Below are 55981 nucleotides of genomic sequence, written 5' to 3' on the forward strand. Positions count from 1 at the left end.
GGTTCAATTCCAGTCTGTGTGGAGTCTGCATGTTCTCCCCGTGTGGGTTTCTTCCGGGTGCTTCAGTTTCTTCCCACAGTCCAAAGATGTGCGGGTTAGGTCGATTGGCCATGGTAAATGTGTGGGGTTGCAGGGATAGGGTGGAGTGGAGGGCCTGGGTAGGATGCTCTCTGTGAGTTGGTGTAGACTCTATGGACCGAATGGCCTCCTCTGCACTGTAGGGATTCTATGATTCCATGAAATGTATGGATGTATTTAGAATTCATGGACTGAGTCTCAGACTTCTTGATAAAACAGGACTGAGGGGGGTGTCCTAAAGATCCAGGAGATCTTTAAAATGATGAAAGGTTTAGCTAGAATAGACACAGAGAACAATATCCCTTGTGGGGGAAAGGCCATCAATACAAGAAAATCACCAAGAAAATCCCGTGTGGAATTCAGAGGAAGCCGCTTTTACCTCGAATGATGAGAATGTCAAACTCGCGACCTCAGGGAGTGATTACAGTGAATATATAGATACATCAGGCAGGTGTAGAAGAAAGAAAGAGGGCTATATTGATAGATTTAGCTGAGGAATGATGAGAAGAGGCTTGAGAGGAGCATAAACACAGGTACGGAGTGCTTCTTTGCCGAATATCCTATACAATCCCACACAAAGCAGACAAATGCAAAGTTAAGAACATTTATAAAACACGGAATATTGCATCTAATAATCCAGGGAACTGCTCTTCAGGAAGGATGTGAGGCTTCAGAGGTGATGCAGAGAAGACTCACAAGAATGGTGCCAGGGACGAGGGACTTCAGACAATCTGGAGGGGTCTAGACAGAAGAGAAATTTGTCTCCATGGTTGGCAAAAGAACAGAAAAATTTAGAAATACTTTTATTTTATACAGCACACGGTTAGGATCAGTGTGCGTGCCTGGGTGGTGAGGTAATCTTGGCATTCAAAAGGGAGTTATTGACTTGCATTGGCTCCCAGATTAGCAAAACATTTTTAAAATCTTCATATTTACCATATTTATCCAGGTCCTTGTGTCCCGTTTGCCCTGATAACCCATATATTCCTCCAATTGCAGGCAGCACAGTGGTTAGCACTGCTGCCTCACAGCACCAGGGGCCTGGGTTCAATTCCCGGCTTGGATCACTGTCTGTGTGGAATTTGCACATTCTCCCCGTGTCAGCGTGGGTTTCCTCTGGGTGCTCCGGTTTCCTCCCACAGTCCAAAGATGTTCAGGTTAGGGTGCATTGGCTATGTTAAATTCTCCCTCAGTGTACCCGAACAGGTGCCAGAGCGTGGCGACTAGGGGATTTTCATAGTAACCTTATTGCAGTATTAATGCAAGCCTACTTGTGACACTAATAAACAAACTTTTCTGGATTCTTACAAATCCCCAGTTGCTCCCCAATGGAGACTGTACCTTTACCTGTCTCAGCCCTAAGCTCTGGCATTCTCACTCATTGGGTTCTATCTTTAAGACCTGCCTCATTGTCTATTAAACATTTTGGAAAGTCCTGGGATTGCAAAAGGAACTTAAGACTTGCATTGAACATCCGTGGGAAGGAAATTTATGCTGATGCTAGGGCTTGCTTTTATTTCCAATCTTCAGAAGGTGACGTATAAATGCAAACTTGCTTTTTCAAGTCAAGACATCTTGCAAAGGGAATACGCATAAATTGAGTGTTTTTCTTTTTGTCAAGATGCAACAAAGTGTGCCGCAGGGATCAGCGCTGGGACATCATTTTATGTCGATAAAGGGACCATAGGCATGATTGCTAAATTTGATGATTATACCAATAGGTAGGAAAGTAAATTGGGAAGACGACACAAGTGGTTGCAAAGGGATATGGATAAAATGAATGTACAAAGACCAGGCAAATATGGAATTTTAAAAAAATATCTAAATGATGAGATTGTAGAGCTCTGAGATATAGAGGATCTAGTGTGCTAGTATGAAGAAAAGCTAATGGTTTATCATTTATTGAGGGGAAATGAAGACTTAAGAAGTTTGTTATACTCCAGTTATACAGGGCATTGGTGAGACCACATCTGTGTACAGTATTGGTTTCCTTATTTAAGAGGTGATGCAGAGGAGATTCATCAGGATGCTGCCTGGGATGGAGAATTTAAGTTAAGAGGTTGGATAGACTTGGGTTGCTTTCATTGGAGCAGAGAAGACCGAGGGGCAACGTGATCGAGCTGTTCAAGATTATGAGGGGCAGAGTGGCTAGGAAGCAGCTGTTTCCTTTAGTTGAAGGGTCAGTCACGAGGGTTCACAAGTTCAAGGCAAGCAGCAGGTGGTTTAGGGGGATGCGAGGAAAAACTTTACCTAGAGGGTGGTAACAGTCTGGAATGCACTGGCTGGGAGGGTGGTGGAGGTAGAATGCCTCACACCCTTTAAAAAGTATCTGGATGAGCACTTGGCATGCCATAATATTCAAGGCTATGGGACGAGTATTGGTAGATGGGATTAGGCAGGTAGGTCAAGTGTTTCAGATTAGTGCAGACTTGATGGGCTGAAGGGCCTCTTCTGCACAGAGATTGTGATACTGTAAATACACTGGAAGTTCAGGAAAGGTATATTCGACTAATACACAGATTGGGCAGGTGTCTAAGGTTGTACAGGCTAGACTTCTATCCACTGGGGGAAATGATGGATGCCTTGTTTGAAACAAGATCCTGACAGAGTGGAGGTTTTATTTTGTGGAACAATCTAAAACTAAATAAGTGATAAAAATAAGGTGCGATCCATTTTGGACAGAAATTAGAAGAACTTTTTCGGAGGGTCTGTCTTTGGAACTCTCATCCTCAAAAAGCAGCAGAAGCAGAGTGAATCTTTGAATATTTTTAAGACAGAGGTAGGTAGATTCTTGATAAGCAAATGAAAGATCAGGGCAGACAGGAATGTGAAGTTGAGATCTGGCATGATCATGTCTGATAAGTGTGGGCTCAAAGGACCAAGTGGTCTACTAATGCTCCAAATTCATGTTTGTATCTTGCATCAGGATCTCTGCCCACTTACAATCTCACCCCCTTCCCCAATTTATTATCCCACCCACTTCCCATGACTTGATCCCCATAACTTCAGAGAAGGGCCTGAGGTTAACCATCCTTTTTTCATTCAAAAGTACATGTACTCCCCCTTTACCAATTCCCCCCCTTTCCCCTCCCTGGGTGTAAGGTTTTAACACAAATAGCTGCTCCAAAACATTGAGTGCCTGGACATATTTAACAAGAGCAAAGGAGATATCACCAAAACTGGCCAATAGGTAGGAGAAGGTAGAGGTAGCAATGTTTAGGGAGAGAATTCTATAACTTGGGGCCTGTGGTGGGGTGATGCTAAAAAACAAAATCAGATGTACAAGGGCCAGAGTCAAAAGTAGTAACAGAACTAGAAGAAATGTGGAGGTGGAGGGAATCTCCATGGCAAGCAGCTCATTCTGTGCTCGGAGATCAGGGATGGACTCCCCCCAACATTTAAAAGGCTTCTGTCTCATGCTTAGAACCAATACACACATACCAATGATCAATTGGTACAATTAAGGGAGTCACTAACAAAAACTTCCCCTACCCAAAGTGATATTCCGAGAACATTTGAGAAGCTAAATGCCTATGACAATATTGTACCTTTTAAGTTAAATGTATTTACATCATGGTTCTTGTGACAGGCAAGAGCCTGCTCGGTTTAAACAGTGTCGCTCTCGCTGCTCCTGGCAGCTCACATGCGGAGAATGTGCAGGAATAATTGATCGTAGGGCATTGGTTTTAATCTGAGCTAATGCAGTTGTTTATTTTTTGTGTGCATCGCTTCTCGGCCTTTTGGCCAAGATCAAGTGTCGTATCAACATGCTTGTACTTGGTTGAAGTCATTAGGTTACATTTTAGCTTCATTTGAAGCAATTTTCAAAAGCAGTATCCTCTGGGTTTCAGAGTAGGGTTTAATTAGGCTGATTGCCAGAGGCCGAGTCATGTGCTAATGGGAGGAGCCATGCAGGCATTTCTGTTTGGATTTGCAAGGAGCAGGAGCTCCTTTCTCTCTGGAGACTTCTGTTTGGCACCTGCTAGAAAATAGGTTTCTTTCCAGGGGTGTTCTGGAGGCTGGAAGGCTAACAGCTCACATACCAGCTTGTAAACCGGTTGTTTGCTAACTTTGACTACAGATGCTGGCGTTGGCACAGTAAGAAGTCTCTGAACACCAGGTTAAAGTCCAACAGGTTTATTTGGAATCACGAGATTTCAGAGTGTTGCCCCTTCATCAGGTGTGCCACTCACCTGATAGAGCAACACTCCGAAAGTGCGTGATTCCAAATAAACCTGTTGGACTTTAACCTGGTGTTGAGAGACTTCTTACTGTGCCCACCCCAGTCCAACGCCAGCATCTCCACATCATGGCTACCATCAACACCATAAACCACCAGCTCAACGTGGAGAAGATCACCAAGAAGATCGCCTATATTTGAATTTATCTGAATTTTTTCAGATAAAGCTCGGCACAACATCGTGGGCCGAAGGGCCTGTTCTGTGCTGTACTGTTCTATGTTCTATGTATATTGACCCACTCACCTGATGAAGGAGCAGCGCTCCAAAAGAGTGAGATTCCAAATAAACCTGTTGGACTTTAACTTGATGAGAGACTTCTTACTGTTTGCTAACTTTGGAAGGAGTAGTTTACTTCTGAGATATCTCACCTAAATTTGAACTAAGATAGGCTAGTCATGTTCAAGTATTTCAATTGTAAAAGTTAACAGCGTTGTTAAATAAAGTTTGTTTTAATAAAAGTTTCCTTGTGGTCAATAGAATCACACATTATCCTCAGTAATTATACCGATTCTGCTTGTATCCAAGGCTGTTATAATAAAGATTGAGCCTTAAGCATCAGTAGCAAACATTTATTTTCTTTTTAGTCCAGAATTCAACATTGGTGCAACAGAAACTACATAACAAATAACAGGGCTTCTTACAAATTCCTCTCCTTGAATCATCAAGTGAACTGTATAAAACAACATAGGGTTTCAAACACTCGATATACTCGAACAATAATTTACCAATATAAACTAGTGTTAACATTTATACAACAGTCAAGGTTGTAAACATTTGGCACATTAGTAACCAAAATAGGACTTTAAATTGATCAAAAGTGCTCCACTAGACGCCAATAAATAAGAAAATGAGGGATTGGGGAAAAGTTCCTCATCTGCAACACTCTTCAAAAGTGGATTGAAATGCAGTAGATGGATCCACTTTGCATTCATCTTCCAACCTGAATATTCAACAAAAATCAATAGCTGATTGAAGGGAAGTCAAGCATGGCCAATGGGGAGTTGTGTCATTGCATGAGGTGGAAGAGGCCGAAGTCCCAGTGATGTTGGTGAATGAGCTGTTAACAGGATCGAGAGATTAGGTTTTGACAAGAAGAAAAATATTTAAAGCTTTCAACAAAAATTAGAACACAAGAAATAGGAAGATGGGTAATTTCAGGAAGTGCCAATACTGCCCAGATCTGCTCAATGTTTTACTTTCAATCATGGGATGTGGTGTCATTGGTTGTGGACCAACTTTCTGGAACAGTAGCAGTCTATGCAGTGAAGGTACTCCCAAAGCATCATTCAGGAGGCAGTTCCAGGATCTGGACCAAATGATGAAGGCAGGTCCTTGGTCATTGCTTTGGTTGGTGCTCTCCAAGAAGCCTTGGGAGTTGCTGCTAATTTCAACCAATTGCATGAACTGTGGTTTGATGGGCAGAACTCCTCAGGGTCAGAAGGTTAAGTTCAAATCCCACTCCAGAAACTGGTGCACAAATCCAGGGCCAACTACAATGGACCAAGCTCCATGTTTTTTATTTTACATCACTGACAGAGGTGCTGCTTTTGGCCAACTTGTACCCCCTTGTGGTGGTTGTGGGGGGGGGGGGGGGGGGGGGGAGAAGAATGTTAAAAGGTCCCAGAAAACTACTTCAGAGAGCAGGGAAGTTTTCTCCCATTGGCACACATTCATCCCTCAAAACCAACTTGGCTGAAAACACAGATGGTTACAACATGGTGTTGTGGGAGCTCATTGTGCATAAATTGATTGATATTCCCGACACAAGTGACTACATCTGAAAAACACATCAGGCTTAAACAAGCCAATATAATCTCAAACCTTTTTAAAACAGGTCATGTCATGGACATGTCACTGGCTGGGCCCATCTCTACTTGCCCTTGAACTGAGTGTATCACTCCGACATTTCAGAGGGCATTTAAGAGTCAACCACATTGCTGAAAGTCTGGAATCACATGTAGGCTAGATCTTAGAAACAAACTAGAAGCAGGAGTAGGCCATTCGGTCCTTCAAGCCTGCTCCACCATACATGATTAGGGAATTCAATGTCCTGACCCCACACCTTCCTCCCATATCCCTTGATCCCCAGAGCTCCAGAGCTCCTTCTAATTTTTTTCCCCTCGAAGTCAGACAACATTTTGACCTCAACTACTTTGTGGTAGCGAATTCCACACATTCACCCTCTGGGTGAAGAAATTTCCCCTAGTTCTGGACTCCCCCTCCATCGGGTAACATTCTTTCTGAATCTACCCTGTCTAACCCTGTTAGAATTTTATGTTTCTATGAGATCCCTTCTCTCTTCTAAACTCCAGTGAATATAAGCATAACCAACTTAGTCTCTCATATGACAGACCTGCCATCCCAGGAATCAGTCTGATAAGCCTTCGCTCTACTCCCTCTATCGCAAGGGCATCCTTCCTCAGATAAGGACACTAAAACTGCACACAATACTCCAGGTGTGGCCTCACCAACACCCTATACAATTGCAGTAAAACATCCCTATCCCTATACTCAAATCCTCTCACGGTGAAGGCCAACATGCCATTTGCCTTCTTTACTGCCTGCTGTACCTGCGTGCTTACTTTCCGCGACTGATACACGGGGACTCAAGGTCTCGCTGAATATCCACCTCTCTCAATTTACACCCATTCAAATAATAATCTGTCAGAGGTTTACAGCATGGAAACAGGCCCTTCAGCCAAACTTGTCCATGCTGCCCTTTTTTTTAAACCCCCAAGCTAATCCCAATTGCCCACATTTGGCCCATATCCCTCTATACCCATCATACCCATGTAACTATCTAAATGCTTTTTAAAAGATAAAATTGTACCCGCCTCTAATACTACCTCTGGCAGCTTGTTCCAGACACTCACCACCCTCTGAAAAAGTTGCCCCTCTGGACACTTTTGTACCTCTCCCCTTAAACCTATGCCCTCTAGTTTTAGACTCCCCTACCTTTGGGAAAAGATATTGACTGTCTACCTTGTCTACACCCCTCATTTTATAGACCTCTATAAGGTCACCCCTCAGCCTCCTATGTTCCAGAGAGAAAAGTCCCAGTCTATTCAGTCTCTCCTTATAACTCAATCCATCAAGTCCTGGTAGCATCCTAGTAAATCTTTTCTGCACTCTTTCTAGTTTAATAATATCCTTTCTATAATAGGGTGACCAGAATTGCACACAATATTCCAAGTGTGGCCTTACCAATGTCTTGTACAACTTCAACAAGACATCCCAACTTCTGTCTTCAATGAAACAAAGCATGCCAAATGCCTTCTTCACCACTCTGTCCACCTGTGACTCCACTTTCAAAGGAGCTATGAACATGTACCCCTCCAATCTCTTTGTTCTATAACTCTCCCCAACGCCCTACCATAAACTGAGTAAGTCCTGCCCTGGTTCAATCTACCAAAATGCATCACCTCGCATTTGTCTAAATTAAACTCCATTTGCCATTCGTCAGCCCACTGGCCCAATTGATCAAGATTGTCTTCCTATTATTGCTACCAAAGTGGATAACCTCACATTTATAACCAGGTAGGGATGGCAGATTTCCTTCCCTAAAGGGACAATTGGTGAACAAGATGGGCTTTTTAAATCACAACCTACAACAGTTTCATGGTTACTATTACTGAAACTAGCTTTATATTCCAGGTTATTTATTACTAGTTGCTGTGGTGGGAATTCATGTCTCCAAAACACAAACCTCAGTCTCTGGATTACCAGTCCAATTTACCCCCTTTAATAAAAATCAGAGCAAACCATTTTCTCTCAAGAAAGCTTGCCAAGTTCCTCAAACCTAAGATGACCAAGGCCGAGTGCAAAATACTTGCATCACATTCTAATTGTGTTACATCTCACATGGTCTCAAAAAGCAGTAGGTACTCAGCACCTCAAGCCTGTCCTAAGGCCATAAGACATAGCAGAGTTAGGCCACTCGGCCCATCAAGTCTGCTCCACCATTCGATCATGGCTGATATTTTTCTCATCCCCATTCTCCTGCCTTTTCCCCATAACCCCGACCCCCTTATCAATCAAGATAAGACTGGCTGTAACAGAGATTCGGATAATGTTCAGCAACAAAGTGAAATCATACAGATTTTCCTCACCCTACATGTGAAAGCCTAATGAATGTTTCTTCCCGGTCCTACCAGTCACCTGAATGGTAGAACAAGCAGAAGGGACCTGCATGGTCTATTCCCCTGGCCCCAAAGGGCAGGAACTCACAAACAGTCTCAAGAGGAAAAAACAAACCACGATTCCAACTCAAGACAAAGTTTAAAACAAAATATTTGATCAAATTCACCATTGTTGGTTTCTCCACCTCTTGATCATTCTTTATCAGAAAAGGAACAAATTGCCTGTCCCATTGGTGATGCTTTGCAAGCAATTAAGTCTTTAAAAAAAAAATACTGCAGATGCTGGAAATCTGAAACAACAAAATGCTGGAAAAACGCAGGGTGGTCTGGCAGCATCGGTTTCCCTCTCTACAGGTGTTGCCAGACCCGGCGTTGTGTTTAAAAAAGTTTATTTATTCGTCACAAGTAAGGCTTACATTAACACCGCAATGAAGTTACTGTGAAATTCCCTAGTCGCCACACTCCGGCACCTGTTTGGGTCGAAGCACCTAACCAACACGTCTTTCAGACTGTGGGAGGAAACCGGAGCACCCGGAGGAAACCCACACAGACACGGGGAGAACGTGCAGACTCCACACAGACAGTGACCCAAGCCAGGAATCAAACCCAGGTCCCTGGCGCTGTGAGGCAGCAGTGTTAACCATAAAAAGATAATAATTTTGTTGTTTAAGAATGTTCAAGTACCCCCATAATGAATCATCTTCATGATACATTTAGAAAATTAATATTGAAGGGAAAGAAATACACCCAAATCTTCCAACGTTACAGATATGCCAAGTTAAATTTGTGGTTGTCAAGTCAAAACCCTGGAATTCCTAACCGAACAATAGCTCCAAATAAATACAGCTACCAGGCCCACATTTATTATCCATCCCTAATTACACGAGAAATTGGAGGTATTCCCTTCTTGAACTGCCAGGAGCAGATATTCAATTTAGTGGGTTCACTGAGCACTTCAGAAGGTGGTCACGTTGGCATGGAATTGGAGTCACACTGAGGCGGAAACCAAGATCCATGAAGGATATTGATGAGCCAGTCCGGGTCTCACTTGTGATCACAAACTTTTTATTTTCAGATTTAATTTAATTAAAATTGATTTAGAAACTGCAGTGACAGAAACACTACCATACCCCTGCAATGTGCAGAACTGAAATAGCTGGGGAACCCAACGTAAAAAAAATTCTAATTTCATGATCAAAGTTTGTTGAGACATTAGAAATAAAAAAAGCTCAAAAGACAAGCCAAAGCAACAAAATATTTAAACATAGTCACTGTAGTATAGGAAACACAACAAACTAATTTGCAGATAGCCAATGTCTGATATATACCAAGTGATAATTGGTCTGGGGGTGTCACAGGGCAAGGAGGAAAGTGTTACAATGTTGCTGGATGCAGAGAGAGGAACCAGTAAACATGTTGCATTTGGACTTCCAGAAGGTGTTAGCCTTTTGTGAGATACCTTGTCTAAGTCATAAGATAAGAACCCATGGTGTAGGAGGGTAATATATTGGCATGGATAGAGAACTGGCGAATGGGCAGGAAACAGCATGTAGAATAAAGGGTTCTTTTCAGGTTGCTGACGTGTAACCAGTTGGGTCCCAAAGGGACTTGGAGGTACTTGTTCATGTAACACAAAGCTAGCACAGGCGCAGGAAGTAATCAGGAAGGCTAACAGAACATTGGCTTTAGGGAAGTCTTGCTGCAAATGCACAAGGGCTGGTGAGACCACAATATTATTTCATTGGAGACAGTTCAGAGAATGTTCACTATGATCCCCAGTATGGAGTGACTGTCTCATGAGGAAAGGTTAAACAGAATAATGGAATTTAGAAGAATGAGAGGTGACCTTATTGAAACATAGGATTCTTAAGGGGCTTGTCAGGATGTTTCACCTGATGGTGATACGAGAACGTGCAGACTCCGCACAGTGACCCAAGCCAGGAATGGAACCCGGGTCCCTGGCACTGAGGCGCTATGGCAACCATCAGATGGATATCTCAAAATTTGCCACCTCTGCCTCATCTACAAGTGACTCTAGATCGTAGTTGATTAGTAAGTGCTCTTTGAAATGTCCTAATAAGCCCCACAGTTGCAGAGGCAAAGGAATAAAACCAGATGGACCAACTAGCATTAATCAAGGCACCATAAACAGCACACTTTGCCCCGAGACCCTGTAAATGCCCCTGACTGATAGCTGGAGTTTGTGCTGAAACTGGCAGAATGACCCCAAAGACTCATCAAGTAACAACTCGAGGAACAGTTTGGTATGATCATACAGCACCACTATCCCAGGCACGACAAAGCTACCAGAGGTGGTGGCACAGTGAGGGGGGAGTCGTCAGTACTGCAGTCACATGACATCAGGCCAAACTTGGGCCAAGGGAACAGGAACATCTTGTTGATTACCACCCTTCCCTCAGATAATGAATTGGTTCTCCATACTGGACACCTTGGAGGAAGTAAAGGATGGCAAGGACATTGTATTCTGGGTGGGGTGATTTAAATTTCCAGAGTGGTTCAATAGCATTATTGCTGACCAAGTTGGCAGAATTCTAAAGGACATTTCACCAGACTGGGCAGCAACAGCCAACAGAAAAACCTTCCTGACCTTCCCCTCAGTCTACCTGCTGCAGGTAGATCTAGCCAGGACAGTATTGGCAGGAGGGTCATCTTCACACAGAAGATGGTGCCACACAACACAATGGACAACCCACCGTGCTAAATGGGATAGATCGGAACAGATCTAGCAGCTCAAAACTTAATGTCCTAATGTTGGGCGGCACGGTAGCACAGTGGTTAGCACTGCTGCTTCACAGCTCCAGGGACCTGGGTTCGATTCTCAGCTTGGGTCACTGTCTGTGTGGAGTTTGCACATTCTCCTCGTGTCTGCGTGGGTTTCCTCCAGGTGCTCCGGTTTCCTCCCACAGTCCAAAGATGTGCGGGTTAGGTTGATTGGCCATGCTAAAAAATGCCCCCAAGTGTCCTGAGATGTGTAGGTTAGAGGGATCAACAGGGAAATATGTAGGGATATAGGGGTAGGGCCTGGGTGGGATTGTGATCGGTGCAGACTCGATGGGCCAAATGGCCTCTTTCTGCACAAGTAGGGTTTCTATGTTAATGTTTATTAGTCACAAGTAGGCTTACATTCACACTGCAATGAAGTTACTGTGAAAATCCTCGAGTCACCACACTCTAGTGCCTGTTCAGGTTCACTGAGGGAGAATTTAGCATGGCCAATGCACCTAGCCAGCACGTCTTTGGACTGTGGGAGGAAACCAAAGCACCCAGAGGAAACCCATGCAGACACGGAGAACATGCAAACTCCACACATTGGCCCAAGCCAGGAATTGAACCCAGGTCCCTGGTGCTGTGAAGCAGCAGTGCTAACCACTGTGCCACCATGCTGCCCCACAGGTCATCCACCAGGTGTGTTGGGCTATGAATAGCAGAAAGAGGTGGTGATAGCGATATCCAGAGGCTCAGGCTAATGCTCTGGGCAGAGGGTACAAATCCAATCAGTTGTAAGACAGTTAAGAGTTAACCATGTTGCTGTGGGATCTGGAGTCATACGTAGGCCAGACCAGGTAAGGACAGAAAATTTCCTTTCCCAAGGTACATTAGAAAACCAGATGGATTTTCACAACAATTGACAATGGCTTCATAGTCATCAGTAGATTCTTATTGAATTCAAATTCCACCATCTACCCTTGCAGGATTTGAATCCAGATGCCCAGAACATTTGCTGAGTTTCTGGATTAATATTCCAGCAATAATAGATTTCAAACAAATTCAGCAACTCAAAACTGGGCATCCATGAGGTGCAGTGGGCCATCAGCAGAATTGTATGCAACCACAATCTGTAACCTCATGGTCTGGCATGTGCCCCACTCTATCATTACCACCAAGTCAGGGAACCAACCCTGGTTGAACAAAGATTATATGGGGGCATGCCGGGGAGCAGCACCAGATATACCCAAAAATGAAGTGACAAACCTGGCGACATTACAACTGGGACAACTAGAATGCCAAACAGCAAAAGCAACTTACAATAGAGACTGATTACAACAAACAGCAGAAGAGATCTTTCACCTGCCTCCAGTTTTCCCCCCTCTACCTGGATCCCCTTCCTGCTTGACCTTTCCATTGGAACTGTCAGCACAACATCAACCACCTCAATTTCTCTGCCACTCTCACCCACTCCAAGCTGTCTCCTTCTGAACTTGCTGCACTCTGTTCACTCAAGTCCAATCCCTAACTTATCAAACCTGCTGACAAGGGTGGTGCTGTTGTCACTTGGCGTGCTAAACTTCACCTCAGAACCTGAGTGCCAACTCCCAGACTCTCCCTCCCACCTCACCCTGGGCCACAACCCCACCAAACATCAAGCCCATTGCTTCCAGTACTGTCAGACATCATTGCCTCTGGGGAGCTTCCCACTCCAGTTCCCCAATCCCTCAGCCCCCTTCTACCCAAAATCCACAAACAGGATTGCCCTGATAGATCCATTGTATCAGCTGCTTCCTGCCCCAGTGCCAACAGTGTACACCATCCACACAAAAGATGCACTGCAGCAACTGAAGCCTCCTTCAACAGCACCTTCCAAACTCAACCTCAAAAGGACAAGGATAACAGATGCTTAGATACACTATCACCTGCAAGCTCCCATCCAAATCACTCTTGGAATTCTATTGCTGTTTCACGGGTGCACCCCCTCCCTTACAGTACCACAGGTGTGCTGCTGCCTTGAACCATGCAGTGCCATCACTTAAGGAAAAATAGGCACAGTAAGTGGTCTCTCAACACCAGGTTAAAGTCCAACAGGTTTATTTGGTAGCACGAGCTTTCGGAGCATTGACCCCGAGGGGCAACACTCTGAAAGCTCGTGCTACCAAATAAACCAGTTGGACTTTAACCTGGTGTTGAGAGACCACTTACTGTGCCCACCCCAGTCCAACGCTGGCAACTCCACATCAAGGGAAATTAGGGATAGGCAACAAAGTCTGGCTTTCCAGTGACACCCTTTATCCTGTGAAAGAATAAATCTGAAACAACACAAAATAGTTTGAGGGATAAATATTGACCAAGACACTGGGAGAATGCCTTGCTCTTCAAGGATGTCATGGAATCCCTGATATCCACCCAACAGCATCTCCCCTCAATCTCATCTTAAAAAATGTCACTTCCCAATAGTGCAACACTCAGTACTGGGAGTTAGCCTGGATTGTTGTACTCAAACGTTTCTACTCAAGAGTGGCTCAAGAAGACACTGCAATCCAATGAGCCAAGGTGCCCACTAGACCATAACCTAGTCACTCTTGTTCCAAGAACTTACATTCCATGTAGGTGTGTAAGGCTGTCAACATCTGTCCATCCGGTGCTACATAGGCAGAATAAGTCATTTCATCCAGCATTGGTGGTGAGACTCTCTCCTGTTGTGCCGCTGTCACTGGGGTAGTGGACAGATGGTTTGGACTCACATGCTTCTTATGACGTGCTCTGCAGTTCTGGAACCAAACCTGCAAACATCATGTTGCCAATTTAAAAAGGTTGCAAAATTACACTCCTGCTGATAGAGTCACATTATGATACCTTCAAAATCTGCCCCACTGTGCCTATGCTGAAGGACTGCTCAATGGTCACTCCCACCAATACGGAGTTAGGTAGATTCAGGTGGATCAATGATAGGTAGATTGGTGAGGGAGAAATTCAAAGCAAGTTTTTCCCCATCTTGTTGGTTCTCTTACCAGCCGTCTTCAGAACTTGATGGGCACTGAAGTCCCCCACCCAGAGTACTGTGCCCATACCACCTTCAGTGCAGAAGTACTATTGAGCATGGAGCAAAGCTAATTCATAAGCTGAGGGAGGAGAGTAGGTGGCGGCTTGACCTGATGCTGAGATTATGCCATGAGCTCTGGAGTCAGATTCCCAGGACCACTCCCCTCCTCCCATTTACCACAGTGTCATTGGGTTAGGATGTACTTGGGGATGCTGATGGGAGTCTGGGACATAGGCATACTTGTACTTCTTGCAGCCAATGTCCTCAACTGTTTTCTCTCGAGACTAGAACTAGGGGACACCATTTTAAAATGAGTCTCAGTTGAGGGGATAATTTTTTGCTAAGTCTGTAGAAGTCTTTTCCACAAGAGGGGGGGTTGCAGATTTGGATCGATTGATTGACAAGGGAGTCAAAGGATTACTGGGGTCAGGAGACTGCAAAGAGTCAGGAAAGTGGAGTCGAGGCCAGTCAGATCAGCCATAATCTCAATGATGGAGCGGGCAAGTGTGATGATCTACCCCCCTTGCAGAAAGTCACAGGAATCTGAAACCCTCCCTCCTGCAACATTTCTGACGTCACACACTGGTATACCTGCTGCAGTTATCTATCCAGTAACTATCAAGAGTTGAGGTTTACATTTACTGTGCATCAACACCACCTTTTGCCTGTGATTGTGTCCATTGTTGCTGCCGCCTGCCATTCAATGCCCATCCCTCTGCTCATTCTGGTGAGGCAGCAAGCAATGTAGTGAGTGACATAGAACAGTACAGCACAGAACAGGCCCTTCGGCCCACCATGTTGTACCAAGCCCCCAAAACCCACAGGCAGCTCTCTGCAGCATCACTAGCAGTGATGACAGAGGCACTGTGACACTGGGAACAATGTGTGCCCCTGTGCAGCGGCAGCAAGCTGCAGCATTGCATTAATAAGTAGCAATATAGCAAAAAGAGAAGATGCACTGTATTGAAATGAGAAATTCTCGAATAGACAAGATTGTATTGTGTAACAATTCTATTTTGCAGTAAATAAATGAGCAGCTGGGTCTGAACAGGGGCAATTATCAAACCACAAGAATGATCCCTGGAATGAATAGTTTGTTGTATGCAGAACGGTTGAGGACTCTGGATCTGTACTCGGAGTTTAGAAGGATGAGGGGGGATCTTATTGAAACTTACAGGATACTGCGAGGCCTGGATAGAGTGGACATGAAGAGGATGTTTCCACCAGTAGGAAATCTAGAACCAGAGGGCACAACCTCAGGCTAAAGGGACGATCCTTTAAAACAGAGACGAGGAGGAATTTCTTCAGCCAAAGAGTGGTGAATCTGTGGAACTCTTTGCCGCAGAAGGCTATGGAGGCCAGGTTATTGAGTGTCTTTAAGACAGAGATAGATAGATTCTTGATTAATAAGGGGATCAGGGGTTATGGGGAAAAGACAGGAGAATGGGGATGAGAAAAATATCAGCCATGATTGAATGGCGGGACAGACTCGATGGGCCGAGTGGCCTAATTCTGCCCCCATGTCATATGGTCACCCAAGGTGCTATTAGGGAAGATGAAAATCTCAGAGCTTGGAGGCCAGCCAGCTGAGCGCACGGTCACCAACTGTGGAACAAAGGAGCTGGATGCAGTTCATATGGTTAAAAAAGGGAAAGAAAGGAATGCTGATCAAATTTCAGAGGGATGACCAAAATATACACACATAGGGAGTTGGCAATTTGACCCCTCAAGCTTGTGCCACCATTCAGTAATATTGTGGCTAGTCGGAATGTGGTTTCTCTTCCAGCTACCCTCAATCTTTCTTGTTGGGTATAGTGAGTGAATTGTCTACAAAATTGATATCAAATCTAGGTGTGATTTTTCTATATATTAAATAAGCAGCAAGTACAAATTTGCATTAGGAGATAAAGAAGGGTTGTTTCCAGTTGTTAAATTTCAAAGCGGAGTATGATTTGGAAGTCATATAGGAAGCAAGTTTATTAAATTTTATTTGCCTCAAAAGTGGGGGCAATCAGGAGAACATGGAAGATTTTTATATTCAAAGGGCCAAGGGCAATGGAATCAAAGATGAAAGAGCAAAAGAGATACTGGGGAGATGTTGAGAGCTTAGGTGGAGTTGCCTCATTCTTCAAAAACATTAATAGATACAAGCTCAACCTCTCCAACCTTGCCTCAGAAGAAATGCCTTCATCCCATTTATCAGTTGAGCGAACCTTCTTTTAGCTGCTAATGTATTTTGTAGTCTTTAAGATAAAAACTGTACACAGCATTCCAATGTGGTCTCACCATGGCCGCACACAACATCCCGATATTTATATTCCATCCGCCTTGCAAAAAAATGACAACATTCATCTCCCCCATCACTTGTATCTGCACACCATCTTTCCCTGATTCATGTACCAGGACACCCAGATCCCTCGGTACCTCAGTTCTGCACTCTATTTGCCAATTTTCTATTCTTGTCACATTCACATTTTCTGCATTATAGATTCCAAGTGTCAAATTTTTGCTCACTCAACCAACATTTGCAGATGCACGTCCTCGACACAGCCTCACTTCTCTACCCATCTGTAAGCCTGGATTATTGTTGAAGTCCTCAGAACGCAACTCAATCCACAGCTTTGACCCAGGCAAGAGTCCAACCAATGCACCAGACAGTAAGACACCAGAATCACAATAAATGATTCACATTTAGGTAACAGGGTATGAGGGATGAGAGAAGCCCATGAACTCAGCTCCAAGTTAAAGACTTTTAACTCAAGATCATTTCAATTGGAAATGCCTCACCTGTATAACACGCCTGCTTAAACCAGTTCTGTCGGCAAGTTTTTGGAGGGTTTGTGCATCTGGATTGTTGTCTTGTGAAAATTGTGCTTGCATGATCTGGAAAACAAAAATGAATATGTTAAAGTATTTTAGTAAATGGCGTAGCATTGCTAAACAAATTTAAAAACTGGGCAGCAAAAATAATGTTGTAAATACTCAAGGGGTCTTGCAACACATGGAGAAATAGTTGATGACCTTTGGAACAAGCTTAAACAGTTTCAACTCTAATAAAATTCTCATTTGATGACAGGTTGTTGACCCAAGACATCAATTCTCTCTCTTCAAGTATTTCCATTTTATTAGAACCATAGAAAATTACAGCTCAGAAACAGGCCTTTTGGCCCTTCTTGTCTGTGCCAAACCATTTTTTGCCTAGTCCCACTGACCTGCACTTGGACCATATCCCTCCACACCCCTCTCATCCATGAACCCGTCCAAGTTTTTCTTAAATGTTAAATGCATTTATCACTTTATCCGGCAGCTCATTCCACTCTCTGCGTGAAGAAGCCCCCCCCTAATATTCCCTTTAAACTTTTCTCCTTTCACCCTTAACCCATGCCCTCTGGTTTTTTTTCCCCTAGCCTCAGTGGAAAAAGCCTGCTTGCATTCACTCTATCTATACCCATCAAAATCTTATACACCTCTATCAAATCTCCCCTCATTCTTCTACGCTCCAGGGAATAAAGTCCCAACCTATTCAATCTCTCTCTGTAACTCAGCTTCTCAACCTCTGCTGTTTGTGATTTATATAAATGATCTGGAAGAAGGAGTAACTGGGGTGATCAGTAAGTTTGCGGACGACACAAAACTGGCAGGACTTGCAGATAGTGAGGAACATTGTCAGAGGCTACAGAAGGACATAGATAGGCTGGAAATTTGGGCAAGGAAATGGCAGATGGAGTTCAATCCTGATAAATGCGAAGTGATGCATTTTGGTGGGAATAATGTAGGGAGGAGCTACACGATAAATGGAAGAACCATAAAGGGTGTAGAGACGCAGAGGGACCTGGGTGTGCAAGTCCACAGATCTTTGAAGGTGACGTCACAGGTGGAGAAGGTGGTGAAGAAGGCATATGGCATGCTTGCCTTTATAGGACGGGGCATAGAGTATAAAAGTTGGGGTCTGATGTTGCAGATGTATAGAACGTTGGTTCGGCCGCATTTGGAATACTGCGTCCAGTTCTGGTCGCCACACTACCAGAAGGACGTGGAGGCTTTGGAGAGAGTACAGAGGAGGTTTACCAGGATGTTGCCTGGTATGGAGGGGCTTAGTTATGAGGAGAGATTGGGGAAACTGGGGTTGTTCTCCTTGGAAAGACGGAGGATGAGGGGAGACTTAATAGAGGTGTATAAAATTATGAAAGGCATAGATAGGGTGAACGGTGGGAAGCTTTTCCCCGGGTCGGTGGTGACATTCACGAGGGGTCATAGGTTCAAGGTGAAGGGGGGGGAGGTTTAACACAGATATCAGAAGGACATATTTCACACAGAGGGTCGTGGGGGCCTGGAATGTGTTGCCGGGCAAGGTGGTGGAGGCGGACACACTGGGAACGTTTAAGACTTATCTAGACAGCTATATGAACGGAGTGGGAATGGAGGGATACAAAAGAGTGGTCTAGTTTGGACCAGGGAGCGGCGCGGGCTAATTGTTCCTGGTTTCTCGTTTCAAGGCTTCATTCTATGATCATCTTGCTGGTGCCAGTACAGAGTGAGACTGCAGATAGTTGGGAACCTGTCTCGGGGGCAGGGAATTCATATGGTGTTCGTGGAAGTGGAAATGACTAGGGTTATAGAACATAGAACATTACAGCGCAGAACAGGCCCTTTGGCCCACGATGTTGCACCGACCAGTTAAAAAAAAAAACTGTGACCCTCCAACCTAAACCAATTTCTTTTCGTCCATGAACCTATCTACGGATCTCTTAAACGCCCCCAAACTAGGCGCATTTACTACTGATGCTGGCAGGGCATTCCAATCCCTCACCACCCTCTGGGTAAAGAACCTACCCCTGACATCGGTTCTATAACTACCCCCCCTCAATTTAAAGCCATGCCCCCTCGTGCTGGATTTCTCCATCAGAGGAAAAAGGCTATCACTATCCACCCTATCTAAACCTCTAATCATCTTATATGTTTCAATAAGATCCCCTCTTAGCCGCCGCCTTTCCAGCGAAAACAATCCCAAATCCCTCAGCCTCTCCTCATAGGATCTCCCCTCCATACCAGGCAACATCCTGGTAAACCTCCTCTGCACCCTCTCCAAAGCCTCCACATCCTTCCTGTAATGTGGGGACCAGAACTGCACACAGTACTGGGAAGCATTTTCCGATCGGGGCCATTGTGATCTCCTGGACTCGTTTCGATCGCCTCAGGGGGTCGGAGAGGAATTTCCCAGATTTTTTTTCCCCATATTGGCCCTGGGGTTTTTCACTCTGGGTTTTCGCCTCTCCCTGGAGATCACATGGTCTGGAATGGGGGGGTGGGGGTGAGTTAATAGGTTGTGATGAACAAAGCATCGTAGCTGTGAGGGACAGCTCGGTGGATAGGATATTGGTATGTAGATAGGCTGGAAAATTGGGCGGGGATCCTGGATTCAGGATTCAATCCTGGACCGGGGAGCGGCGTGGGCTTGGAGGGCCGAAGGGCCTGTTCCTGTGCTGTGTTGTTCTTTGTTCTTTGTTTGTTCAAGTCCCGGCAACATCCTTGTGAACCTTCTCTGCATTCTTTCAATCTTATTTACATCCTTCCTGTAACTAGGTGACCAAAACTGTACACAATACTCCAAATTCGGCCTCACCAATGCTTTATATAACCTTACCATAACACTCCAACTTTTATACTCGATACTCCGATTTATAAAGGCCAATGTACCAAAGGCACTCTTTACAACCTTATCCACCTGTGACGTCACTTTTAGGGAATTCTGGACCTGTATTCCCAGATCCCTCTGTTCAACTGCACAGTTCAGAGTCCGACCATTTACCCTGTATGTTCTACTTTGGTTTGTCTTTCCAAAGTGCAATATCTCACACTTGTCTGTGTTAAATTCCATTTGCCATTTTTCAGCCCATTTTTCTAGTTGGTCCAAATCCTTCTGCAGGCTTTGAAAACCTTCCTCACTGTCCACTACACCTCCAATCTTTGTATCATCAGCAAATTTGCTGATCCAATTTACCACATCATCAATGATCTGGGTGGTATAGATGACAAACAACAATGGACCCAACACCGATCCCTGCGGCACACCACTAGTCACAGGCCTCCACTCAGAGAAGCAATCCTCCACAACCACTCTCTGGCTTCTTCCATTGAGCCAGTGTCTAATCCAATTTACTACCTCCCCATGTATACCTAGCAACTGAACCTTCCTAACGAACCTCCCGTGCGGGATCTTGTCAAAGGCCTTGCTGAAATCCAGGTAGACAACATCCATCGCCTTCCCTTCATCCACTTTCCTGGTAACCTCCTCAAAAAACTCTAATAGATTGGTCAAACATGACCTACCACGCACAAAGCCATGTTGACTCTCCCTAATAAGTCCCTGTCTATCCAAATATTTGTAGATCCTATCCCTTATCACACCTTCCAATTATTACTTCACTAAGCAGCTGGTAGTCCATCGATCTAGGATAACAACGCAAATACTTTTACTTTTCTCTCAGCTTGTAGAGTGCGGCCTGATGTGCAAGAAAAATAATTTAATGTGTGCATTCACAGCCTCAACTCATTCCAAAGCACTTTACAGCCAAGTGTGTCATTGTCACAATGCAGGAAACAAGGTAACCAATTTGCACACCACCAGACAAGGATTTTTGTTAAATTTAGCTCTTCAAAGGATGAACGTTGGCTCCAGACATCAGGGAGAATACTCCTACTCTAAAGGTGCTGTGGGATTTTCGTTTTTTTTAAAAAAAACTCACCTGACATGAAATTAAGTGAAAAAAGTCTGGTCTCAATAATTGTGACCGTAAAGTTATTGATAATCATTAAAATCCATCTGATTCTTTAGGGAAGGATGTCCATAACAAGGAGGAAATAATACGACAGGTGCCCTGAGAGTTAGTCAGTATTTTAAGAGAGATTGTGGAGGTTTAGGGAGGGAGTTCCAAAGCTTAGGATCTAGATAGCTAAAGGATGTGGCGTTTGCACAAGAGTTTAAGAATTCACATTGTGCCTTGTGAATCACATCCTCAACTTGTGCAAGACAATATCTTATTCACTTTTTACTGGCTTAGCTCAAAGCTGCTTCCCATATTCTAGTTTACACCTCACTGTTCAATCCTTTCATCTATGCCTCATGATAAATTTTTAAACTATCCCAACAAAACTCAAACATCTTGAGGGGAGCATGATCATTGTTCTGCTCAAATTGCAAAGCCCCGTGTATATCCTATGCCTGGTGATCAACCATGGATTCAATAAGGATTCAAATGCCTCCTTTACCTGTTAGCATATCTCAAATTGGGCTGCACAAAGTACAAAATCTATCACTTCATGTGTTTACTGCAATAGTCTACAGACATACACAAGGCCATTTGGCCCACACCCTCCACAGGAACCTTTCTCTCCCTCTTCTTCACGCACCAATCCACCTTTCTATATCACCTCATATTTTTCCTGTGGTCACAAGCTCCACATTCACCATAGTTTCACCCAAATTCCTTTTGGATTCCCCTTGTATTTATAGAGCCTAGTTTTAGTCCCTGCTAGAAGTGGAAACATCTTCACTATGCCTACCTCAAACCCAATAATAACAACTGTTGGCCTGCACAGAAACATGCACAACCCAAGTAGAAAAAGCGACCCTTAATTTCCTTGCAGGGCATTTTGCAAGTGCTGTAAGGAGGGCTTGAAACTAACTCGGCAAGGGTGTGGAAACCAAGGGGCAAATTAGAAAAGGAATAACTGAATGCACAAAATACTGGGAGACAGAAAGCAGAAGAATATAGTAAGTTAAAAGCTTATTAGTCACAAGGCAGCTTACATTAACACTGCCACGAAGTTACTGTGAAAATCCTCTAGTTGCCACACTACAACGCCTGTTCGGGTACACAGAGGGAGAATGGAGTTTCGGATTGTGGGAGGAAACCGGAACATCCAAAGGAAACCCACGCAGACACAGGGAGAATGTGCAGACTCCACTCAGACAGCGACCGGAGGCCGGGCATTGAACCTGGGTTCCTGGTGCTGAGAGGCAGCAGTCTTAACTACTGTGGCACAGATTGCATTGAAGAAATGATATTGCGGCAATAACAGAAACCTCAGTCAAGGCAAGGGCAGGACTTGGTGTTAAGTATTCCCAGATACAAGGTGTTTAGAACACGAAAGGAAAGGAGAACTTTGCAATGCTGGAGAAGGAAGATATTTCCAAGGGTTCAAGGACAGAATCAATCTGGCTGGAGTTAAAGGATGCAATTACATGCACAATGTGGTCTATAGACCACCAACAAACGACAAGGATGTAGAAGAACAACCTGCAGGGAAATCCAGAGATGCAAACATAATAAAAGTGGTTATAATGTAGGACTAGGCTGGAACAGTGGTAGCGCAATGGGCAGAGCGGGACAAAGTCCTTAGATTGTGTCCAGAGTTTTCTATAGCAGTATGTGCCGAGTCTAACAGAATATACTGTTGGACATGGTTCTTGGAAAGGAAGTGGAACATTGAGACAGTGATCATTGTATCATAAGGTTTAGGATAACAATAGAAAAAGAAAATAGGCAATCCAGAGTAAATCAACTGAGGGAGAGCTGATTTCAATGGGGCAAGAATGGAGTAGGCCAGTTAGACTGGAAGGAAAGGCTGGCAGAAAAAGTTGAACAATGGGCTACCTTCAAAACAGAAATGGTCTGGATACAAGTCAAGGTACATTCCCTTAAAGGTAGGGCAAACAAATCCAGAGTTCCCCAGATGAGAAAGGAGATAGAAATTAAGTAAAGTTTGTGTATGACCGGTGTCAGGTAGAAAATACAGTTGAGAACCAAGGAATACGGAAGGTTCAGGAGGGGAGGTGAAAAAGCACGAGGTGGGGGGCATGAGGAGAAAAGAGTGGGAGCCCCTTTTATGTTGGCTGCCAAAGTCTTCTGCAGGCATAGAAATGGCAAGAGGAGGATTGACTGATTAGAGACTTTACACATGGAGACATGAGGCATGGCAGAGGTATTAAGTGAACACTTTGCATCCATCTTTACCATGGAAAGTTAATCTTACCCAGGACAGGGTGATAAGGAGAAAATTGTCCCTAGAAATGTTCAAATTGATAAGTGTCAAATAGTCCTTGTACTAAAAGTGTCATAAGGATAGCCCCAGCAATTACAGACCAGTCAGTTTAACAGTGGAAACACGTGGGATCATTAGGAACCAGCATGGATTTCTAAAGGGGAAAGCATGCTCAGCTCCATTTTTTTTTGAGGCGGCAACAGAAAGGGTCGATGAGGGTAATGCTGTTGATGTAGTGTACATGGACTTTCAGAAGGAATATGAAACAGTACTGCACAGTTATAGCTCATGGAATAAAGGGACAGTAGCAATGTGGATACAAAATTATTTGAATGTTAGGAAGCAGAGATTAATGGTCAATGGATATTTTTCAGGCTGGAGAAACATTTGCAAGTGTTCTTTGGAGGTTGGGAGAAGATCATAAGAAATAGGAAGAGTAGATCATTCGGCCCTTCCAGCCTGCTCCACCTTTCAATAGGATCATGGCTGATCCAAAATTCCTCACGCCCACATTCTTGTCCTTTCCCAGTAATCCTCAATTCCCTTACTGTTCAAGGATCTATCTTTCTCAGCCTTATAACACACAAGGACTCTGCCCTGACATGTTCAGTTCCAAAGACTTGCAACCCTTAAGAAATTTTTCCTCATCTCAGTCTTAATTGGTGCCCCTTTATTCTGTGCCTATGCCCTCTGGTCCTAGGCTCTTCCACAAGGAGAAACATCGTCTCAGCATTTACCCTATCAAGCCCCTTGAGAATCCTATATGTTTCAATGAGATCATTCCTCATTAGAATCCGAATATGTTTAACGTTTGCTCTGAAGACATTCTTGCCACACCAGAGATCATCCCAAAGAACCTTCTCTGAACTGCCCCCAACAAAATATTTTTGCTTAAAGAATGGGACCCAAACTGTTCTCAGGATCCAGATGTGATCTCACCAGTTTCTTATACAGTTGCAACAAGACTTCCCCATTCAAAACAAGGGTCAACATTCCATGAGTTTTTCCGATTATCTGCTGCACCTGTGCTAGCTTCATGTTTCATGCACAAATTCCCCCAAATCACTGTTGCAGCTTTCTGCAGTTTTTCTCTTTGTAAATACTGTTCTTTTTGTCTCCTTTCTGAAATGAACAACCTTTCCAACTTTTTACTCACTTACTTATCAATATCTTGGTAAATTGTTTGCATCCCTCTTGCAACTTGCATTTCCACCTATGTGTAGTCTGTTAAATTTGATGATACATTCGCTTCCTCCTGCCAAGTCATTAATATATACTGTAAAAAGCTGTAGTCCCAGCAGAATCCCACTGGTGGCAGGTCACCAACCTTATCCCTACATGCTGTTTCCTTCCCAATATACTATCTCCAACACCCTGGGCTCTTATTACTTAACCTTTTGAGGTACCTTATTGAACATCTTCTGAACCCTTGCTTTTTCTGATACATATTGATCTAGATCTTGGCGAGCAGGGGACAATTTTAAAGTTTGCAAATTACACAAAACTGGAGTTTGTAAACTGAGGACAGTGTAGAAACTAGAAGCAGGTGGTGGTCATTTGGCCCATCAAGCCTGCTCTGCCATTCATTTTGATCATAGCTGATCAAATTCAATATCCTGATCCCTGCTTTCCCCCATATCCCTTGAGCCCTCTATCCCAAGAGTTGAATCCAATTTCTTCTTGAAATCACAACGTTTTGGTCAACTATATTCTGTGGTAGTGAATTGCACACATTCATCACCCTCTGGGTGAAGAAATTTCTCCTCACCCCAGTTGTAAAAGGTTTACCCCCTATCCTCAAACTCTGACCCCGAGTTCTGGATGCCCACACCATTGGGAACACTTTCTGAATCTACCCTTTCTAATCCTAGAAATCTAGAAATGTATAAGATTTTAGGAGATCCCTCTCACTCTAAACTCCAGTGAATATAATCCTAACTGACTTAGTCTCTCCTCATATGACGAACCTGCCATCCCAGGAATCAGCCTGGTAAACCTTCGCTGCAGTCCCTCTATAGCAAGAACATCCTTCCTCAGAACCAAAACTGCACACAATACTCCAGGTGTGGCCTCACCAATGCCCTATACAATTGCAGCAAAACATTTCTATCCCTATACTCAAATCCTCTCGTTAAGGCCAACATACCATTTGCTTTCTTTAAAGCCTGCTGTCCCTGCACACTTCCTTTCAGCGACTGATGCACGGGGACCCCAAGGTCTCATTGAGTATCCACCTCTCAATTTATACCCATTAAAGTTATAATCTGTCTTCCTATTATTGCTACCAAAGTGGATAACCTCATTGATCCACATTATACTGCATCTGCCATCATAGGGCAGCACAGTAGCAGTGATGGATTGGCCATGCTAAATTGCCCCTTAGTGCCCAAAGATGTCTGGGTTAGGGGGATTATTGGGGTTATAGAATCCTAACAATGCAGAAGGATGCCATTCAGTCCATCGAGTCTGCACCGACCACAATCCCACCCAGGCCCTATTCCTGTAATCCCACATATTTACCCTGCTAACCCCCCGACACTAGGGTCAATTTAGCATGGCCAATCAACCTAATCTGCACATCTTTGGACTGTGGGAGGAAACCCATGCAGAAATGGGAAGGTGGTGCAAACTTCACATATAGACAGTGACCCAAAGCTGGAATTGAACCCGGGTCCCTGGTGCTGAGGCAGCAGTGCTAACGCAATGCCACACAAGGGGAAAGAGGTTGGCTAAGAGGCTCTGTTGGAGAGTGGGTGCAGAATTGATAGGCCAAAGGGCCTCCTTCTGCACTGTAGGGATGAGATTCTATTCTAAATTCTAATCATTGAAGGCAAGCCAAGAGGAGATTTGATAGAGGTGTTCAAAATAATGAGGATAGCATATGCAAGGAGAAACTGTTCCCACTTGCAAAAGGATCAAGATGACACAGATAACAAGGACACCTGTCAGACTCCTATTTATTGACTACAGCTCAGCCTTCAACACTACTATTCCCACGAAACCCATCTCCAAACTCCATGGCCTGGGCCTCAGCACCTCCCTCTGCGACTGGATCCTGAACTTCCTAACTCACAGGACTACAATCGGTAAGGATAGGCAACAACACCTCCTCCACGATCATCCTCAACACCGGTGCCCCACGAGACTGTGTTCTCAGCCCCCTTCTATACTCCTTATACACCCAAGACTGTGCAGCCAAATTCCCCTCCAACTTGATGTTCAAGTTTGCTGACGACACCACCGTAGTGGGTCGGATCTCAAACAATGGCGAGACAGAGTCCAGCAATGAAAGAGAATCTGGTGAACTGGTGCGGCAACAATAATCTCTCCCTCAACGTCAACAAAACGAAGGAGATTGTCATCGACTTCAGGAAGCGTAAAAGAGAACATGCCTCTGTCTACATCAATGGGTACAAAGTAGAAAGGGTCGAGAGCTTCAGGTTTTTAGGTGCCCAGATCACCAACAACCTGTCCTGGTCCCCCCATGCCGACACTATAGTTAAGAAAGCTCACCAACACCTCTACTTTCTCAGAAGACTGAGGAAATTTGGCATGTCAGCCATAACTCTCACCAACTTTTACAGATGCACCATAGAAAGCATTCTTCCTGGTTGTATCACAGCTTGGTATGGCTTCTGCTCTGCCCAAGACTGCAAGGAACTACGAAAGGTCGTGAATGTAGCCCAATCCATCATGCAAACCAGCCTCCCATCCATTGACTCTGTCTACACTTCCCATTGCCTCAAAGCAGCCGGCACAATTAAGGACCCCACACACCCCGGACATTCTCTCTTCCACCTTCTTCCGTCGGAAAAAAGATACAGAAGTCCGAGGTCAAGTATCAACTGACCCAAGAACAGCTTCTTCCCTGCTGCTGTCAGAACTTTTGAATGGACCTACCTTGTATTAAGTTCATCTTTCTCTACACCCTAGCTATGACTGTAACATTGCATTCTGCACTCTCCTTTCCTTCTCTATGAACGGTATGCTTTGTCTGTATTGCGCGCAAGAAACAACACTTTTTACTGTATGTTAATACATGTGACAATAATAAATCAAATTTAAAGTGATTTGTAAACAAAGCAACAAGTGGTTTCAGGTCTGGAATGCACTGCCTGGAAGTGTGGTGGGGACAGGTTCAATTGGAGCCATCAAGAGGGCATTAGATGATTAACTGCATAGATTCAACATGCAGAAGTATGCACTTGATTAGTCAGTGTGCTGGGATAAAATGAACTGCATTGCTTCTTGCGTGTTGTACAGAAAGCATACAATTGATAGAGTACATAGGGCAGAAAAGGAGAACGTGCAGACAGCCAATAGGATGAGGATAAAGGTTGCTGAATATTGGGGCACACGGAGTTGGGTGTTAGCGTGGATTGGGGATTGGCTATCCGACAGGAAGCAGAGAGTCGGAATAAATGGGTGCTTTCCTGGTTGGCAGATGGTAACTAGTGGCGTGCCACAGGGATCGGTACTGGGGCCTCAACTATTTACCATTTATATAGACGATCTGGAGGAGGGGACTGAGTGTAGGGTAACAAAGTTTGCAGACGACACAAAGATAAGTGGAAAAGTGAATCATGTGGAGGGCGTAGAAGGTCTGCAGAGAGATTTGGACAGGCTGAGTGAGTGGGCGAGGATCTGGCAGATGGAGTATAACGTTAACAAATGTGAGGTTATTCACTTTGGAAGAAATAATAGCAAATTGGATTATCCAAATGGAAAGAAATTACAACATGCTGCTGTGCAGAGGGACCTGGGGGTCCTTGTGCATGAGACGCAAAAACCCAGTCTGCAGGTGCAACAGGTGATCAAGAAGGCAAATGGGATGTTGGCCTATATCGCAAGGGGGATAGAATATAAAGGCAGAGATGTCTTGCTGCATCTGTACAGGGCATTGGTGAGGCCGCAGCTGGAATACTGTGTGCAGTATTGGTCCTCTTATTTGCGGAAGAATATATTGGCCTTGGAGGGAGTGCAAAGGTGGTTCACCAGGTTGATACCAGAGATATGGGGTGTTGATTATGAGGAGAGACTGAGCAGATTGGGTTTGTATTCGTTGGAATTTAGGAGGCTGAGGGGGGATCTTATAGAGACCTATAAGATAATGAAGGGGCTGGATAGGGTAGAGGTGGAGAGATTCTTTCCACTTAGAAAGGAAGCAAGAACTAGAGGACACAGCCTCAAAATAAAGGGGGGTCAGTTTAGGACAGAGTTGAGGAGGAACTTCTTCTCTCAGAGGGTGGTGAATCTCTGGAATTCTCTGCCCACTGAAGTGGTGGAGGCCACCTCGTTGAATACGTTTAAATCACGGATAGATGGATTCCTGATCGGTAAGGGAATTAGGGGTTATGGGGATCAGGCGGGTAAGTGGAACTGATCCACTTCAGATCAGCCATGATCTTATTGAATGGCGGGGCAGGCTCCAGGGGCCAGATGGCCTACTCCTGCTCCTATTTCTTATGTTCTTATTTATCAGCTGAATGTTATGATTCAAGGTAGACCATTTAGGACAGAGGAGATATTTCTTCACCCAAAGAGTGGTGAGCCTGTGGAGTTCATTACCACAGGAATTAGTTGATGCCAAAACATTGAATATATTCAAGAGGCAGCTGGATAGCACTTGGGGCAAATGGGACCAAAGGTTGCACGGAAAAAGCAGGATTAGGCTATTGAGTTAGATGATCAGACATCATGATGAATGACAGAGCAGGCTTGAAGGGCCAAATGGCCTCCGCCTGCTCCTATCTTATGTTTCTACACATGATAAGACCATTCAAAAGTCTGACAGCAGCAGGGAAGAAGCTGTCCTGGAGTCTGTTGGCACACAGACCTGACTTTTGTAGCTTTTTCCCTGATGGAAGAAGGTGGAAGAGTGTATGTCCGGGGTGTGGGGGGGGGGGGGGGGGGGGGGGTCCTTGATTATGCTGACTGCTTTCCCAAGGTAGTGGAAAGTGTAGACAAAGTCAATGGATGGGAAGCTGGTTTGCGTGATGGACTGGGTTACGTTCCTTGCAGTCTTGGGTAGAGCAAGAGCCATACCAAGCTGTGATACAACCAGAAAGAATGCTTTCTATGGTGCATGTATAAAAGTTGTAGTAGCTGACATGCCAAATTTCCTTAATCTCCTGAGAAAGTAGAGGTGTTAGTGGGTTTTCTTAACTATAGTGTTGGGTGGGGGGAGGCACAGATTGGTGATCTGCACCTCTAGAAACTTGAAGCTCTTGACCATTTCTACTTGATCCCCATTGATGTGGACAGGGGCATGTTATTCACTACATTCCCTAAAGTTGATGACTAGCTCCTTTGTTTTACTGACATTGAGGGAGAGATTATTGTTGTCACACCAGATTCTCTCTTTCCTGTACTCCATCTTGTCATTGCTTGAGATTCGATCCACTACAGTGGTTCCCTCAGCAAACTTGGAAAATTGAGTTGGAGGGGAATTTGGCCACACAGTCATAATAGTAAGGGGCTGAAGGCAGCCTTGCAGGGCACTGGTGTCGAGGATAAGCGTGGAGGTGGTGTCATTACCTATCCTTACTGATTGCGGTCTATGGGTTAGGAAGTAGAGGATCCAGTTGCAGAGGGAGGAGCAGAGCCCCAGGCCATGGAGTTTGGAGATGGGTTTTGTTGGAATTTTGTTGAAGGCTGAGTTGTAATCAATAAATAGGAGTCTGAAAGTGTCCTTGTTATCCATTTGTTCCAAGGTTTGAGTGTAGAGCCAGGGAGGTGCATCTGCTGTGGACCCGTTGCGGTGATGTGAACTGTATTGGGTCCAGGCAATCTGGAGTTGGTGTGTGCCATGACTAACCACAAGAGCCAGTACAGACATGACAGACCAAGTGGCCTCCTTCTGCAGTTACTTAAATCTCATCTCTTTTGTTGCTTTCTGCTATTCTCATTTTTGCCAACATTCCCCCCCACCCTCCCCCTTGTTTAAATGCAGCTGTGGTTTAGTATCCTCCAAATCAGCAGGTTGAGTTCAAACTTCACTCCAGAAACTGGAATGCATAACCCAGTTTGACACTCCAATGCTGCACTGACAGAGATGCCACCTTTCAGATGAATAGCTCCTCCCACATCTGTCACAGGTGTACACAAAATATTCTGTTCCCCCAGTGACATGGTGAATATATACCCCCCTCATTTGGTGTTTGAGAGAGCTTGCAATGCACATTTCCAACATGGAATCAGCAACTATATTTTAAAAGCACTTTCAGGATCGCCAGATATGAAACATGCAATAAATCTACAAATTCTCTTCCTCCCTCACTGGCCCAATTCTCTCAGATTTGCACAAACACACAAGCCACTCAGATCAAAGCAATTAGGAATGTTCCAAAGAAAAACAAGAGTGCCTCGTGATCTCCTGAAACACGATGAGAGTATTCCTCGATGCATTACTAATCTACAAAAGCCATTCACCGAGTTCCAAACAATCTAGTCACCAAAATAGTGGGCAACAGAATCCTATAAAATTATTTAATCTCCAACTGCTGAGCAGGATTTAACTGAGCAGGTCGAAGTTGGGCCGTATTTTTCAAACTGGACAGACAAGAGGTCTCTCAAACATCTTCAACCACAGGTGAAGTTGCAGGGGATCAGAGGTGAGCTGGCAAGGTGGATACAAAACTGGCTTGAAAGGGATCTGGATGTACAGGTATACAGGTCACTGAAAGTGGCAATGTAGGTGGAGAAGGTAGTCAAGAAGGCATACGGCATGCTTGCCTTCATCGGCCGGCGTATTAAGTTTAAAAATTGGCAAGTCATGTTGCAGCTTTATAGAACCTTAGTTAGGCCACACTTGGAATATAGTGTTCAATTCTGGTCGCCACACTACCAGAAGGATGTGGATGCTTTGGAGAGGGTACAGAAAAGATTTACCAGGATGTTGCCTGGTATGGAGGGTATTAGCTATGAGGAGAGGTTGGAGAAACTTGGTTTGTTCTCACTGGAGCGACAGAGGTTGAGGGGAGACCTGATAGAAGTCTACAAGATTATGAGAGGCATGGACAGAGTGGATAGTCAGAAGCTTTTTCCCAGGGTGGAAGAGTCAATTACTAGGGGGCACAGGTTTAAGGTGCAAGGGGCAAGTTTTAAAAGAGATGTATGAGGCAGATTTTTTACACAGAGTGGTGGGTGCCTGGAACTTGTTGCCGGGGGAGGTAGTGGAAGCGGATACGGTAGTGACTTTTAAGGGGCGTCTTGACAAGTACATGAATGAGATGGGAATAGAGGGATATGGTCCCCGGAAGGGTAGGGGGTTTTAGTTAAGTCAGGCAGCATGGTCGGTGCAGGCTTGGAGGGCCGAAGGGCCTGTTCCTGTGCTGTAATTTTCTTTGTTCTTTATAAAAATCTTAGTTACGCCGCATTTGGAATATAGTGTTCAATTCTGGTCGCCACACTACCAGAAGGATGTGGAGGCTGGAGAGGGTACAGAAAAGATTTACCAGGATGTTGCCTGGTATGGAGGACATTAGCTACGAGGAGAGGTTGGAGAAACTTGGTTTGTTCTCATTGGAGCGACGGAGGTTGAGGGGAGACCTGATAGAAGTCTACAAGATGAGAGGCATGGACAAAGTGGATAGTCAGAAGCTTTTTCCCAGGGTGGAAGAGTCAATTACTAGGGGGCACAGGTTTAAGGTGTGAGGGGCAAGGATTTAAAGGAGATATACGAGGCAGATATTTTACAGAGTGGTGGGTGCCTGGAACTCATTGCCGGGGGACGTAGTGGAAGCAGGTACGTTAGTGACTTTTAAGGGGCATCTTGACAAATACATGAATAGGATGGGAATAGAGGGATATGGTCCCCGGAAGGGTAGGGAGTTTTAGTTCAGATGGGCAGCATGGTCGGTGCAGGCTTGGAGGGCCGAAGGGCCTGTTCTTGTGCTGTAATTTTCTTTGTTCACACAACCCCCATTGAGCAACAAATGATCTTGCAAACAAATCATGGTACACCTCATTGGATACCCAAGTTGGATCAATGCAATAGAACCATGTTCTATGCTGGAAAATCTCAGCAGGTCTGGCAGCATCTGTAAGGAGAGAAAAGAGCTGACATTTTGCTTTGACAAAGGGCATCTGGACTCAAAACATCAACTCTTTCTCTCCTTACAGATGCTGCCAGACCTGAGATTTTCCAGCATCCGCAGTAATTTGCTTTTATTGGAACCATATTCTATTCTTTCAAACAAAACACTCAGAAGGTGGTGTGCTATAAGGCTCTAGGATTCAATAAGGAAACTAGTTAGAGAAGCAGGTCACGGAGGGTGGGTGAAGAAATGTTCCATTACCTGGAGCTGATCAGCTGTGAAGCTGGTCCGTGCTCGTTTGGTTGGTTTGGGTTGAACCACATCTTGTTCCGTTGGTAATGCTCCTTCCACAGTCACTCCATTCCCTACAAGAATTCAGTTGCAATCTCAAAATTGTGTAAATCAAAAGAATCTTTCTCTAAAAATAACTTTGCACGTGAGAATGACAATCAGTGTGCAAGACCCACATTCACACCCAAACTTCTCAGTTCAAAAGCCCGATTTACACAAATTCCTCGAGCAAGCATTCACCACACCTATTGCTATGGCAAATCTCTCTTCTCCCTACAACTTCAGCCCCCTACCATCACACCATTCCTGACAGGTTGGCTTTAAAATTTAGCTGCACACAAGTTCATGGCAATGGCCCTTTAAGCATTTGTGCGGTATAGAACAAGTCCAGGCTGTCATATGGCCACGCACCCACACGGCTTAGCATTTCTCCCCTCGACTAAAGTGGCACAGCTGTCTTAAATCACCAACTTAAATGGCAGCTTGTAAAAGGACTCCCATTCTTGACCATGCAATTGTTCAGCTCTCAATTACCTCTACCCCTGCCCAGTCTTTCCTATGCTAAATTCTTTAATGTTGGCACAATATCACATCCAAATTGCTGCAGGAAAGGAAGTCACACTGTAACCTGATCATAAACCAATCACCAAAAAAAAAAATCACTGCTGTAAGAGCTTTCAAATATGCATGTTCTCACATTACAAACTCCATTCTCAACCTTCCTGGGACTGGAAATGAGAACAAAGTTTATTAAAACGTAATAAGATTGCTAAAGGCTTTTATAGTTACTATGAAAAATGCAAGATGCATATCCAGAAAGTTAATTGAATTACAATGTGTTTCATAGATACTCCATGGATTTTTAGTACCCAGGTTTTGGTTAATGAAAACCAACTTCTTCTATTTCACTGTTTAGTCCACAAAACAGTAAAAACCTTTTGCTGGTAGCATTATGTAAAGTCAAACAAAAAAAAAAACAAGTGCTCTTATGATCCAAATAAAGATGTTTGCAGAGGCTATTTTGAAGTGAATCAAGTATTCATCTTAAAAGTTTAATAGAGAAATTAGAGTGAATTTAATGACCCAATTACAGTTTCAGAAATTCAATATTTTTGGCCAAGGATTGCAAAAGATTAAAGCAATTAAGATAAAAACAAAATACAGCACAGAAAGCAATGTCCCATTGTGCCTGTACCTCAAGTTGATCCATCCACCTAAACACCACTTCCTGTATCCTACAAGATTGTTAAAAAACACAGCAAGATGCATTTAATTGGGCTCAAATTATCTAAAAGCAGGATATCAGCAAACAGAAGTGACTAAACTATAGGGCATCAAAATAAATTGGAAATGAATTGCACCAAATTGTTAGTTTGCCTTAAAGAAGTTTAACCAGAAACTTAACTGGACTTGCCACACAAACATTAACAAGAACAAGTCTTCTGCAAAGCCTGTCTACCATTTACAGGAACACCCTTCACTTGTCTGGATGAGTACAGTTCCAGCAGCTAATATTCAGGACAGCCAATTGATTTACACCCATCAAGTACTGGAGCAGTGATTGCAGTGTTCATTATCTATAAAATGCATTGCAATTCTCCAAGGCTTCACCAACATCTCAAAACCATTTGGAATACAAGGTAGCAGGCACACAGGAATACTACCAACTTCAACACACATCGTTCTGACTTGGTGATAATTCTACGCTGTGGGAGAATCTTCACCACACAGATTGCAATAGCTCAAGAGACAGTTCACCAATACCTTCAAGGTCAATAAATGCTAGTCTTGCCAGTGACATCCACATACAAATAAAGGATTATATTTATATAACACATTTAACAACCTACAGTCAATGACTGCAAGGTAGGAAATGCATCAGCCAACATGCACACAGCAACGTTCCACAGCCAGAAATATGCAATAATCCCACACATTGACTGAGGGATAAGTGTGTCAGGACACGATATAACTGAACTGTTTTTCTTTAAAATAGTGCCATGGGATTTCTATTACATCCAACAAGGGTAGATGAAGCCTTAGTTCAACACCTGGCCCAAAACACAGCACTGTTAATAGTGTAGCATTCCTTCAGCTCAGTGCTAACCTAGAGGTCAAACTAGATTTTTGTGCTCAAGTCCCTGGAGTGGGACTTGAACCCACAACCTTTTGGTTCTGGCCACGACTAAAGTCACAAGACAAGATTTCCATTACCACAGAGTCACCAAGTGAAGTTTTAGAATGAGTAGAAAACTACCGTTCAGTTTGCCCTTTAGGAATCTTGGTTGCCAATGCCAGAATCAAGTCTCCAGGAATTAAAATCCAATCTTCCGATATGAGCATCTTGGGGGGAAAAAAAATGAAAGGGGCAGTTTTTTTTTTAAAAAGTGCAAACTGATTTACACGTTATTGGAATCAGAGATGGGGGGAGGGCAACTTGATTGAATCAAGGATCATCCAATGATATTGAGAATGCTCACTTTCAGATTGGCCATGGGAAGTTTGGGCATATGATGACGGTATTGGCAACCAACAGCACAAGTTCCGGTCTGGGCAGAATAATTGAAGGCAGTCTCCTGGAATATATCCAACCAGATTTAGCAATTGCCATTACTAAAACAGTCAAAACTTTTCCAAAAAAAAGTTACCATTTTCAGCTGCCCTCTTGAGGTTGTCCAACATGCAATCATAGTGTATCCGACAGAGGACCTTTTCTTCCACCAGAGCGAACTCCTCCCCAGTGGACAGCTGCCTCTTGCAGGAGAAGCAAGCAAAGCAGGCCAGATGATAAACATTGCCTTTGGCCCTCCGGACCCAGTCTGTCGAATGGATGTGTCTGCCACAACGAGAGCAACGGGTTCCATACCGCCTGTTAAAACAAACAGGATCGAGTTGGGCTGCAAGTTAAGAGGGTGCAATAAGTCACTAAACTCTGCAAATAAAACAGTTGGTGCTTCTTTCTCCTATTGACACCCAACTGCTGCACTCCAAAGAATGGGAGTGAGAAGAAGATTTGCATTTCTATAACACCTTTCTTTAATTCTGGACATCCCAAAGCACTTTCCAGCCATGAGACACTATTGAAGCATAGTCGCTGTAGTAATGTAGGAAACATGGCATCAAGTTTGTACACAGCAAGCTCCCACCAACAGCAATGTGACATAATAAGATAACTATTTTACAGATATCAGTTGAAGGATAAAACATGGACATGGAACATAGAACAGTACAGCACAGAACAGGCCCTTGGGCCCACGATGTTGTGCCGAGCTTTATCTGAAACCAAGATCAAGCTATCCCACTCCCTATCATCCTGGTGTGCTCCATGTGCCTATCCAATAACCGCTTAAATGTTCCTAAAGTGTCTGACTCCACTATCACTGCAGGCAGTCCATTCCACACCCCAACCACTCTGCGTAAAGAACCTACCTCTGATATCCTTCCTATATCTCCCACCACGAACCCTATAGTTATGCCCCCTTGTTATAGCCCCATCCACCCGAGGAAATAGTCTTTGAACGTTCACTCTATCTATCCCCTTCATCATTTTATAAACCTCTATTAAGTCTCCCCTCAGCCTCCTCCGCTCCAGAGAGAACAGCCCTAGCTCCCTCAACCTTTCCTCATAAGACCTACCCTCCAAAGCAGGCAGCATCCTGGTAAATCTCCTCTGCACTCTTTCCAGTGCTTCCACATCCTTCTTATAGTGAGGTGACCAGAACTGCACAAAATATTCCAAATGTGGTCTCACCAAGGTCCTGTACAGTTGCAGCATAACCCCATGGCTCTTTGCAGCCTACAACAGCCCTCCACCTCATCCACTACTCCACCAATCTTGGTGTCATCAGCAAATTTACTGATCCACCCTTCAGCCCCCTCCTCTAAGTCATTAATAAAAATCACAGAGCAGAGGACCAAGCACTGATCCCTGTGGCACTCCGCTAGCAACCTGCCTCCAATCCAAAAATTTTCCATCCACCACCACCCTCTGTCTTTGATCAGACAGCCAGTTACCTATTCAATCGGCCATCTTTCCCTCTATCCCACACCTCCTCACTTTCATCATAAGCAGACCATGGGGGAACTTATCAAACGCCTTACTAAAATCCATGTATATGACAACTGCCCTACCTTCATCAACACACTTAGTTACCTCTCAAAAAATTCTATCAAATTTGTGAGGCACGACTTGCCCTTCATGAATCCGTGCTGACTATCCCGGATTAATCCGCATCTTTCTAAATGGTCGTAAATCCCATCCCTAAGGACCTTTTCCATCAATATTGACACCCAACTGCTGCACTCTAAAGGACATCAGGATACTAAGGAGAAGTCATCTACCCACCTTTCAAATAGTGCCATGGGATCTTTTACATTCAACTTGAGGACAGACAGGGCCTTAGTTCAACATTCCCAGAAAGCACCTCCAACAGCAAAGCACTCCCATCAGTGCCATGTGCTCATCTATGGAGAGGGCCTTTTTTCAGGAACCAAGGTGAAGATTCGGTGCTATTGACAGTGAAATGTCACTCAAATTGTTCAGTTATAGGATTTCAGGTGAGCCATAGAATAAGGTGGTGTGCACAACCACACAGCAATGCAGTCCACTCAGGTTGCCCCAATACAAATCTACACATGCAGAACTGGAAATAAAAAACTCCTTACACAGTTAATTGGAGGGAATTATCTATTCTGCCACTCAGATTATGGCCGATCTTTAACCAAACCCCTGAACCCACCTTTGGCCAATATCCCCGAATACCATCAATGTCAGATTCAATCCAGCATCAATTGCTGTTTGTGGGGGAGAGTTCCAAACTTGTACCATCCTTTACAAAAAGTTCCAGAATTTCACACTTGGCCTGGTCCTAGACTCCTTGTACACAATATCCCCACTATACCAAGATTATTTTCCAAAAGCCCGAAATAGGAGGCAGCTGGAATGTGGATGGACACAGGGATTATAAAAGAGGGGACGGAGAAGCTTCTAGAAAAAAAACCTCCCCATTTCCAACAATGCTATTCACTTGTGTGGTAGATGGTAGTGTTAGGCGAGTTGGTTAGTTCAGTTGGCTGGATGGCTGGTTTGTGATGCAGAGCGAAGCCAGCAGTGTGTTCAGTTCCCGTACCGGCTGAGGTTATTCATGAAAGCCTTCTCAACCTTGTCCCTCGCCTGAGGTGTGAGGATCCTCAGGTTAAATCACCACCAGTCAGCTGCGTTTGGAACATTAGAACAACTCACTTCTCCCCGCGAACTGGAGTTAGCTTTGCCACACAGTCCGGGATTTAAATTGGTCGGTACCAACCTTCAGGAAAACTCAATGCGGTTATTTAAAAAGGGGTACCTGAAATAATCCAGTTTGCAAAATATTTCTTGATCCTTAATGTAACAGCTGGTGTGTCTGCCCAGGGAGGTTTTACACACACTACACGCCAAACACCGGACGTGCCAACATAACTCGTTCACCTGGACAGGTAGAAAACGCAAAGTTAGTTGGGTGGCCTTGGATTCAAATGGGGACAGGCCCATACTGGAACTAGCAACATTCGAGTGGTTATATCCACCAGGGCTAGAGACCGAAAGAAACCCGCATTCAGATCGCGCCCGACGTTTAAGCGTTATAATAAATATTTCCACAGACTGGAAGGCCAACAATTGGGTTTAAAGTCACTAGCAAAATAACTGGGAAATAACACGCAATTACGCAGTGTGCGCTGCCTGAAAGGCGGTGGAAACAGATTCAATAACAACTTTCAAAGGGGAATTGGGGAAACACTGGAGGAAGTGCAGGGCCAATGGGATTAGCGAAATCGGCTTCATGACTCGCATTTTGCCGCCATGATTCTAAATGCTCCCTTTGAAATATCAAAATCTTTTATATCCAAGCAGGGTCTTGATTCAGCATCTTGAGATGTGGGCATCACAGATTTATCACATCCCAATTGCCTCAAGGGGGTGGCGAGAGACCTTGAACTGTTAAATTTCGCGGTAACAATTGGCCAGGACTGGAGGCTGGGGGGCAGTTAGTGACATGTAGCCCCTAACCGGGTATGGGTGACATTTTCTTCCTAGAAAAAAAACATTACTGAATCAGTTGAGTTTAAAATAAATAGACCTTCAGAGACTTTTTAAAAAGGCCATTTCACTACCAAATTACTGACGGCGGGGTTTAATTCAATGTGTGGTTTACTAGTCCAGTAATATTAAATCATTACACCGCAATGCCCATACAGTCCCCAATAAGTCTGGTGAAGGTTTGCAAAAGGTCAGATGGGACTGGACACGCTCTGACTGTCAGTCTGTGGAAGAGGAAAGAGGGTTTAAAAAGATTAACCAGGTTGCGGGGTGCAGAGGGCAAGGGAGACCGACACTAAAGAGCATCAAGAGAATGTGTTTACAGGAGTTTTAATGCAGACACGACCTGACTGACCCGAGCTAACATTTACATAACATTGTCAAATATGAACATCCCACACAGAATTATGGAAACCAATCAGACAGATTGACAAAGGGTCACCTGGACTGGAAACGTCAGCTCTTTTCTCTCCTTACAGATGCTGCCAGACCTGCTGAGATTTTCCAGCGTTTTCTCTTTTGGTTTCAGATTCCAGCATCTGCAGTAATTTGCTTTTATCCAGACAAATTGACCGTGTCGAAATACGAGGAATTAAAACAAAAACTGGACAATTTGTAATGGAGAAAGGCAGCAACCAATTCGCGGGCAGCAAGCTCCCATAAGAGGTATTGAGGTGAACAGGTTCTGACCTGATGTTTGTTTCAAAGTTGTTGGATAAATATTGTAAGAAGTTTAACAACACCAGGTTAAAGTCCAACAGGTTTATTTGGTAGCAAAAGCCACACAAGCTTTCGAGGCTCTGAGCCCCTTCTTCAGGCACCCCCCTGAAGAAGGGGCTCAGAGCCTCGAAAGCTTGTGTGGCTTTTGCTACCAAATAAACCTGTTGGACTTTAACCTGGTGTTGTTAAACTTCTTACTGTGTTTACCCCAGTCCAACGCCGGCATCTCCACATCATGGATAAATATTGGTCAGAACTTCTCCCAAACACAGAACACTGATGGGTTTAATCCGGGGCCAGGGAATGGGTCAATAACCCAGATTTGGAACCGAATTTCGTTAAACTCTCAGCCTCCTGACCCAGAGGCGAGAGTGCAACCCCCAACCCACTCCCAACTAGAAATTAGAAATTCCAAAATACAGGCTGCTTTAACAGCAGACTTTAAACTAGACTGTTCAATTCGATGATCGCCTCGCCACTGTCCTTGCAGCCGAAACCAGTTCGTGCCATTCCGCGTCCAGGCTGTGTTGGACATTCAGACTGTACCGTCTCTGGTCACTTGGGCCGGTTCTGGACTTGGGGTGGGTGCCCAGTTATCGCTCTCACCTTCAGGAGGTATCGATCCACAATCTCCAGCCCGCAGCTGCTGCAGAGATTTCTCCCGCTTCTGGAGATCATTGACTGAGGGGAGGACGGCGGCGAGGTCGGCGTGGCTGGGGAAGAGGAATCTGCTTTCACAACTCTTTCAGAATTAGTCTGAGAAAGGAAAAAAAACAAAACAAAATCAGCCCGCGGCTAACAAGAGCATCTCAAACAGATATTCCAATACAAGGAGATTTTTTATTATTTAAAAAGCGATAGAGGCTGGGTACCAAACTACAAGAGCTTCTTGGCTTCCGAATTCTTCCCAAGGGAATGGAGAAGATAGTTTCTGGGTCACTCGACATGGTTAGAAACTGCAAAAAGAGCAGAGATTTGGAGAATTTCTAGCACATTCTCTGAACTAGTTGCCTGCATCAGTCTTTTAACATCGACAATATTTCTCACCCCCCCAAAAAAAATAATTAACCCCACTCGCTGCGTTTACCATGACAACGCTTATCATTAAAGATGTGTTTTGGATAAATACCCTTCATTCGGTTTACAGAAAGCAGAGCAGGTACTAAGTGAATCGTTAGCTCTCACTCTCGTGTCAGAGGTTATTGTGGTCCAAGTGTTTGGAACAACTCCGCTCCCCTTCAAGTTGCACAAAGCTTTTCATTTATACCAATTCCTAGCGCCAGGTCAAATTAGATGGGGGGGGGGGGGGGGGAAGAGAGGAGGAGAGGGGAAAATTGATTTTTTTTCTCAACAATTAAAGCAGCCCTTGTTCCATCCAGAACGCATTTGAAAGGGTAACCTAGAGGTGAAGAGGTTTAATGGGGACACTTGAAAGATAATTACAGTTTAGTCCACTCCGGTTCAGGACTGTTCGATTGACAATTTGAAGAAAAGGAGGGACAATTAGCAGCGCAGGTGATTCGCGTTAACTTTCCCGAGAAGGAGATCAGCTCCACCGCGTTACAAAGTCGACAAGATTCCCCTCCCAACCCGAGGAAAACACACAAGGGGATAATGTTCCCAGGTTCAACACCAGAAGTCCCAGCCAAACATAATCCCCTGACTACACTCTGTACAAGTCAGGCTGGAGAGCAGTGTTCTGAGCTCTCTGAGGAGAATGGTTATGTGGACAAGCTCTCCGCTTCCACTAGGTTTCTGTACCGGGTTCAATCCGGAACCAAGCTGCCTGCCAAATCGCTTGAAAGACAATTTAAGAAAACAATGTCTTGACTACATTAAACCCCTGATATTTACCCGGAACATACGATTCACAGTGATTACCCAACAACGCAACCCCTCCTCGACACCCCCCCCCCCCCCCCCCCAACCCCACCCGGGAACAGGACAGCTTCCCCCCCTCCCCCAATTAACCCTACACAAAAACCCCACACCCAGTAACCCTACACATATAGGACACCCACACACCCCTTAACCCTACACGTATAGGACTGCCCCCCCCCCCCAAAAAAAAACCCTTCTAAAGTTGCTGGTGTCGAACCCACATCAATCTGGAAACTCTGGTAGTTTCACTCTCGGTGGTTTTGGGGTCTTTAATCCGCCCATGACGGACTCCTTAACCACATCGATTCCAGCAGCCATCTGGGCGCTTCTCTTTTGGAAGAAATGTCGATCCATTTGACAGAAAGGGACCTGACACTCAGCACATCGCCCCCCTTTCCTCCAGATTCTAGGTCGTGTCCGGGTTTAATAAAGCTGTAATAAAAAGTTTAAAGGCAGCTTCTCTCACCTTCTGGAAGCAGGCACCGGCCGTGTGAGTCTGGTTGCCTTCCATGCGACACACTAGCAGCTCAGTACTCCTCCAGTACATTGCATTCAGAACGCGTACTCCACTCGCATAACGTACACAAATAAAACCTTCCTGGTTTCCTTTTTGGGGGGGGGGGGGGGGGGGGTGCTTGCCTCTGCTCAGAAATGTTCCTTCTTCAATTCCTTCCCGGGTCCCGAGTTTCAACTGGCTCCCGTCGATTGAACAAAAGGTTACCTTGGTGGATAGAACTTCGTAAAAAAAAGTTTATTTTCTCGTTAACCACACCTCTTCAACCTAGGTACAACCCTTAAGAGACCAGTAAGAATTTTAGTTCACACAGAGGGTAGCTGGGGGGATCTGATCCCCTCCCGTCTCTGGTGTCCAACCAACAACAAGCATTATCTCATGAAGCCCTTATCTTTCATCAGTTACACCAGTCTACTGAAATCCAAACACCGACTCACGTTACGTCCCGCAGCCTTTACAAGGGAAGCAAGCTGAACACAAACATTTACAGTCACTGCACGCCATATTCCCTGGGTGTTATTTTTTCCTGTCGGCGGGGCGGGGGGAGGAGTAGAGGACATTAGTTTCCTCTGAATACTAGGGTGCAGATTTGTGTGTGTGACTGGTAGTTAGTAACTTTCCATCAATACCTGGCAAGCATCTGAACCATATTAAAATTATTTTAATCATGACAGTTTCAAATAATGCCCACGAGGAACTGAGTGCTAATAATGATAAATTATGGGACTTTCTCTTTAAAATGGCAAGTGTCGATAAACACAGTCGCACTAACACCCCCCAATCCCCCAATATTTAAACGAAAAAACCTGTTTTACTTTACAATTGTGTCTGATGGATGGATTCTCCCGTCCATTCAGACACACCTGGAGTAGTTTAAGCGCCATATAACACGGACACTGGTACTCGCTGTCCTGATTGGGATTTCTCTCCGCTGCTTATAATAAGTGAGAGTTGGTGTTCGGAACCAGAGAGTGGTTCAATGGATCGCTCGTGGTCAATATCTGACAGGTGAAATGTTGCATTTATACATTTCCCCGAAATATAATATATATATGTGGGATCAGTCACACACACAATGTCAGATAGTCACACACACTTATTTATATAGGATCAGTCACGCACACAATATAAGATAGAGAAAGTTAGTCACTCTTACTCATAGACGCACACACATAAAGGATCAGTCATATACATATAGATGGTCAATCACTCGTTCATATATAGATAGGGTCAGTCACACATATACAATTTCTGACCCAGCCAGTATCACGAGTTGTTCTGGTTTACAATGCATGTAGATATTTATATTCTACTGTACAAACATATTGCGAACAAACTGAATTGAATGTTAGTGTCTCACATGGTAAGTATTTGGGTATTCTGAAGAATGGTCCATGATATTTATTCTATCAAAACTCTCAAACTGTTTTCACTGGCGGAACAGGTTTGGCAAATACACTGAGTTTTGTTTTGCTTTAATGCGGGACGGTTAAGTAAATTCGACAGCGACATCAAAAGGGAATCAGCCACATGTAGCGAGAAAAGAGATATTTCAAGGGAAAGAGTGGGGTAGGACGGGGCTTGACGCATGCAATGATGGACCGAATGGCCACCTTCTCTGCGTTCCTGGCAGAATTTTCTTACGATTTGATATGGTTTGAAATTACGCTATGATTGTTATATTGGGGAAGGTTGAATCCCTCCTATTTCACATGATTCGTAAGAATAACTCCGGCTGGTTCTCCATAATGCTTCCTTTAAACTCCGGAATAAACCAGGTACCAAGCTGCAAGGTCACATTTTGCTTTTTTTTGCAAATAAAAATGAATCGGGGTTTTAATTTAATTGTTAACGGTGCTGGAAAATTCACATTTCGGCAACAATTTGGGGCCAAGAATGTATAAAGGAGTAATGATTGTGTTTAATCGAATACCCCCTGGTGCAATTAAATTGAGTGAAGGAGCGGGAACGGGCCAGCTGTCTGCCGCTGAGGAGAGAGTCATTCTGGGAGCACAAAGGCCGATCATTATTAAAACTGTTTTGGGGGCATTTTTATTTAAATTTATTGAAATATTTGGCAGAGTGGAAAGAGCTTTATCAACGGCTATCATTACAGCCAGGATCCAGAAAAGGTGGAATTGATATTCTTGCCACACTTGGGATTTGACAGTGGTAAGATTAAGACGGGTGTAAGCAACCTTTTCCTAAATCCAGCAGCGTCCTAAACAGGGGTTTCGAATCAGCGGGAATGATATAAACGCGGTAATATTTGCAATTTTTAGTCATACGAACGACAATTGCATGAGGGAGTTCGATCGATAACTTCCATTACCATCGCTGAGCTAACTTTCCACTGAATATGTCTCCAAACCACAAACTTTTCTCTTAAATCGCAAATCGGCGAATGTTTCTTTTTAAATCAATCTGAAACGTTATACCAGCGACATGTGTACATACATGTGTGTGTGTGTGTACACGTGTGTGTGTGTGTGAGAGAGCTTTGATATGAGGATGATTTATATAAGCGGCCGTCGAAACAATAATAAATTCTCCTCAACCGAAACGGGATGAAGAAGATTTGGAAAGGGGGATTTTATTTTTGGACAGTCCGCCAATGATTTCATACGGTCGGAAAATGGCATTTATTCGGATTACACGGTTCCATTGGTAAAGCCAGGAGCTTGTCTGTCTCGCTTGTACATCTTTGGATGTTTTACTGACCTCACTGAAATGTAAATATGTTCGCCTTTTGAAAGATCTGCTGTGTGTTTTGGGGAAATTACTTTCGGGAACGGAGAAGCCAACGAAATTCCTTTAGATTTTATGAAAATATCCTGTCTTTAATATCTGCAATTTATTGTTAGGGCGATACTGTGAAACCGGCGCTTTGTGAGGTTTTATTTTTGAAATTTAACTTTTCGATCACTCTTTTTCTCCGGGTTGTTCTGTGTCTGATTATAATCCCAGCCTATTCTCACTGGCTGAGTTACAGTTAACCATATTCGACACTTTAACCTTTCTGCTGGGTGTGTATATTTTAAAGAGCTTTACTCACATTTTCCATGGGCGGGTTCTGTCATTTCAAACTATTTCCTACCAAATTTCTAAAACTCCAATCGATAGACGGGGGCGAACTGACCCAGAAAGGCGTTGGGTGGTGGGGGTGGGCGAGGGGACTGGAATTGAATCTTTGAGGAAAATCAGTTGTTGAGAATTTGGTGATGAATTAATATTCCAGTTAGTTGCGCAGTTACCAATCTTGCTGATTTAATTATTTTAAATGTACTGGGTGTCGTTTTAAACCGTGCGTTTATTGAAGGTTCAGTTCAGAGGAGTGCTGTGGAAAGACTATTTTAATTTCGATTTGACAGCATCACCAATCCAGCGGTAAATGTTAAACGGGGCGGGCGATTTAAATGTGATTTTTTGAACGATTCTAAAATTGGACTGCGTTTCGAATGACATATAGGACGCATTCTGCCGCTTTACTTTGGAACAACTGCGGTCCGTTTAGTTTAAAAATAGCAAAACCGTTTTCATGTAAACCAATTTCGGATTACACTTCCCGGAAAATGTAAAGTTTAAATGGAATAACGTTTCGCAATTTGAGTGAATAAAAAAAAGTGGCCTCATCATCCGCAAACTGTGGTTTCAAACTTATTTTTAATTGAATATATTCTTTTTAAATATATTCCCTTCTCAGTTTCGCTTTTCCTTCGATATTTCCCCAGGAATTCACTGAAAGGACAAATTTAACCCCTTTCCCTGTTTTTATTCTCTTAAATTCAGTGAAATTTCTAAGTATCTTTTTAAACAAAACCTGTTTTTTTTCGTATTTTAAATATAATTCCCACTCCTCGCTAAACCCGGGTTAATTCGGTGCAGTTTAAACGGAATCGTCGGCTGATGATGATGTGTTGGTAAAAATATAATTTTTACAGTAGGTGAGACAAGTTTAAACCTCATGCTCCAATCTGTAATGGTTTTGTTTAGGTGATTAAAGAGCGGGAAAGGCTCTGGAGCAGCCTGGTTCCTGTGACATGTTCTCAGACCGATGCTGAATAAAGCAGCGTTCAACACTAATCACCTACCTCCCCCCCCAACCCCCCCCCCCCCCCCCAGCAATGATCTGAAATTGGGAAGTGTGAGCGACAACAATTAAAGGGAACATTTTTAAAAAGAATAGTTCGTGTGTGTGGGGGGTTGGGGGGTCGGGGGGGGGGGGGGGGATTTATTGGCGCGATTTCTTATTATCCAGATTGAGTTCCACAATGTACAACAGGGGCACAGAAGCCAAAAGAGAAAACGCTGGAAAATCTCAGCAGGTCTGGCAGCATCTGTAAGGAGAGAAAAGAGCTGACGTTTCCAGACCCTTTAACCAGATGCTGCCAGAAATTTTCCAGCATTTTCTCTTTAGGTTTCAGATTCCAGCATCCGCAGAAATTTGCTTTCCAACACGGGCACGGATCCCGGAACATCACCGCCAGATATTGTATTTTTTGGGCTAACAAATCCCTCGGCAGAAGCGCCGGGGTTCTGGGGACATGGAGACTCCAATTTTCAGGGGAGGGATGTTACTGTGCCTGAATGAGAGCGTTCCAGTGACGGGGATCGAGTGATAGGGATCGCTTGGAAAAGTCAGCGAACAGTTTGTGGCCGCATCAACATCTCAATTCGAGAAACATGATTTATTTTTTTCCTTTTTGTGTTTCCAATCAGAAATTAATCAGCAGGAAAGTGCTGGAAAATCTCAGCCGTTCCGGTAGCGTCTGTGGAGAGAGAAGCAAGAGTTAACGTTTCAGATGGATGAGCTTTAGTGGGGGTTCTGACAGGGACCATCCACCTATTAACTCGAATTCCTCCAGAATTTGCTTTTTCTTATGTTTAAAGTTTCCAACATTCGCAGTATTTTTGTCTCTATTTTCTGAAAACAATCTTCCCCCTATTGAAAGGAAAGGGACAGATCTCCCAAATTCAGACCCCGTCACCTAATAGTTAAATTAAAGCTCAAGTTTATTTTTCTTCTTGTCCAAAGACCCAGTTGTTTAAAAGACAATCCCCGGGTTTGAGTGGAAAGGAGACTGAATCAGGGCGGTGTAATGGGGCGACTGATATCTTCGCAGATACCGTGAGGCGCTTGAAGGGACCAGCCATGGTCCCGCGGCGAAACACTCGCCCCACTGCAGACAGTTTTGGGTTGAAGTTCCACTGATCCAGCCAATAATCCAGTCGGAGGGTCAGCGCTGAGGGAGTGCCGCACTGTCAGAGGGTCAGCGCTGAGGGAGTGCCGCACTGTCGGAGGGTCAGTGCTGAGGGAGTGCTGCACTGTCGGAGGGTCAGCTCTGGGAGTGCTGTACTGTGATTTTTGTTAACTGAACCCCGTCTATCCCTCGGTGAATGTAAATCCAATGGCTCTATTTTGAAGTGAAACAGATTGGTTTTTCCAGTGTGCTGGACAATATGTACGCTTCAATCAAAGTCCCACAAACAGATTATCTGGTCAGCATCAGATTACTGGTGCATGATCTTGCTGTGGGAAGTTAGTTTCTGCTTTTCCTACATTATAATAGTGACTACACTTAGTTCTAGAGTACCTTGGGATGTCCTGAGATGATGAACAGTAGTGTTGAACTGCAAATTATTTTCAATTATTTCTCGTTCAGAAGAAAGATTGTGACCTACAGGTACTGCCTGGACAGTTGCTGATCAAATATCAGGCAGGGTTGTTGCCGGAATTGATTTACATATTTATGGGAGTAAAATGACAATGATAATATCGAGATGGTTGGATGGGTTGGATTGTAATCGTTAACAGGGGATCAAATACCTTGAGGTGTTGCAAACAGGATAGGGTCTACCGCTGATGCAATGCAGCAGGGGTGAAGAGTTGTTGAATAATGGCAATCAGATTTCCAACATTTTATTATTATTCATTCATTGGACATGGGCGTCACTGGCTGGCCAGCATTTATTGCCCATCCCCAGTGTCTTGGATGTTTCTAGATCAGAAAATTGCTTGAAACTGAAGGCTTAACACCAAAAAGCTCAACTCAAATCAAACCAGTTAATCAGTCATTCATCACATCACTAAGATAAAAGTGGGATCTGAAACAAAAACAGAAAATGCTGGATTTTTGTTTCATCTCATCACTGTGGGAGCATCTTGTGCACAAAATGGCTGCTAATTTGCTGACATAACCCAGTCACTGAGTTTCAAAGTAACTCATTACAAAGTGTTGTGAGATGTAATAAAAGACTTAAATTTATAGCTTTTCCTTCGCCACTATATCTTTGCATTCATTTTATTCTCATTCTGTCAACACTTCTGAATCAATTGTGCTGTTATTACAGAGGGAGAATCTATGGAGATTCAATTTCCTCCTTTCTCCTTTCTGGGGCAGCACGGTGGTTAGTACTGCTGCCTCACAGCACCAGGGATCTGGGTTCGATTCCCGGCTTGGGTCACTGTCTGTGTGGAGTTTGCACGTTCTGCTCGTGTCTGCGTGGGTTTCCTCCGGGTGCTCCGGTTTCCTCCCACAGTCCAAAAATGTGCAGGTTAGATGTATTGGCCACGCTAAATTCTCCCTCAGTGTACCCGAACAGGCGCCGGAGTGTGGCGACTAGGGGATTTTCACAGTAACTTCATTGCAGTGTGAATGTAAACTGTACTTGTGACTAATAAATAAACTTTAACTTTAGTTAAAATACATGTTTTTCTTATGTAAATAACTTTCTTCACATTTTATCTTTGTTTAGTTGCCTTTTTTCATGTAATCAAAGGACTGTCTAATGGGACATATTCTACATAGAACCATAGAACCATAGAAAATTACAGCTCAGAAACAGGCCTTTTGGCCCTTCTTGTCTGTGCCGAACCATTTACAGCTAAGTCTCTCTCACATTCTCCCTCGCCCTGCATATTTCTAAATCCTTACCTCTACACATACGCTTCTGCTAATTTTTTCTATCATAAATTCCTATGTAAACATGTCACGTGGTAATTTCACTCACTGTCCAGTGGGCCCGTAGCACTTTCGATCTGCACCTGCTTGGTCCTCAGCCAGTACTGTAGTCTCTGCTTCTCAAATTCCTGTGTGCTTTGCTCCATAACTGTAAATAATAGCAATTGAATATTATATAAACAAGAAGACAGAATGCAAGATAGCCAGATCTATAGTGGAATAGAAATTACTCTCATGTCTTGACACCAAGATGGTCAAAAACTGGCTTTTTACTCTTATGTGAGGAATAAAAGAATGACCAGGGTGAGGTTAGGGCCGGTCAAGGACAGTAGTGGGAACTTGTGTATGGAGTCAGTAGAGATAGGCGAGGTGATGAATGAATACTTTTCTTCAGTGTTCACCAAGGAGAGGGGCCATGTTTTTGAGGAAGAGAAGGTGTTACAGGCTAATAGGCTGGAGGAAATAGATGTTCGGAGGGAGGATGTCTTGGCAGTTTTGAATAAACTGAAGGTCGATAAGTCCCCTGGGCCTGATGAAATGTATCCTAGGATTCTGTGGGAGGCAAGGGATGAGATTGCAGAGCCTTTGGCTTTGATCTTTGGGTCCTCGCTGTCCACGGGGATGGGGCCAGAGGACTGGAGAATGGCGAATGTTGTTCCTCTGTTTAAGAAAGGGAATAGAAATGACCCTGGTAATTATAGACCGGTTAGTCTTACTTCGGTGGTTGGTAAATTGATGGAAAGGGTCCTTAGGGATGGGATTTACGACCATTTAGAAAGATGCAGATTAATCCGAGATAGTCAGCACGGATTCGTGAAGGGCAAGTCGTGCCTCACAAATTTGATAGAATTTTTTGAGGAGGTAACTAAGTGTGTTGATGAAGGTAGGGCAGTTGATGTCATATACATGGATTTTAGTAAGGCGTTTGATAAGGTCCCCCATGGTCGGCTTATGATGAAAGTGAGGAGGTGTGGGATAGAGGGAAAGTTGGCCGATTGGATAGGTAACTGGCTGTCTGACCGAAGACAGAGGGTGGTGGTCGATGGAAAATTTTCGGATTGGAGGCAGGTTGCTAGCGGTGTGCCGCAGGGATCAGTGCTTGGTCCTCTGCTCTTTGTGATTTTTATTAATGACTTAGAGGAGGGGGCTGAAGGGTGGATCAGTAAATTTGCTGATGACACCAAGATTGGTGGAGTAGTGGATGAGGTGGAGGGCTGTTGTAGGCTGCAAAGAGACATAGATAGGATGCAAAGCTGGGCTGAAAAATGGCAAATGGAGTTTAACCCTGATAAATGTGAGGTGATTCATTTTGGTAGGACAAATTTAAATGTGGATTACAGGGTCAAAGGTAGGGTTCTGAAGACTGTGGAGGAACAGAGAGATCTTGGGGTCCATATCCACAGATCTCTAAAGGTTGCCAGTCAAGTGGATAGAGCTGTGAAGAAGGCCTATAGTGTGTTAGCTTTTATTAACAGGGGGTTGGAGTTTAAGAGCCGTGGGGTTATGCTGCAACTGTACAGGACCTTGGTGAGACCACATTTGGAGTATTGTGTGCAGTTCTGGTCGCCTCACTATAAGAAGGATGTGGAAGCGCTGGAAAGAGTGCAGAGGAGATTTACCAGGATGCTGCCTGGTTTGGAGGGTAGGTCATATGAGGAAAGGTTGAGGGAGCTAGGGCTGTTCTCTCTGGAGCGGAGGAGGCTGAGGGGAGACTTAATAGAGGTGTATAAAATGATGAAGTGGATAGATAGAGTGAACGTTCAAAGACTATTTCCTCGGGTGGATGGAGCTATTACAAGGGGGCATAACTATAGGGTTCGTGGTGGGAGATACAGGACGGATATCAGAGGTAGGTTCTTTACGCAGAGAGTGGTTGGGGTGTGGAATGGACTGCCTGCAGTGATAGTGGAGTCAGACACTTTAGAAACATTTAAGCGGTTATTGGATAGGCACATGGAGCACACCAGGATGATAGGGAGTGGGATAGCTTGATCTTGGTTTCAGATAAAGCTCGGCACAACATCGTGGGCCGAAGGGCCTGTTCTGTGCTGTACTGTTCTATGTTCTATGTATCGAAGAAATTGTATAAATATTTCACAACACTCCTCCATCTTCATCAGACAGTGCTCTCTCTACCTCAGTATGTCCAGTCACCGCTGCCAACATCCCAAACCCTGTCAGTATGGGGTCCTCAGCCTTCGCGGGGTTTCTCAGACTATCTGGCTTACAGTTCCCTGGATTTTCAACAAATTGCCTGAAAGGTTTGAATGCAAAGAGCAATGCATTTGCTTCCTCTGTGTGCATTTGTGGTTCAGTTAACCTTTGGCAAGAATCTCTGACCAAGCTAAACTTGATATAGAGGTTAAGCTGTTCATTTTAAATAGTCAAGGGTTGAGTTAAAAACAATGTACAGGCGGAAATTTAGGCTAATTGTTAACGCGTGCAGTGAAATTGGTACATTCAAGTAATTAAACCCTTAAAATTCAGCACAGATCCACAAAATGAAGTCATTTACCAATTTGCAAATGTGCTTCGTGATGTAAAAGAAAATAAAGACTTGCATTCACACAGCACCTTTCATGACCTCGGAATGTCACAAAGTGCTTCACAGTCGATGAATTGCTCATGAGGTGAAGTATTTATTTTTCGCTGCCACATTTCTGATGTTCAAAGTCCCACGAACAGCAATGTGATGCTGATCAGTTGATTTGTGTCAGTAATGTTGCCCCTGGGACAAAGAGCTCATCGGCTCTTGTTTGCAAGAGTGCTGTAGAGTCCCAACATTCATCCATCTGGGAGGCTAGACAGGACCTTGGTTCAATATCTCATCTGTAAGACAGCACCTCTGACAGTGCAGCACTCCCTCAGTACTGATCCTCTGACAATGCAGCACTCCCTCAGTGCTGACCTTCTGGCAGTGCAGCACTCCCTCAGTACTGACCCTGTGACAGTGCAGCACTCCCTCAGTACTGACCCTGTGACAGTGCAGCACTCCGTCACTACTGGCCCTCTGATAGTGCGGCACTCCATCAGTCCTGACTCTCTGACAGTGCGGCACTCCCTCAGCGCTGGCCCCCTGACAGTGCGGCACTCCCTCAGCGCTGACCCTCTGACAGTGTGGCACTCCCTCAGTACTGACCCTCTGACAGTGCGGCACTCCCTCTGTACTGACCCGCTGACAATGCGGCACTCCCTGAGTACTGACCCTCTGACAGTGCGGCACTCCCTCAGTACTGACCCTCTGACAGTGCAGCACTCCCTCAGTACTGACCCTCTGACAATGCAGCACTCCCTCAGTACTGACCCTCTGACAATGCAGCACTCCCTCAGTACTGACCCTCTGACAATGCAGCGTTCCTTCAGTACTGACCCTCTGACAGCACAGCACTCCCTCAGTACTGACCCTCTGACAGTGCAGCACTCCCTCAGTACTGACCCTCTGACAGTGCGGCACTCCCTCAGTACTGACCCTCTGACAATGCGGCACTCCCTCAGTACTGACCCTCTGACAGTGCAGCACTCCCTCAGTACTGACCCTCTGACAGTGCAGCACTCCCTCAGTACTGACCCTCTGACAGTGCAGCACTCCCTCAGTACTGACCCTCTGACAGTGCGGCACTCCCTCAGTACTGACCCTCTGACAGTGCAGCAGTCCCTCAGTACTGACGCTCTGACAGTGCAGCACTCCCTCAGAACTAAGAGATAAAAACAAAGTGCTGAAAATACTCAGTCAGTCTGGCAGAAACTGCAGAGAGAGCAGAGTTAACAATTTGAATCAAACTGATTCTTCTTCGGAACTGAAGCAAAGTAGAACTGTATTGGGTTTTATGCAGTTGAGACAGGGAGGGGAGGAACAATGCAAGGAAAGGCCTGGAACAGGTTAGAGTGCAGGAGGGATTAAATGACAAAGATGTCATGGAACAAAGGCAAATGAGTGGTAACGGTTTTAGTAAAGAAAAAACATTTGTTGAGAGTGAATGTGAATAGCAGAATACGGGACAACTCCACGTGAAAGCAAATGCATGAAAAACATGATTTAACCCAGCAAGTGGCATTCTCCCTCTGAATTTGTTGAGTTCAGAAGGGTGTGAAGTGCCTATTGAGAAGGTGAGGCGCTGTTCCTCCAGCTTCCTGGAGCACTGCAGCAGACCGAGGACAGAGATGTGAGTGTGAGAGCAAGGTGGGAATTAAAATGGCAAGCGACCAGAAACTCAGAGCAGTGCTTATGGACTGGGCAGAGGTATTTTGCAAAGTGATCTCCCAGTATGCGTCAGGTCTCCTCAGAATAGAGAAAACTTCATTCTGGGCAGTGAACACAGTAAACTAAATGGAAAGAAGTACAAAGAAATTGCTGCTTCACTTTGAGGGAGTGTTTGGGGGTCTCGGACACTGAGAGAGGAGGTTAAAGGGACAGGTGTTACACCTCTTTTGATTGGCTCACCTGATGAAGGGGCAGCACTCCGAAAGCTTGTGCTACCAAATGAACCTGTTGGACTTTAACCTGGTGTTGTGAGACTACTTACTACTACTACCCCTCCTTTGATTGTAAGGGAAGGGGGTGAGGTGCTGGGGGTGAGGTGAGATACTGGGGGGTGGGGGGAAGGAGGTGGCCAGGGTAGAATATGGGGAGGGGAAAGTGTGGTGGTGGAAATGGAGGAGGACAATCCTTTGAATTTGGTGGTTGGTTGGATGAAAAGTGAGGACAAAGGGGACCCTATCCTGGTTCTGGTAGGGAGCAGGAATAGACGTGCCAGCCTGGGCTATGGCCTCCGTTTCCTGGAGCGACGTTTGAGGCATTTATTACTGAGGTAATTCGGAAATTTTCATTTGCAAGTCAAATTGTAAAACATTTCCACGCTGAGTGGCCCTGGGTTTGGTATAACTGGAACTGGGGAATGGGTGTCCAATCTTTCAAACTCCAACACTCATGGTGCCAGTTTCTAGTCTGAATAGAGTTGGGCGGGAGGGGGAGGAAACCCTCACTTGGAGCATCTTTCGATACAAAACTGGTTAACCATCCGAAACAAGACCACATCCTAAACAGACCACAACCCACACAACTCATCCTCGGCTTGCTGAGAGGCTGCTTCCTTTATGCCCAGGGGGTTTCTTTTGCTGTACTCTGGCTGCCCGCATTGTCCTGCCTGCAGTGGTCAGGGCGGCCGGACAGGCGGCCGGGGTCTCCCGGGCAACGGCCGCGTGCCCAGCGGGGGGGGTCAGTGTCCGCGCGGACAGGGATCTGGTCAAGCAGCCAATCGGAGGGCGCGGAGAAGAGCCGCGTGCCCAGCGCGTGGTCAGTGAGCCGCTGGTCAGGTGGCGGCCAGTCGGCCAGGACAGCAGCAGCCCTTCAGGTAAATGCAGGAGGGACATTAATGCCCATCAAGGAGCCATTACCAACACATGGGCAGGTTACAAAGAAATAGTTCACATGTGGCCATGTGTTGTCCTCAATCCTGTCAAATCTGGAACATCAGCCTCATAGAAAACTACACTCACTCATTCTGATAAACCAGGACCTTCGCATTCATTTCTAAGCGAGGGAATTCTAGCAAAACCGGTTTGGAATAAATGGAAATTCACTTTTCACAATCATTTATAGTACAGAAGGGGGCCATTCACCCCATCCAGTCTGCACTGGCTCTCTGAAAGAGCATTTGATTTAGTCCCAGTTCCTCTGTCTTATTCCCGTAATCTTGCATATTCTTTCTTTTCACATAACAATCCAATTCCCATTTGAATACCCCGATTGAACCTGCCTCTTCCGTCTCAGGATCTTCATTCCAGACTCTAATCACCCTCTGGGTGAAAAAATATTTTCTCACAAAATTCTATTCTTTTTGCCCATTGGTTTGAATCTGTGTCCTTAATTCTTGCTGCTCTTCAGAGAAGGAACAGTTTCTCACTATTTACCCTGTCCATACCCCTCCGGATCTTGAATATCTCTATCAAATCTCCTCTCAGACTTCTTTTCATCAAGGAAAATAGAATCCCTACAGTGCAGAAAGAGGCCATTCGGCCCATCGAGTCTGCACCGACTGCAATCCCATCCAGACCCTGTTCCCATAACCCCACATATTACCCTGGTAATCCCCTGACACAAGGGTCAATTTATCATGACCAATCAGCCTAACCCACACATCTTTGGAACGTGGGAGGAAACTGGAGCACCCGGAGGAAACCCACGCAGACACGGGGAGAATGCGCAAGCTCCACACAGATAGTGACTCAAGGCCAGAATTGAACCCAGATCCCTGGCGCTGTGAGGCAGCAGTGCTACCACTGTGCCACCATGCCGCCCAACCTCTCCAATCTATCCTCATATCTACAATTCTTTATCCCTAAAATCGTCCTTGAGACTCTCCTCTGTTCTCTCTCCAATGTCTTCACATCTTTCTGAAGCCTGGTGCCCAGAACTGATACTCCAAATGAGGCCTAACTAGTATATTTTACAAGTTCAACATGATCTCCTTACTCTTGTACTCAATGCCCCTCTGAATAAAACCTAAGATATTTTATGCTTTATTCACTGCCCTCTCAACATGCCCTGTCACCTTCAATGGTATCTGTACATATACAACAAGGTTCCTTTGTTCTTGCACCTCCTTTAGAGTTTGTCCCTTGATGTTAAATTGTCTCTCCATATTCTTCCTGCCAAAATGAATCACCTCACACTTTACTGCATTGAACTTCATTTGCCACTTGTCTGCCCAATCCACCAATCTTTCTATGTGCTTTTGAATTTCAAGACTGTCCTACAGTTGACAATGCTTCCAATCTTTGTATCATCTGCAAGTTTTGAGATTGTGTCCAGCACATCACAATCTCGGGGCTGAATTTTCTGGCCCTTCCCATTAGCTGAATTTTCTGTTTCTGTTGATGGCAATCCTCATGATGGGTTCTCCGACAGTGCAGCCAATGAACAAGGACCAGAAGTTCCCGTCACCAGCCAATGGCAAGCTGCCTCCACTGCCGGAAAATGGGGGAGGTGGTGAATAGTATCGCTCCAGGTCATCAATATAGGAAGAACAAAGGTCCCAACACTGACCCCTGGGGAACTCAATTACAAACTTTCCTCCAATCTGAAAACCAACTATTTATCACTCTCTCCTCTCACTTGCCCAATTTCTTATCCAAGTGTCTACTTTGTCTTTTATTCAATGAGCTAGAAATTTGTTGAGTGGCACTGTATCAAATGCCTTTGGAAAATCCATATACACCAC

The 55981-nt window shown here is 44.5% G+C and overlaps 1 protein-coding gene and 1 pseudogene across 2 annotated transcripts; one reads left to right on the plus strand and one right to left on the minus strand.

Annotated features, from left to right (window-relative positions):
* Positions 1-3802: 3802 nt before the first annotated feature.
* LOC144498116 (U2 spliceosomal RNA) lies at positions 3803-3946 on the plus strand (annotated as a pseudogene).
* A 927-nt stretch (positions 3947-4873) lies between these two features.
* LOC144497986 (LIM/homeobox protein Lhx8) lies at positions 4874-41847 on the minus strand. Of its 2 annotated transcripts, XM_078219449.1 has the most exons (9): positions 41752-41782; positions 40277-40360; positions 40011-40160; positions 37954-38075; positions 35257-35477; positions 32579-32682; positions 17022-17117; positions 13791-13974; positions 4874-5376 (listed from the first exon to the last, which is right to left on the minus strand). In XM_078219449.1, exons 2-9 carry the CDS (start codon positions 40349-40351, stop codon positions 5300-5302), a joined length of 1029 nt encoding a protein of 342 aa, XP_078075575.1. In that variant the 5' UTR covers positions 40352-40360; positions 41752-41782; the 3' UTR covers positions 4874-5299. The 2 variants fall into 2 exon arrangements, with proteins under 2 accessions (XP_078075575.1, XP_078075574.1); XM_078219448.1 differs by lacking the exon at positions 40277-40360 and having other exon boundaries at positions 41752-41847.
* Positions 41848-55981: the final 14134 nt, after the last annotated feature.

Source organism: Mustelus asterias, chromosome 8, assembly GCF_964213995.1.
Source record: "Mustelus asterias chromosome 8, sMusAst1.hap1.1, whole genome shotgun sequence".
Taxonomy (NCBI): domain Eukaryota; kingdom Metazoa; phylum Chordata; class Chondrichthyes; order Carcharhiniformes; family Triakidae; genus Mustelus; species Mustelus asterias.

Bases quoted from the DNA above. Each gene is read 5' to 3' on its own strand.
- LOC144497986 (XM_078219448.1), bottom strand. From the start codon at position 41,832: ATGTACTGGAGGAGTACTGAGCTGCTAGTGTGTCGCATGGAAGGCAAC. The intron at 35,478-37,953 runs GTACCCCTTTTT...TTGTTTTAACAG, and splicing joins TGCAAACTGGATTATTTCAG to GCGGTATGGAACCCGTTGCT. The intron at 17,118-32,578 runs GTAATGGAACAT...TTTGTTTTCCAG, and splicing joins TCACAGCTGATCAGCTCCAG to ATCATGCAAGCACAATTTTC.